Source organism: Dama dama, chromosome 13 (assembly GCF_033118175.1).
Source record: "Dama dama isolate Ldn47 chromosome 13, ASM3311817v1, whole genome shotgun sequence".
Lineage (NCBI taxonomy): Eukaryota > Metazoa > Chordata > Mammalia > Artiodactyla > Cervidae > Dama > Dama dama.
In genome coordinates this window covers 40,421,318-40,483,169 of record NC_083693.1, presented here as the reverse complement: position 1 = coordinate 40,483,169, position 61,852 = coordinate 40,421,318, and the positions used below count along the sequence as shown (strand labels likewise).

At 41.9% G+C, this 61,852-nt stretch overlaps 1 protein-coding gene across 1 annotated transcript; it reads left to right on the top strand.

The window, feature by feature from the left end:
- Positions 1-27,968: 27,968 nt before the first annotated feature.
- On the top strand, positions 27,969-55,234 carry TSPAN3 (tetraspanin 3). Its single transcript, XM_061158930.1, has 7 exons — positions 27,969-28,231; positions 42,352-42,543; positions 42,774-42,848; positions 45,900-46,001; positions 47,195-47,347; positions 47,615-47,698; positions 54,328-55,234. Exons 1-7 carry the CDS (start codon positions 28,169-28,171, stop codon positions 54,418-54,420), a joined length of 762 nt encoding a protein of 253 aa, XP_061014913.1. The 5' UTR covers positions 27,969-28,168; the 3' UTR covers positions 54,421-55,234.
- Positions 55,235-61,852: the final 6,618 nt, after the last annotated feature.

Sequence of the window (61,852 nt, the reverse complement as noted above, 5' to 3'; positions counted from 1 at the left end):
CAGGTGGTCTGTGAGGCACTAAAAACCAACCCCCCACCCCACAAATTTTTGTTCACCCCTAGTAGGCAGGCAGACCTGGGAAGTTCCAGAAACTCAGAATAGCCCAGAGATCCTGGCAGCTTCCTCATTATAAAGATGCTGAGACTGCAACCCAGAGAGGGAAGGAGCATGCCCAAGGCCACACAGCATGGCCCTGGTATAGTAACATCTGTAGACCAGAGAATCCTTAATAACAAATTCAGTTTGGGTCATCTAAAACTGACACAAGCCAAACCCTGGATTAGCAGTGAGGGTAGAGATAGGTCCAAGGAGTTTGCACAATAGTAAAATATAAACTGCATAGAGGTCACACAGCATGGAAGGCAGTATCAAACACTAGGTGTATTGTCTCAGACTTGGGGAGGAAGTACAGTCTGGAAGCCTTCAAGAGGAGGTGTGTTAGCATTAGGTTTTGAAGGATAAACAGAAGTACACCAGGTGGACAAAGTATGGTGAAGAGCATTCCAGACAAAGGAACTTCTGCACCCATGAGAGCCCCAGGAGGCTCTCAGAGGCTCAGATTTGTGCTGGGAAAAACCCCTCTTTCTGTCTGCTGCAGTAGAGAAGGGTTCAGAGCGGGAGTCTATGGGCGGGGAGAACCAGGTGAGGGAGGCTGGGGGGCCCTCAGCTCAACTCATTGCCATGAAAATGGAAGAGCAGGGCTAGATCATGAAATATTCAGGAAGTAGAGTCTACGTTTCCTGGCTTGGTCAGGTGTCCTGAGGAAACCCGGGCAGGGAGCAGATGAGGAGGATGGAGGGGTCACCTGCCCTCTTGGACAAACTCCCTGGCTACTGAATGGTTGTGCTTCCTCCGAATGGGTCTGCAAGGTGGCAACAGCAGCAACGGCTTGCAGCTAGCAGCTTCCTTTAGCCAGATACCGTTACACGTGCTTTGCCTGCATACATACACACTTCCTCTGCAGTGGAACCTGCCAGGTGGATCCTGTTCTTACCGCACCGCCCCCCCCCCCCCCCCCCCGCCATTTCACCGGTGAGAAAGCCACAGAGAGGAGCCATGACCTGCCCAAGGTCACTACGCTCCAGAAGTGGGATAGCGAGCGGCAGCTCCCCACACTGAGTCTGACCTATCCTGGAGAGGTGTGCTCCACGTTCAAATGGGGCCTTCCTGACTCTTTACCCCAAAGTATCCCTAATAGGTGACCAGAGTCTAGGTTTTCCTTTGAGGAAGAAAAAGACCTTCCCAGCACCAAACATCATTCCCCGGGGCACCAGGGCTGACCCGAGCATCTCGTTCCCTCCCCCATCTGTGCCTAGGCCCTTCTTGCTGGTGGGAGGAGGTGAGCTGGATTGGGCTTCCCTCTATCTTGAAGGCCCCCCAGTATAGCAAGAAGGGCCTGGGTTCAAACACACTTTGCTCCGTGTAACCCTGGACAAGTCGCTCTTCCTCTTCAAGCCTCAGTGACCCCACGTCTGCCCCCGCCCCCAGGGCTGTGTGGGGTCTTTGGGGTCCCAGCACACAGTGTGATTGCGGCCACCCCAGCCTTGCTCTTGGCTCCCTTCAGACTAATGGGGTCTGAGGACACAGAGCCGCTTCCAAACGGTGTCCTCACAGGTGCAGCCTCTAACCCAGAAACTGGACCCCAGGCCTGCCACCCAGGAATCAAGTCCACTGCCAGGGGGCCCTCTTTTCTCAGTAGGTCCCCACCCTTCAGCAGACCGTTCAGTAGTTGGTTGGCCAGGAGCCCCAGCAGCACACACCTTCCCTGTTCACTCACCACCGTCTCTGCCTGTCAGGATTCCGTTCACCCTTCCAGGCCTCAGTCTGCCTGCCTCCTCTCCAACCCCATGGGGTGTCTCCCCACCTGCTCTATGCCCCTTCTGGCCCGCCTGCCACTGGGTACTTGTCTGATGCTGGCAAGCTCCCAGGGTGGATCCAGGCCTCTAAATCACCTCCGGGGCCTGCCAGAGTCATTCCTGCAGGAGGGACAGCTCAAGGTTGTAGATGGATGGAGACAGGATAGAATTTGGCAAATTCTCCTACCCGCCCTCCCCATCACACGCACACATGTGTGCACACACGTAGGCCATCTGGCCCACCCTCCCATTTTGTGGTCACACTGGCTTTCCCTCTAGCTCTGTCCCCTCTGCCTGGGGCCTCTCCCCACTCCATGCTGCTCCTCAGTGGGCTGCCCCACATGCTTCTCTGGGCCCTGGTAAGTAATCCCACTCCATGTTTCTCACTGGGACACGCCTTGACTTTGGCGCAAGGCCAGGCCTTCGGCAAAGTGCCACTGCACACTACTGTGGCCCTGTCTCTAGGAAAATACGAGGACTGTGGCTTGGGAGCTAGTCATTGACAGGCTCCAGGAAACTCCCCCCAAATCCAAGGGGAAAGCCAACTGAGATCCTTCCCAGTGAGGCCAGGAAAGGGGGCCGTGAAAGTGAGATTAGGAAGGTTTCCCTTCTCGCTCCCTACTTCCTAGAAAACAAAGCAGCAGAGCCAACTGGGTCCCAATTGATGGGTTTCCTGTCACCCCCCTCCTTCTCTTGCAGGACAGACCAGCTGTTAGTATCAGATTAATGACCACAATTAAAAGCAAAATGTCCTTGCCACGGCCCACTGTCCTCCCACACCTGTGAGTCCGGAGGCTGAGCTCTAAGCCCCGGGAATGGAAGATTTGTAATGAAATCAGACAGGCCTCTTCACCGCTGATGGTATCGGGGCCCAGGGGAGATGCAGACTTATTTCCTAATCTCCTGTGGAGCATCTGTCAGCTCCGCCACACACCAATGTCACTCCCGTGCCCAGAAAGGGCCTTTCACGGGGCTGGCTGTCCGCCACCTGCCAGGCCCCCTCCCCAGCCTCTCCTCCAGCCCCTTCTCTTTGCCTGGGCTCAGGCTGAATGGACATTCACACACACGTGTGCGCACGCGCGCTCATGCACACACACACACACACACACACACACACACACATACACACAGCCTGGTTCATTCATAAAGTGTCTGCTCTGTCCCTTTTGTATTGACAGAAGAAAGAGAAAAATGAGAACATCTCTATAGCAGTGTTGTGTGCATGCGTGTTAAGTCGCTTCAGTCGTGTCTGACTCTCTCATAGCCCACCAGGCTCTTCTGTCTATGGGATTTCCCAGGCCAGAATACAGGAGTGGGTTGCCCTTCTCCAGGGGATCTTCCTGACCCAGGAGTTGAATTTGCATCTGTTACATCTCCTGCATTGGCAGGTGGGATCTTTACCACTTGGGCCACCTGGGAAGCCGCTATAGCAGTGTTAGAAAACAGTAAAGGTATTGTTGACAAACTAGTCATTCTGCAGGCTTTCTAGAAGCTGAGAAGTAGATGAGAACAAGCAAAATGAGAAGCCCACTGGTGCAGCACAGCCCGGGACCCAGTTTTCCCACCAGAGAGCCCTGCTCAGCAGGGGCAGAGGGGCAGAAGGAGGCCTTGGGAACTGGATGCTCAGGCTTCACCAGTTAGGACTGCGTGCTGAGGCAGTGAGGGGTGTGGGAGGCTCACACAGGACAGAGGGGCCCGGGCCCCACAGTTACCACAGAGGAAAGCATGGGGGGATCTTGGTAGCAGTGGCAGCTCCCGCCATGCCAGAAACTTCTCTACTGCCATTGGCTATTACAGTCTAGTCCCTTGTGGACACCAGAGGTCCGGCTGGCAGAAGCTATAGGACTGGGGGGTGGGGAGCAGGGAGAGTGGCCTGGACTCCTCTGGAACAGGCCACAGAGACCTATCCCGCCCCTGCCCCAACCTTGTGGTGTGGGCAGTACTCCATGAGACCCAGGATGCCAGGCACAAGCGATCTTGTGGCTTCTGCCCCCACATGGCCATTTGCTACCAGTTTCTGCACTTGGAAGGGAACACTTCCTGCCCATACCTCCCCAGCAAGGCTCAAATGAGGCCAGGAAACCTTGTGTACCACATCCTCCTTTTGATATTCACAGTAGATCTTAGGCATCAAAGGTTCTGAGAGGTCTTGCAGTCACTTTTATTCTATTTTGCATTCAGCGCAGTTACTACTTTCAGTCTCGTGAATTTTAACAAAAGATCACACCCACATAACCCACAGTCGTATCATTTGTACAACACTGAACATTTTCATCACCCCAGGAAGTCCTCTCACTCCCCTGGCCCATCACCTCTACCCCCACCCCAGGGGCAACTGATTTATAATAATAGATTAGTTTTGCCTGTTCTGAAGCTTCATGTTTATGGATTCTTACACAATATGTGCTCCTTTGTGTCTGGTTTCTTTCACTCCATGTATTATCTGTAATACCCACCCACGTTATTGCATGTGTCTGTGGTTCATTACTTTTAATGGTTGAGGAGTATTCCATGGTAAGATACATATTTATTACAATGTGTTTATCTATTTTCCTGTTGGTAAATATTTAGAGTTTTCCGATTTTGGCTTGAACAAAGCTGCTATGAATACTTCTCTGTACTAGAGTCTGTACTAGACTCTGTACTCTGCACTAGACTCTGTGTGAACATGTTTCACCTTTTTCCTGGATGGTTTTACCTAGAAGTGGAATTCTGAGATGCATGCAAACCTCTAAACTGCTTTACAGAGTACCAGCTTACACTCCCCCTGAAATGTATAGGAGTTTCTGGGGCTCCATGTCCTCTATATCCTCACCGCTATTTGGTGTTATTTCATCAGTAACTTTAAAAAAGTATTTCAACTCATCATTTATCACACTTACTGAACCACTGAACTTTTTTCTCATGATCCCTTTTAATATCCCATGGAGGTAGTGTGCAGTAGAATACTTGGAGAGTAAAGATCTACACTTTCAGTTATGAATAGGAGAAATCTAAACATTAGCTATAATAATAAAGAACAAGAGGAAAAAGAGATGCTCAGAAGAGGAGACAAAGGCACAAAATCAGAGCAGGCCTCCAGTGGAAAGGAGTGAGTTCAGTAAATAAGAGAAAACTTTGGGACTTCCCTGGTGGTACAGTGGATAAGAATCCGCCTGCCAATGGAAAGGACGGGGATTTGATCCCTGGCCTGGGAAGATCCCACGTGCTGCAGAGCAGCTAAGCCGTGTGCCACAACTACAGAAGCCTGCTTTCTTTAGGGCCGATGAGCCACAACTACTGAGCCCGCATGTTGCAACTACTAAAGCACATGTGCTTAGAGCCTGTGCTCTCAACAAAAGACGCCACCACAAGAAGGCCATGCACCCCAACAAAGAATAGTCCCCACTGTTCACAGCTAGAGAAAGCCTGTGTGCAGCAAGAAAGACCCGGTGTAACCAAATAAATAAAATTAAAAAAATAATAATTTTGGAAAACTTCTGTGCCACATTTTTTGAGAGATTCGAAGGATTTCACATAGATAAAACTGGAGCAGGCTATTAGGAAGGAGAAAGAGAATTCAGAAATTACTAACATGATTGCAAAATGATCACTTTGAAGTGAAGTGAAAGTCACTCAGTCATGTCCGACTCTTTGCGACCCCATGGATTATACAGTCCATGGAATTCTCCAGGCCAGAATACTGGAGTGGGTAGCCGTTCCCTTCTCCAGGGGATCTTCCCAACCCAGGGATCGAACCCAGGTCTCCTGCATTGCAGGCAGATTCTTGACCAGCTGAGCCACAAGGGAAGCCTTATACTCCAATACATAGATAAAATAAACAGTTCAAAAACACAAATCTTCAACTATAATTGTTTTTAATAGATAGTAGCTCTGAAGGTCACTTTAGAAGCATCCAAAAGGAGAATGCTGAAAATGCAAAAAGGGATGTGGCAAGAGAGAGCAAAGAGCTCAAGAAAGGGGAAAACATTCCTTAAGTAAGGAAAGACTTGAATTTATATTTGAAAAAGCACAGTACATCTCAGCAAAAACTTGATAAAGAACAATCAAGACCAACAGCAGTTGATCCTGGCTTTTTGGCAAACTAATTAAAGAAAAATTAAGACTTCAAAAAAAAAAGACAGAAGTGATACGAGAATTTAGTTTAAGGTAAAGATGGTATTTTAAATCAGAGAGGAAAATACCATTTAATAAAGAGTTTTGGTATAAACTCTTTATTAAACTCATGGTATAAACTCACCATGTATCTTTAAAAAAAAAAAAAAGAATAGCTTTCCATGTTACTGCCTCTCCTAAAATTCCAAATGGACCTTAATTGTTAACAATGAAATTATAAAAATAATAGAAGAAAATCTGTATAATAGCTAAGGTGCTGTAATGGGTAAATTCCAAGAATATCAGGTGCTTAGCACAATAGTTTAGTTTTTGCTCATGTGAAGTCCAACTGGAAGGGGTAGAGTGAGATGGGGATTTTGCTGCCCACAGTTTTCCCAAGGCCCAGGATGAAAGAAGCACTGTCATCTTCAACAAGTGAGCTCCCAGGTTGCTCTGAGCATTGATTCCATCTGTCAGTCAGACAATAAGAGACGATTATGCATGAGAAAGCACACACATCCAAGACAAGAAAGACAAGTGGGAATAACCTTTGAAACTGAGGGAATTTCAAAATTATAAGATGTTTCTCTGGATAACTCTATGCAAATAACTTTGAAATATCTAGTTGAAATATTGATTTTCTAGGAATACATTATTTATTAAAACTGACCCCAGAAGAGAGAAAAAGTCTAAATAGATAAATCTAATAAAAGAAATATAGAAAGTTGTTAAAGAGCTAATCCCTTAAAAAAGATTTCAGAGGGGAGTTCTACAAAGCTGAAGGAACGGACATTCTCAATGCTCATTAAACTATTCCAGGGAATAGAAAATAATAAGCACATGAGGGGGGGGTGGGGGTGGGGAATTATCCAGCAAATGACTATGGAAGCTCAGGTTGCCTGGTAACAAGCTGAATGTCCACTGAAAGCTACCCTTATCTCAACAGTCAAAGTTCAATTTTCCACCAGCCTGCCAGATGCCAGCAGTTAGTATTCTAGACAGCTCTCTGAGAAGCTGGCATCTAAACTTAGTCTGGACATCTGGGCTCCTCAGTTATGAAAATCTTTCTTAAGCCAATTTAAGCTGAGTATCCATCTCTTATAAAAGACTTGTCTTATTCAGTGGATAAACCATATTCTATTCAATTCTTAATGTAAATAGGAAATAATACATTGAAATACATTTGCTAGTAATTTAAAGATAAGTACTAATAATATGGCTGAGTGCCAAAGAACTGATGCTTTTGCACTGTGGTGCTGGAGAAGCCTTAGACAGCAAGATGAAAACAGTCAATCCTAAAAGAAATCAAGCCTGAATATTCATTGGAAGGACTGATACTGAAGCTCCAATACTTTGGCCACCTGATGCAAAGAGCTGACACACTGGGAAAGACCCTGATGCTGGGAAAGATTGAGGGCAGGAGAAGAGGGGGACAGAGGATGAGATGGTTGGATGGCATCACCAACTCAATGGACATGAGTTTGAGAAAACTCCAGGAGATAGTGAAGGACAGGGAAGCCTGGCGTGCTGCAGTTCATGGGGTTGCAGAGTCAGACACAACTTAGCAACTGAACAACATCTAATAATAATACTGATATGACATGGAAATTAAAAACACAAGAGGAAAAACAAGTAACAGTCAATGCTTTGTCAACCCAACAAAATTCAGAAAAGGGAAAAAAGAAAATATTGAGAAAGAATAATTAACAGAAAACATGAAATTGAATGGCAGGAAGACCAAACATTTTATTGTTACAGTATACCTGTGACTTACACTTAAATCTCTTTATTGGGCACACACACATATATTCTTATACACACTCATATACACAAATCCAGTTATAGACCAGTCAGTTACAAAATACTCACTTATAACAAAATAACAAAGATTAGCATGAAAGGTCTGGCAAAGATAATCCAGGCAAAAGCTGACAAAGCAATATAGGATATGTTCATATCAGACAAAGTAGAATTCAAGACAAGACATTAAGCAAGATAAAGAATACAAATTTTTTCAAATAAAAAGTAGATGCCAGGAAGATGTGAAATAAAAAGGGACTTCAACCAAACCATAGTCATAGTGGAAGAGTTTATCATAATCTAAAATCAAATTGAGTAAAGAGAAATTTTGAATATCAAATTTAACAAGCTTCATGTGTAGCCCCAAGGTAAACTATCTGTTTTATTTTCAGATCCTTATAGAACAATAACAAAAATTCACCACCTAACACACAGGCCACAAAAAAAAAATCTCAGAAACCAAAAAGGAGAAATCAGATGAGCCACATTCCCTGCTCATAACGTAATAAATCTAGAAGTTAACAACAAAAAGATAAGGTCTTCACCTCAAGTTTAACCACTTGGAAATTTTCAAATATTCCTCTAACTCAGTTCTCAGTTCAGTTCAGTCTCTCAGTCATGTCTGACTCTTTGCAACCCCATGGATCGCAGTACACCAGGCCTCCCTGTCCATCACCAACTCCCGGAGTTTACTCAAACTCATGTCCATTGAATCGGTGATTCCTCTAACTAGCTCAAGTTAAACTGAAATTTTTTTTTAATCTGATGACAAAATGCCTGAAAGGGCTAACAATATTTCACACCAAAACCTAAATACTCTGACTGAAGATTTCCTCAGAGCAGTGTCATAGTCGTAAACTTTTTTGTGTAAAGTCAATATCTCATTCACTCCACAAAGATATTCTGAGTGCCTGCTATAGGCCAGCACAGCTCTAGGTGCTGAGGGTAGGGCGGTGACCAAAAGAGAGAAGGTTTCTCTGTGGAGCTTACAGGCAAGCAGATAACTGTTAGGATGGTTTTTTAGAATATCTTGAATATTCAATTTGAGAAGCTGGAAAGGTATAATAAAATACTCTTAGGAAAGTAAGAGAGAGGAATAAAGAAAGTGTAAAAAATTAATGACAGAAAAATCAAACAGAACTGATGAAATTAAGATCTGATCAGACTGCTAGGTCAACTAAGAAGAAAAGAGACGAATTATGAAAAAGTATCCTTAGAAATGGCAAAGGGAATGATACAGAGGAGATTATACAGATTTTACGCAAACGATGTGTATAATACGATGTCAAAATTTTTTTGAAAACAGGTAAATTAGAAAGCTATTATGGATAAAATGGAAACATTACTAGAAATACATAAATTACCTAGGTTGACTCAATGAGTGGTGGAAAACTTGAGTGGTCCAATAACTAGCGAAGAAAGTGAAAAGATTGTTCAGGATGTAATCACCAAAACACATAAATACCTAAATGATTTCAAAGTAGAATCTGACAAAGGTACTGATGAACCTATTTGTAGGGCAGCAATAGAGGCGCAGACATGGAGAACAGACAGAGAGTGGGGGAAGGAGATGGTGGGAGGAATTGAGAGAAGAGCATGGAAACATACACTTTGCCACGTGTAAAACAGAGAAAAAGTGGAAATTTGCTCTGTGACACCGAGAGCTCAGCCCAGCGCTCTGTGACAACCTAGAGGGGTGTGATGATGAAGGAGACGGGAGAAGGAGTTCAGGAGGGAGGGGACATGTGTATACCTATGGCTGATTCATGTTGAGGGATGGCAGAAGCCAACACAATCTTATAAAGCCATTATCCTCCAATAAAAGTAAATCAATAAATAATTCACAAAGTAGCCCTCAGAGGCAGTAGGAAGGCCCTGCTGGGGCTGGATTCAAGGCCTGCCTGCCACAGATGCTGAATGTTACCGAATGATCTTTCTACTTCTCTTGAGATGATTGTATCATTTTTCTTGTTTGTTTCACAAATATAGTGAGTTATATTGATTGAATTTTTAACATTAAATCAAAATTGCATAATCAAAAAAAAAGTAGAGTCTGACAAAATTTCGAGGATTGATATTTTTACTTAATATGTAGAACATAAAGATGGAAAGAGACTCTTTGGCAAAGCTGGCATACCAAAATCTGACACACAAAATAAACACCAGAATTATAATTACGAGACTTTAGATGCACAAAGAATGAGAAGGTTTCGGCACAAAATGCCCAGAAGGAGTGTTACAATTGGGGGTACTTTGTGTGTTCACTTGAGCGCATGAGTGGCCTATCACCCAAACCCAGCTGTGGGGACATCTCATATACTATGGTCCTGCCCTCCCATCACTCCTTATATCTATAATTTCATGGAGTATTTCCTCCAGCCAATTGACAGGGGAGGAAAAGAACTGAGCAGAGTTTACACACGGCTTGTCCACTGAAAGTGGACTCCTGTGGTCCTGCTGTCCCATTCAGAGGTGGCCCCAGAAGAAGACAGGGAAGAGAAATCTTATCAAGGGCAAAATTTAAAACACTGTATCTTATTGACCACTTTCCTTGAAGGCAAGATGGCCTGAGATACAGATCTACATTGGTTCATGAGCAGTAGTTAATGGTCTGGCCAAATGATCAGGGGCTTGGAAAGAACAAGAGTGGAAATTGGTGACCATGTGGTCTGGGAAAGATAATGTGGATAGAGCTGTCAGAAGTGACCCAGAGGCAGAGCCTACTGTGTCTCACGTAGATGCTCTCCAAAATGCCCTCAGTGTGGAGGAAGTTCTCAATAACCAGGTGGACATGATCACCCACCCAGTGGGTGAGCTGACATCTATCAACTTCTTTCCCCAGCTAGTCCTGGACCTGCTCAGGAATAAGTGGTTTGGGGGGCAGGAGGAGGGACCACCTGGTCGAGTAAGGACTTAACAGCCATTCCAAAGCTGAAGCAGCCACTGCTGCTGACAAGGGTCTAACTTTCAGCAGTAGAGACCAATTCTGCAAATCTGATATCATACTACAGTGGAGAGGAACAGTCAACTCTATGATAGCGAGTTGGTTATATTGGACTCCTTCCATCATGGAGGAACAGTCCTCATTGCAATAAATATGGATATTGGAGTTCAATAGATATTTTCTTTCCTTCATGCTTCCATCAGGACTGACATCAGTGGACTTCATAAATACCGTCAGAACAGCCCATACAATACTGCTTCTGCCTAAAAACTCACTGTACAGCCAAAGAATGACGCAATGGGCCAACGGTCATGGGATTCATAGGTCTTATCATACTCAGGAGAGCTGGCCGGAGAGAAGACTAGAGGAGACAGTTAAAGGATCAGTCACAGCACCCTGGTATACAACACCCTGTGAGTCTGAGTTACTGTCCTCTAGGATGTGGTGTATGAGCTCAACCAGCAACCAGCTTATAGTGATCGGTTTACAGCAATCCTGGAACCAAAGCATGAATGTGGGAATGGCACATGTCACCACTCCACCAAATAACCCCCTTTCAAAAAATTTGCTTTTTGTTTTCACATCTCTACACCTGCTAGTTTAGAGGTTTTGATATGCAAGGGAGGACAGCTTCTATCTGGAGACACACAATGGTTCCACTGAATAGGAAGTTAATACTGCCAATCAGCCATTATGGGCTTTCATGCCAATGGATGAACAGGCCCAAGGGAGATCATGGTGTTAGCTGGAATGATTTACAAGTGTACTGTCCAATACTATAGCTACTAGCCACCTGTGGCTATTATATTTAAATTTAATTTCAACTAAATTAGAAATTCGGTTTCTTCAGTCACACTAGCCACATTTCAAATGGTCAGTATCCATACATGGCTATGTGTGTGTTGCTCAGTCGTGTCAGACTCTTTGCGGCCCCAGGGACTGTAGCCATCCAGGCTCCTCGGTCCATGGGATTCTCCAGGCAAGAATGCTGGAGTGGGCTACTGTGTCCTCTTCCAGGGGATCTTTCTGACCCAGGGACTGAACCCACATCTCCTGTGTCTCCTGAATTGGAAGGCAGATTCTTTATTACTGAGCCACCTGGCTATAACATATGGCTATTGGCTACCATTTTACCCAGAGAAGATGTGGAACATGTCCATCATTGCAGAAAGTTCTACTGGGCAGCAGTGATTGAGAGTACTAATGAGTACTAAAGGGTGATGGGGAGGTTATTACAATAGTACATGAAGAAATGAGGTTGACTCTCAGGGAACCCTCTGCTCTGCCTGCTAGTACTGCCATGTATAGCTTCCAGGATGGAAGCAAGATCACAACAAAGATGTTAGGCAAGACCACTAGGGCCCAGACCCCTCAGGAATGATGGCCTAGGCCACTCTGACACATGGCCTAGAATCCCTGTCAGATGAGGTATTGGCCAAAGGCAAAGTCATCTTGCAAAAAATGGGAGAGGAAGGAGGTTATACACCTGAGTCAAGACACAGAGCCCTGTATTCTCTACCCATATTTCCTTCCCTGCTCAGCCATCTATATATTTATATACTTTAATGAATTTCTCTTGTATTTCCCTTTAACCCACACTTGTATACATTGTTTGCAGAGTACTAAGATAGGATTGGGACAGATTTAGAGAAGGAATGGACCTTGCCCAGAACTTGGAGTTGTTTAGAGTAACTGATAAGAGAGTGAAGATATTTTCAATTTGCCAGGCTGAATTTTTTTTTTTTTTTGCACTTCAGCATGGAAAGAAGTCTGAATTCTAGTAGGATTTGGTTGGTTATGTTGGCTTCCCAGAGTGCAGCTCTTCCAATAGTTTTCCAGTGTTAAAGTAGAGTTGGTTTTTGTTGTTTGCAAACAAAGCCTCTGACTGGCACAGAAATATAAATATTGACAAGGAATAGACCACATGGCTATTTGCAGATGACATGCTTGTCTTCCTAGAAATTCCTAGAGAATAAGCCAAAGAATAAATAAAGAAAAAAAAAACTGCATGAAATAATTTACTGTGGTGACCAGATACAAAATTGCTTTTGTATTTATCAGCTTCATTCTGGAAGGAAGTGTGATCTTTAAAATTTTTTGATATCAAATAAAACCAGACCCAGAAGGCCTTGAATGTCAGACCATTTTGTCCTGAAGGTGCTGAGGAGCCTGAGAAGGTGTGAGAGAAGTGAGGCCTGTGTTAGGAAGCCAAACATAGGAGTGTGCGGGAGTGTGGGAGCTCCCTGGGCCAGGCCTGTTCCTCCTGAGAGGTGCCTGCTGCTGCTGCCGCCTGCTGTCCCCGGAGCGGGGGCTGGGGATGGCTCAGATGGAGAGCAGCACCAGCTGCAGTGCACTCCGGTGGGGTCTACGAGGTCCAAAGTGGCTGGGGAGAGCGGGAGGGGTGAATGTGAGTCAGTGCAGCCCCCCAGGCCACAGCATATCCAAGTTTTGTGAGGCCCTAAGCTTATACTGAAGCTTATACAGCCTCAGATATGCAGATGATACCACTCTCATGGCAGAAAGTGAAGAGGAACTAAAGAGTCTTTTGATGAAGGTGAAAGAGGAGAGTGAAAAAACTGGCTTAAAACTCAACATTCAAAAAATTAAGATCCTGGCATCCAGTCCCATCACTTCATGGCAAATGCGGAAACAGTGGCAGATTTTGCTTTCTTGGGTTCTAAAATCACTGGGGATGGTGACTGCAACCATGAAATTAAAAGACACTTGCTCATTGGAAGAAAAGCCATGACAGACCTAGACAGAATATTAAAAAGCAGAAATACCAGTTTGCCGACAAAGCTTTGTCTAGTCAAAGCTATCGTTTTACAAGTAGTTGGGGACGGATGTGAAAGTTGAACCATAAAGAAGGCTGAGCACAGAAGAATTGATGCTTTCCAACTATGATGCTGGAGAAGACTCTTGAGAATCCCTTGGACTGTAAGGAGATCAAACAAGTCAATCCTAAAGGAAATCAACCCTGAATATTCATTGGAAAGACTGATGCTGAAGCTGAAACTCCAATATTTTGGCCACCTGATGCGAAGAGCTGACTCAATGTAAAAGACCCTGATGCTGGGAAATATTGAGGGCACAAGGAAAAGAGCACAGAAGAGGTTGAGATGGTTGGATAGCATCACCAACTCAATGAACATGAACTCGAACAAATTCCAGGAGATAGTGGAAAACAGGGAAGCCTGGCACGCTGCAATCCATGTGGTCACAAAGAGTGGGACATGACTGAGCGACTGAACAACAACAAGGCTTATAAAATTGGAGGCCTTCTAAAAGGAAAACTAATACAAATTATAAGTACAGAATCAAGGACAAACATGAATAGTTACTTAGAATGAGAAAAGAAATCAAAACAACTTACAGACAAGAAAAGCTGACCTACTACAAATATCACAAACCCCCCCCCACGGCATAATATTTTTAATATGCTATATTTTTAATGTGCCTAGCACATGTTTTAATACCTTGTTATCCTTGACTTTTGGCTACATACCTTTTTATGCCCTCCTCATATGACAATACTATAGTGTATGGCATTTCCTATAAGGAGAACAGAAAGGTAATTCAGTGTCTCCCCTGGTGTGGTAGCCAATTTGTGATTTTATTAATAGTTTAGGGAGATTTCTTTCAGTTTCACATCTTGTTGGTAAAGTTGTAAATTTTTAGGATTGTTTTCAAATTGGGGGAAACTTCTATCCCACTTCTTTTATACACAAGCTGTAAGCTTTCAGGGTAAGGATCCATCTTAAGAACTCTAAACTGATGGCTCGTTACCCAAAGCAATTCAGATGCATTCTCAAATCGCTACTACATCGCTTTGAGCTACACAATTGTGTAATGAAATTTCTCTTGTGCTACATACACTGTACTTACTGATGAGTGCGTGTAGGAGTTTTGTCATTGCAATCCTCGTTTCTCTAGGCTGTCTTGTTGTATTTGTAGCAATTTTGTGTGCCATTTCATCTGGAACTTCCAGGCCTCATCAGGACACAATGCATTAGTTACACGGTGCATTAGTCAGCCCAAAATGTGATTCCATATACTGAGATGAGTGAAACATGCAACTTCACACACAGAAGTACTCCTTGTGTGTAGGACTGCTATAGTGCTCAAGTCCTACAGATGATTGACTTCCAATACGTTTTATTTTGCATGAATCCCATTAAAGAGAAACAAAATGTATAGTACATTTAGAATTGTATATGTGGCATTACTGAGTATATTCTTTAACAGGAGGGATTTCCATTTTGACTGGGCATCCATGAGAAATGAATCTATTCTCTGGTGGTGGAAGAATTTTCCCCAAACTAGTTTCTGGCTCTGTACCCTTCACACTTTGTTCCTCCTCCACAACCTTCCAGGGCTGGGTGTAGACACATCCATGTTTCAATATGGCCTCTGGGCTGCATCTTCATGTCCTGATAACGAGTGAGTCCATGTGGTGGGCGTTGGTGGTTAGAAGAATTATTGCCAGAATGACTAGCATATACAGAAGTGACTGTACACAGAAGTGACTATAAACTACATAAATATATCCACTAAGTCAAATAAATTGTATCTCAGACTCAGCTTCCCCTTAACCAGATCCCAAAGATGCCCATGGCCATACAACATCATCCAGCATGAGTAGAAGTGTGACAGAGACCTTACAGTGGAAGAGATAGTGGTCTTAACTGAACATGTTACTTTTATAAGTTTTACAGAAACATTTATGACTATGTAAATGCATCGCTGGGCTGCTTCCCAGGGCTTTGGAGGAAGCCTGTGTAAATGAGCTTAATTAACATCACAGAATAGCTTCCTTCAGGAGCTGGGGGACCAGGGAACAGTCCCATTAATCATTCCTCTCACCAAAAAGGCACACCACAGTCCACACTACACCCCTCAGGCTCACACTTTCATCTTTGCTCAGCACCACCTCTCAGGCAGACACTATCATTCCCGGTCCACAGATGAAAAATGGATGCCCTGAGAGGAAGGACCCTTGGCCACTGTCACACAGTTGGCAGGTAATAGACGCTAGCTGTTTTGTCCCAGCCCAGAGCTCAGTCGCTGCCCCAGTTCCTGAACTGTCTCATTTGCCCCCATAGTCATCCTGACAGAAGGCCAAGGACGGGGTCATACCTCTATTTTATAGAGGTGGTAGCCTTTATAATCACGTCTCATACCTACAGCGACAGGACAGTTGACAAGGCAGTTTCATGCTCAGTAGTTTATTTAACTCACAGCAGTCTGCAGAGTGTTATCCTCATTTTTTAGTAGAGGTTCATGGGCATCACATGGCCTGATGAAAGCCCAAATGCAAGGGTATGGGAGCAGAGGCTCTGGAAACCAGGTCTCCCCACTCCCGGTTCAAGGCTCTTTTCACCACCCTTTGCTTGTTTCCCCTTTTGAGACCAAAGGGACCTCAGAGCATCATGTAGCCCAATCCCCTTGTCCCATAAATGAGAAGCTGAAGCCCAGAGAGAAGGGATTTGCCCAGGTCACACAGGAAGTGGGCAGAAGCTCCTAACCCGTCAAGTTTCTCTCTCTGCCTCTTCTCTGCAGGCGCTGTAGAGTCATCGTCTGCCCCTCCATGTCTAGGACAGCCCGTTACAGATTGGCTCTTTAACCTCTGAGTCACCAGGCAATAGCCATACCAAGCGAGCCCATCACTGCCGTCCTGCCCAAATCCCTCTTCTTTGAAACTTGTCTCTAACCACAGCCCCTGTTGAACAGGGAGAAAGGCTCAGGCAGCCATGTTTGTGCTAAGTAACCCCTCAATCCAGTTTTGAGCAAAGCTAGACTGGGTCCAGCTCTGGTGCTGGCGCTTGGATAGGTGGGGATTCTAAGTGGTGGAGAAGAAGCCAGACAGAAGCAAGTGCAAAGCTCCCTGGCAGAAAGGCAGAAGGGCGAGTAAGAGATAACCCACTGTCCCATAAGTTTCCCTTTCACACGATTCCTAGTACTACTGGGTCCAGGTTACTTTTCTGTATGACACATTAGCACACTTTCACCTCTGAGTCTTGTAAGTGGGGTTTTGTACCATGCATTTCAGACATTATAGAATTAATTAGTTTTTAAGCAAGTTTAATGGGTAATACCTTCATATGGTTCACAAATCAAAACAAAAAAGTATGCATTCGGAAATCATGCTTCCACCCCTGTCCCCATACACCCAACTCCTTAGCCCCTGAGGTAACCACTTTTGTAATTTCTGGTATATCTTTTACAGCTTTCTTTATGCAGATATAAGCAAATGTGAATATATACTTCTTACTCTCCAACTCTCTTCCTTAGGCCAAGGTCGCATACTATATATATTGTTCTGTATTGCTTTTTTCGCTTAATCGTCCTGGCAATCATTGCATATCGTAAAGTGATACAATTGTTTTCTTTACAACCAAAGTCCATAGTTTACATCAGGGCTCACTTTGTGTGCTGTACACTTTGTGGATTTTGGCAAGCATATAATGGCATGTATCCACCGTTACAGTATCATACAGAGTCGTTTCACTGCCTCAAAAATCCACTGTTCTTAAGATGACATAGTAGATGCAGAGCCAGGATTTCACTGTAAGATATTTGACCCCAGGCTCCTTCCACTGATTGGAGCAGCGCTATCTCCACTCTGGTATTAGAAATGAACCACTTTCACGCTGGTTCTCTACTCTCTCTTCTACCCTCCGTGCAACAAACTGGGGTCGACAAAGCTGGGCCCAAATGATGGAAACGAGCAATTTTCCTGCAGTGTGAGGCATGGGAGGCAATACGTGTCTGTTTTTGTCTGCATGCACACAGCAGGGCACAGCTAGCAGGGTCAGTAGGTCTTCTGAGAGGAACTGGGGCTGTCCTTGACTTGTCAGTGCACCAGCATCTTCATATGTGTGGCGGCCTTAATACCACCAGAACCGCAGGTGATAGGAGCTCCCAGCCCAGGAAGAGCCACACTGTTCAGCCTAGACACTTACTAAGGTCCTCCCTGGGTCACAGGATAAAGAGACACATAAGAAACAGGCGCTTATAGCACAGTCTATCAGGAGCCAGTGTGGCAAGTGGTTTTTTTTTTTTTTTTTTTTTTTAATTTTTATTATTATTTTTTTTTTTTTTCCAGTGGGTTTTGTCATACATTGATATGAATCAGCCATGGATTTACATGTAACGGAACAGGCCACTACTGAGGCTTCTCTGGTGGCTCAGAGGTAAAGAATCTGCCTGCTAGGGCAGGAGACACAGGTTCAATCCCTGGGTTGGGAAGATTCTGGGGAGAAGGAAATGGCAACCCACGCCAGTATTCTTGCCTGGGAGATCTCATGGACAGAGGAGCCTGGCGGGCTATAGCCCATGGGGTCACAAAGAGTCGGCCAGGACTTAGTGAGTAAATAACAACAAAGGACCCTATTATCCTTGCCCCTATGTCCTCTATCTGCCTTTTGTCTGTGAAAAAACCTTAGCCAAAAAATAAGTTTAATCAGAGAAGCAAGAAAATGCAGAAACAAAGGAAAACAGTTAAAGGAGACAAAATAATAATAATGTAGTCATTAATAGCCAAGGACCTTTAATTCCTTCTCAAGGGCTATAGATAATATTCTGAGCCATGTCCTATAAACTGTCTTATGGATACTGAAACCCCCAGCAGGTGGAGAAGTTAATGTGATGACCGACGGTAGCCGTGACATAAACTGCCACAAGTCCAAGAATTGCTCTCAAGGAAATGGAAACAAACCAACCCTGGAACTGAAGATTAACTGTACTTAAAACAATCAAGATGACACTGGTCAGACCAGCAGTGACCAAATTTCAAAATAACTGTCAGAGCTGACTGTGCTGTTTCTTCATGGAGCCCCCTCCCTCTCTCCATAAAAGCTCTTGCTCCCGATTCTCGGGTGGTGGATGGGCAGAGGGAATCAGCCTCTGTACAGCTGTTGGCCTCCCTCCACCCTCAAGGTTGCCAACCTCCAAAATAAAGCAAGCTTTCCTTTCCAACAACCTGACCTCTTCGTTGGCTTATGAGCAGCAAGTAGCCAGACCTGTGTTCAGTAACAGTTTGATGGAAGAATGCATGGGGGGAGAGGGAGTTGTCAGCATTCAGGGAAGAGGATTTACCCCAGCTTGAGGGGGTAGATCAGAAAGACTTTTTGGAGGGGTTGCCTGAGCTGAATTTTGAAGGGTAAACAGTCCTTCAAGGTAAAGCTGGATGAGAGTGGGCATTCCAGTCCACATGTGTAACATATTCAAAGGTTGGGAGGGGAGTGAGGACAAGGCTGTTTTTGAAAACTGTTAAGTAGCTCAATGTGTCCTGAGCCTCAGCCAGGGGCTTTGTTACAAAGAGTCATTCAGCCAAGCTGAGACTTTGGTGTCTATTCAGTAGACAATGAGAATTATTAAAATCCTTTAAGTGAAGGTAAGGCATGGTCGGAGTTGCATTTTAGAAAGGTCATTCTGGGAGATGTCTTGTTCTAAATGGTGTCTAGAGAGCAGCCCCCATTACAGCCTTCTGCACTTCTCACCAGAAAAGCACAAAAATGCCAAACAATTTTGAAAATCAAAACTGACAGACAATCAATTACTAGCATCTGAAAAGCAAAACAATTGCTTGCCTGTGCTTCAACTAGGAAACAAAGCAATCCATTCACGTAAATAAAGACAGAAATACACTTAATTCTCCTGCAGTCCAGAGATTCAAGCTATCTAACAACTAAAAAATTGGGCAGCTGCCCCTGGGCTGTAAATGGGATGGGTTGGGTTTTTTTTTTGAGATATCCAGCACACTGTTCTTAAATTCCTGTCCTTCTTGCATCTACCTTTCTGCAACTAAATGAAGTTGCAACCCCAAAATAACAAAAGGAAATAAGGTATGGGATCCTGAGGCTGGCACTTAGCCTCCTCGAGGTGAAGAGTCTCAAGGTAAAGCACTGAGGTGGGAACAGGGGTGGACGGGGAGACCCGGTGATGATCCAGGACACTGTTTTTCACTAACTCCACTGATCCAGAATGGGAGACCAGACAATGGGAACAGAAGAGGATCCCTATCCCTCATAGAATAAGAAGCTAGAGAAAGAATAGAAAACTGAGCTCAAGCGAAGTAGAAGGAAGGAAATACCAAGACCAAAAATGAATGAAACAGGGAAACAAATGATAGAGAAAAACAGTCAATTAATTTATTCATTAAATTTAGCAATGTTGCTGTAAATATTGTCTTTATGCAACTACCAATACTTCTGCTAACCAGTACCAGTTACCAGTACTTATACTAACCAGCTACAATTTATGAAATTCAAAAATAAGACAATTCACAAGGACATCAAAAAGGTAACAAATATCTAGGAACAAATCTAATGAAAAGTGTGTAAGACTACATACATTACTGAGAGAAATGAACGAAGACCTAAATAAAGGAAGGGAGGGAAATACCATATTCATGGGTTGGAAGATTCAAGAATACTCACAGAAATATCAGTCTCAATAACCTAAAAGCTGGAGACAACCCAAACGTTCTTCAACAAAAGAATGCAATGTTTCATCTTGACATAATCACACAACTGAATGTATTCAGTGGTGAGAATGAATCTACTGCTCGTGTAGCAACACAGGTGAATCCCATAAACATAACGGAGTGAAGGAAGCTAAACTCAGAGGAGTACATATCATATGATTTCATTTATAAAAAGTTAAAAAACAGACAAAACTAATCTATGGTGTTAGAAGTCATGATAATAGGAGATACTGACCAAGAAGGGCTATGAGAGAAGACTTCTGATGCTGGTCATCCTCTATTTGTTGACCTGGGTGGTGACTTCACAAGTGCGTTTACTCTGTTAAAATCAAGCTGGGCTTTGTGCATTTTTCTGAATGCATGTTTTCATTCAGTAAAAACTGTAATATAAATGAGATAATTTAGGAAAAGGAAACTTGTGAAATAAAGAACTTACAAGGCTTCTCAAATGCCGTGATCCAGTCGAATTCTGTGTTATATGTGGACCCTGCTGCTCAGTAGTAGAGCTTAGCACTTTACTTACTCATGTATTTCAATTCTGTCCAGTTAAATAGTGCTCTATGAAATAGGCGTTATTCCTAACACTCACCTCACCCTCTTTTGAAGAGACTGCAAAAATCTGAATGAAAATATCAGCAAATATCACTCCTCATTTTACAGATGAGGAAACAGGCCCAGGGAGTTTAAAGTAACTTCTCCAAGGTCACATAATGATCAAGGGGTAAGAACCAAGAGTCAGTCTGAGCAGTCTGGTCCCAGGATACATGTTTCTTGTCATTTCACTGAATCAGCTTGTCAGCTGTTTCTCTTCTGTTCCACGCCTCTCTCAGTTCCTGGAAAAGTGTTTCTCAGGCTCCATAATTCATCCCACAATTCGTGTGGTATCTTTGCCATGTTTGATGACACCGAGAACAATAATGATTCCTATTGTGTTTCAGCACTTGCCCATAATGGACAAACTTTTTAAGAGCTTGGAACACTGTGCCAGGAAACCGGCTGAACAAAAAGGCTTCTGTATTCTTGTCAGTAGAAGCAGAGTTGTGAAGGGCAGCATGTTCACTGCCAAGAAACTCACATAATGATTTTCTGCATCTTTAAATCTCTGAATCCATTAAGGCTCTCTAATTGGTATTGAGTAATACATCACGTGAATGGCAAGTATTATTCACATCTATCCCCTCGCTTCTCTGCATATAATCTTTTATCTAGGAAATGTTAAGTTGTCTCAGTTATCTATGCATAAAACAGCTGGAATCCTCAGTGTATTCTCAGCTATGTAAAACGTAAAAATGTAGAGAAAAAATTTTAAGGAAATATGCCAAATTATTAACAGTAGTTATCTCAGAATTGTACCTTTTGGGGGTTTTGTGGGGTTTTTTTGATCCTCAAATTTTCTGCATTGAATATATATCACCTTTGAAATAACACAATTTTAAAATTAACTTAGAGTATATAAATTTTTATATAGTTAAATAATTGCAATTATGTCAGCATATGTATGTAGTAAAAGACTGGAAGAAATTACTCATAATTTATTTTGTTCTGGATGTAGAGCAATGAGTTTTTGTCTTCCTTCTAGTTATGAAATTTTCTATTTTTTTTTAAATGCTCATCCTATCAGTCAAGATTCTTGAATGGGGATCCTTCCAAATAGGTAAGGGGTTCAAATGTGGGAAAACTAAAAAATACAAATGTTTGCTACAAGCAGATATTATTGCTCTCTGTCTATATATCTATGCTCAGTCGCTCAGTTGTATCCGACTCTTTGTGACCCTATGGACTGTAGCCCTCCAGGCTCCTCTGTCCATGGGATTCTCTAGGCAAGAATACTGGAGTGGGTTGCCAAGTTCTCCTCCAGAGGATCTTCCCAACCCAGGGATCGAACCTGAGTCTCTTGTATCTCCTGCATTGGCAGGCAGGTTCTTTACCACTAGCGCCATCTGGGAGGCCCTATATATCTGTATCTACATTTTTTTTCTCCTGTGCCCCCCCCCAAATGGGTCTGTAGAGCTGGTCTAATAAAGACACTAATCACTATAAGCAGACACAGCTTTTACAGTGCAAAAAATAAATGTACCTTTTCCATTTTTGGTAAAACACAACCACTTTGTGTCACACAATGTGAATCAGAGTACATTTTACTTCACGTAATATAGATTAAGAAACAGGGTTTACTGGGGAAAGTTATCGGCTGAGAGTCAGTAAGAGAAGACATGCATGCCCCAGCCTCCCCTTGCCACCCGAAAAGATGGGCCACAGTCAGGTGCAGCGGGACACACAGTGGGTCTGCATTTCTGGGGATGAACCTCAGCCCCTCATTTGCTCTTTTTCTACTTTACCAGGGGATAAAATCAGCCTGCTTGAGCATAGGGCAGTCAGAATTTAGGATGCCAGGAGTTATCCAGAAGGCTGGTTTTCCAGAAGGAAGGATTCTCCCATTGGGTGGAAGTGGTCGGTGAGGGAGAGTGGGAGTCATGATATCCAGGACTTGGCCTGGGTAAGTTGATAGGTGTGCTGTTCACTGATCTGAGAAACAAAGGCAGAGGAGGGGCAGGTTCAGGGAAACAGTGAGTTCAGTTTGGGACACATGGAGTCCGGAGAATATATGTCACCACCAGACAAGGTCAGGTCCCGATTATACACTCTCATAGCACCCTGAACCTTTAAATTGCACACAGGAGATGCAGGTTCGATCCCTAGTTCAAGAAGTTCCCTTAGAGGAGGGCATGGCAACCCACTTCAGTATTCTTGCCTGGGAAATCCCATGGACAGAGGAGCCTGGCGGGCTACAGTCCATGGGTTTGCAAAGAGTTGAACACAACTGAAGCGACTGAGCATGCATGCATCCCAACTGCAATAAGTCAATCATGGCATGATTAACATTGAACCTCCCTTCTGGATTGTGAGCTCCCTAAGGTCTTCGCCAAGGTCTAACCACTTCACTACTGTATCTCCAGCACTTGACACAGGGTCAGGCGCAGAGCAGGAAACCAGTAGATATGTGCTGAATGGATGAAAGAATATACGTGGAGCCATGCAGCAGGCTGTCGGGTACATGGATAGGAAACTGAAAGATCTAGGAGGAAACTCTAGATTCAGGAGAGCTATGCATTTGGGTGGTAACTGAACCCAAGGTATTGGGTCAGATGGCTCAGGCCAGGTGAGAAAAATCCGAGAGCCTAAGTCAAAGTCCCGGGAAACACCATCATCCAAGGGGGCCCAGGAAGAAGAGCAGCTGGAGAGGAGGTGGAGAACTAAGTGGGAAGGGCTTGAAGAATTCTCTAGTGGTCCAGTGGTAAGTCCACTGATGAATTCAAGTTGTTTCCACTTCTTGTCGATTGTAAATAATGCTGCAATAAATGTCAGAGTGGGCTTCCCTGGTGGCACTAGTGGTAAAGAACCCACTTGCCAGCGCAGGAGACATAAGAGGTGTGGGTTCGATCCCTGGGTTGGGAAGATCTCGTGGAGGAGGACATGGCAACCCACTCTAGTATTCTTGTCTGGAGAATCCCATGGACAGAGGAGCCTGACAGGCTATAGCTCACAGGGTTGCAAAGAGTCAGACATGACTGAAGCAACTTAGCACGCATGCACAAGTGGTTAAGACTCCACACTTCCATTGCAGGGGGCATGGGTTGGATCCCCGGCCAGGAAACTAAGCCCCACAGGCCACGGGGTGCAGCCAAAAAGAGAGAGAGGAGGGTATTCTGGAAGCTAGAGGAGGAGAAATATTTAAACAAAGAGAAGTCAGTGGAATCAAATACTGGTGAGAGGCCTTGTGAGACAAACACTACCAATGCTTATGAAGCCCTTGGGTTCCAGGCAGTGTTCTGACGGCTCTATGTGTCTTAACTCGCTTAATTCTCACAAGGTAGGGACTATCATCATGATCTGCCCCCCTTCCCAAAGACGAGGGTACTGAGACACAGAGAGGTCACCGAGCTAATAAGTGGGAGGGCTACAGTTTGAACCCAGGCTCTCTGGTCTCCAAGCCTGTGCTCTTCCCTGTTATAGACACTGCACCAGAAGAGGGGGGAACAGATGGGTCATTAGTAACAGTGGCAATTTCAGTGACACTATAGGGTAAAACCACAAGGCAGCGAGTCAAAAAAAAAAGTGAGTTGGAAGAAAGAGAGTACAGACTGGCAGGCCAGCCCTTAACTACAAAGAGTGGTCTGACTGTGTCACCTGGGGGCTCATTATACATGAAGCATCTTGGGCCCAGCCCCATCTTCTGAAACAGACTCTGCAATTAACAAGTTCCTCAGGTGATTCACGTGCACGGTGAAGTCTCATCGAGCTGATCTTTCAGAACTAGATGAGCTTTCAGGAACTTTGATGGAGAGAAGCGAGAAAGAAAAATGCAATGTTAAGTGAGAGCTTTTCCTTTTTTGGTTGGAGAGACTGAAGCAGGTTGTAAATTTAGAACAGTGGTTTGCAAACCCTGACTGCACATTAAAAACATGTAGTGTGCTGAGGCCAATGCCCAGAAGAAAGTCTTGTGGTCCAGGTGATCCTAATGGGGGGGGGGGGGGCGTGGTAGGGAGACTCAGACAAGAAATCAAAGTAAGGAAGGGCAGGATGGAGGTGCAGGTGCCAGGGAATTAAGGCCTCCTCAAGTAACTGGGAAGGTTTGAGGCTGAAGACATGCAAAGAAGATGTTTTGGGGAAGGAAGAAAAGCATCACAGTAAAGCAGAGAGAAACATTTCAGGGTATGGGGACCAGCAAGGAGATAAATCTCAAAGGGAATAACGCCTAAGAGTTAGGACTAATTGATTGGTTGGCTTCTTACATTTTAACTGGGATATGATGTAGCAAGAATGGTGCCTTTAAAACTGAAGTCAGATGGTGTCCTAGCCTGCTCAAAGCCTTGCAGTTTCTTTCCGTCACATATGGCTTACTAGGCCCTTGGTGATCTGGCTGTGCTGACTTCATTCTCTGCTTTCCACTGACCTCCTGCACACTAGGCTCTTTAATGTTCTTTTTCCTACTGCTCCCATTTCTGCCTCAGGGCCCTTGTACTTACTACTCCCATCTTTGCTTCTTCCTCTAAATATGTTCTTCCTCTAAATATTCACACAGCCTGCTCCCTAACTTCAGCTGGGTCTCCTTCCATGTCCTCTCAGAGGACTTCTCTCATCACTCTCTGTGCCTTTCCTCTGAATTCTTTTCTTTTTAAAATATTTATTTTATTTTTTATTTTTAATTGGGCTATAGTAGCTTTACAGTGTTGTGTTGGTTTCTACCATACAACAACATGAATCAGCTATATATATCCTTCTCCCTCTTGGGCCTCCCTCACACCCACCCACATCACACCCCTCTAGGTCATCACAGAGCACCAGAGCTGAGCTCCCTGTGCTAACAGCTGCTTCCCACTAGCTAGCTATTTCACACACAGTGACCTGCCTCTTGAGAAACCTGTATGCAGGTCAGGAAGCAACAGTTCGAACTGGACATGGAACAACAGACTTGTTCCAAATAGGAAAAGGAGTACGTCAAGGCTGTATATTGTCACCCTGCTTATTTAACTTATATGCAGAGTACATCATGAGAAACACTGGGCTGGATGAAGCACAAGCTGGAATCAAGATTGCCAGGAGAAATATCAATAACCTCAGATATGCAGATGACACCACCCTTATGGCAGAAAGTGAAGAAGAACTAAAGAGCCTCTTGACGAAAGTGAAAGAGGAGAGTGAAAAAGTTGGCTTAAAGCTCGACCTTCAGAAAACTAAGATCATGGCATCTGGTCCCATCACTTCATGGCAAATAGATGGAGAAACAGTGGAAACAGTGGCTGACTTTATTTTTCTGGGCTCCAAAATCACTGCAGATTGTGATTGCAGCCATGAAATTAAAAGACACTTACTCCTTGGAAGGAAAGTTATGACCAACCTAGACAGCATATTAAAAAGCAGAGACATTACTTTGTCAACAAAGGTCTGTCTAGTCAAGGCTATGGTTTTTCCAATAGTCATGTATGGATGTGAGAGTTGGACTCTAAAGAAAGCTGAGTGCCGAAGAATTGATGCTTTTGAACTGTGGCGTTGGAGAAGACTCTTGGGAGTCCCTTGGACTGCAAGGAGATCCAACCAGTCCATCCTAAAGGAGATCAGTTCTGGGTGTTCATTGGTAGGACTGATTTTGAAGCTGAAACTCCAATACTTTGGCCACCTGATGCGAAGAGCTGACTCATTTGAAAAGACCCTGATGCTGGGAAAAATTGAGGGCAGGAGGAGAAGGGGACGACAGAGGATGAGATGGTTGGATGGTGTCACTGACTCAATGGACATGGGTTTGGGTGGACTCCAGGAGTTGGTGATGGAAGGGAGGCCTGGCATGCTGTGGTTCATGGGGTCACAAAGAGTCGGACATGACTGAGCGACTGAACTGAACTGAGAGTATATATGTCAACACTACTCTCTGAATTATTTCCTATGACTACTCAATATCATGTCATAAACCGACCTGCCTATTTGTTTAAGGTCTACCTCCTCTACCTGAATGCGAGCTCCATGGGGGCAAAGATTTGTCTTGCTCACTGTTAAATACTCACCATCTAGAATGGTGAGGCACAGAGGTGGTATACTTGCAAAAGGTTTAATGAATGAATAGCTGGCTGCTGCTGTTTGGTGCTAATCAATAGGAGGCTGAGATGAAAAGGTGTTGCTGAGAGTGCCTGGAGAAGGTGATTAGCTAGGGAGACTGTAGGAGAATGAGATGATTAAGGACAAGCAAATGGGCATCTTTAAGGAGGGCGTGCAGGGTTGTAATGGCAGGTAAGGCAGTAAACAGTTTTGTGTGTGACTGAGAATGTGGTTTCTGCCCTACACCACCTACTCTCTGTGCGGCTCTGGGTAAATTTGTTCATCTTTCTAAGCCTCAATTACCCACCAGTAAAATGAGGCTGATAACCATAATGCAAGCATGCATTTTAAGTCGCTTCAGTCATGTCCGACCCTGTGCAACCCCATAGATGGCAGCCGACCAGGCTCCTCTGTCCGTGGGATTCTCAGGCAAGAATACTGAAATGGGTTGCCATCTCCTTCTCCAGATAACCATAATACCTTCCACCTAAAGGTTGTGATGGAAATTAATTGAGCAAATGGTCATAAAAAGCCTGACGTGGGGTAAGCTCTCAATAATTGTTAATTACTATGATCAATCCCAGATTGGGAGAAGAGTGTGAAACGTTGCAATATAAAACAATGTTTATGTAATCCTGCTAAATCTTGTTCCAAAGGGGTCTACCCAGGAATAGATTCGATGTGTTACCTTGTCCCCAACCACACACATACACGAAAATGTCTGTGCCTTGCCAGCCCCATCACCAGCCTTTTCTCCTTTCCGATGACTCTTCTGAGAGCTAGCCTAGGGCTTGACACAGTAAGTTCTCCATAGTTATTTGTTGATGTTCATTGCACCGCTCCCAGACAATGCTTAGGTGTTACTTTGTCAGGAAAATCTCAGTGTGGAGTGGGAGATAATTAGTGTCTCTGACTTCCTTAGGAGAACGAACTAGCTAGAAAGATGGCGTTCTTTGGGCTCTGAATCACCTATAGGCCTGGCACAGCAAACGTAGCTCAATAGTAAAGGATTGGGTTTGGTCCTCTGGAACTTCCCTGGTGAACCATCTGCATCCCAAGGGCGGCCAGAGGCCAAGAAAGGGCGCTGAGCTTTTGTCTCCTTTAAGAGGTGTGGCCTCGCTGTAGCCACCCCAGGAGTGATTGGCTGGAGCTGCCTGTCCCGGGGCGGGACTCGGTTGCTAGGGAGCGGCGCGGGGGCCCTGCGGAGACTGCGGCGGCTGCGCGTAGGAGCGAGGTGCTTGCTGGGGCTGGGGTTCGCGACGGCGCCGGGGGCTGCGGTGAACGCCTCGCAGGCCGTGCAGTTCCCTGTGGGGAGGCGCCGTCGCCATTGCCACCTCGCTCGGTGAGCGCGTCCCGAGCGCTCGCCGAGCAGAGCCGCAGCCGACCGGCGGCACCATGGGCCAGTGTGGCATCACCTCCTCCAAGACCGTGCTGGTGTTTCTCAACCTCATCTTCTGGGTGAGCGTGGCCAGCGGGCGGGAAAGGGCGAGGGGCCGGCGGTGCGGCCCGAAGAGGCCTCGGCTGAAGCGCCGGTGGGGAACCAGCGGGGACACAGGCTGGGTCGCGGCTGGCGCTGAGGAGGTGGGAGAGAGACGGGACCCTGCGGCGGAGACCCGGGAGGGCCTGGCCCCGGAGGCCGATTCGCTTTGGTCCCTCCGCGGCCGGGACGTAGACTCGGGGTGTAGAGGGCGGTGAGGAGAAACCCTAGGGGGCTTCTGGCGGCCTCCGTCTCGGGCCCAACGCCCCGGCCGGCGGGCCCTGTGCCAGGAGCCCGGCGCAGAGAGCCCACCCTCTCCCCTCCCCCAACCTCCCCCCGGAACAGCCTGCTGGACGGAGAGCTCTTATTGCAGATTCTTTCAGGACATCAGGCTCGAAATAGGATATCCCCCAAAGGGTCGGGCGCCGCTTTCTTTGTCAGGGCCCGGAGCCCCCGCGGCTCCACTGGCAGCCCCGAGGCGAGCGAGCAAACGGTGCAGAAGTGCGGAGACGCTTCCGACTCAGGCGTGAGGAATTTTGCCTTAGAGCTCTTTGTGTATGGAGAACTGGTCGACTGGTTACCAGCCCAGAAAACGGAAAGGTTTCAACTTGAGAAGCTAAATAATCCTTTGACGAGGAAAATCAATCTTATTTGTTTGGTCATGGGGGTGGGTAGCCTGAGATTATAAACCTTGGTTAAATATGACTCGAATGTCACAAGATCTAGAAAGCGATGAGTTCACTTTCAATAAAAGGTGGCTTATGAATTTTTTTGGACACGCCCCCAAAGAAAGGGCCCTTTATTAAAGCACTTCGTCTTACTTCAGGTCCTTATCTCGTCAGGGACTTTTGTAATAACCTGTATTATTCCTATCAGCCTCTCCACCCTCTAGTTCATCTGGACCTTGCACCCGGATAAATCTTATTAAGCTTTTCTTCCTTCACATGACTTTACTTCATTTAACAAATAAACACACACCCCTCCCTCAAAGCTTCAGCAGTAGAATAAAGTTCAGTGCCCTTCTGGTATTGCAACCAATGTCCTCAAATCATCTTTTCCTTCCTCACGATTGACCATGTTCTTAAACACTTGGACACACTTCTGTGTCCCCAGTCTCCAGGACACTTCTTGAACATTTCCACTTCCCGTCCTTTTGTATGTCTCCATTCACCTCTTTCCCACAAACATATCTAAATTGGAAAGAATCCTTTCCTTCTTACAACCTGGTTCCCTCCTCCCCCTGCAAAGAATGAAACTTTTCATATCCTGACTGCTGTAGCATAAAAGAATAATTACACATCACAGAGCACTTACCACACACATCTTTTGCCGTAGAGTTTTTCAGGGTATGATGTGATGAAAAGAATCCTGACTGAGAGTACTGTTCAGGATCACCCACGTGACATCAGGATTCCATTATTTCTTCTTTTCCCTTTAGAGCAGTGTTTCTTATACTTTAGTTTGACTTAGAAGCCTTTTTAAAAGGTAAAAGAATCTCCTAGTATCTCCAGATGAGAAACATTGTTAGATAAGAAGATTCGTAAGTGTAGACTTAGCTTTGTATCCTTTACAGTCCCTTATTATTTTTATGGGCATACAGTTCGATTTTGAAGAATCTGTGTAATATCAGGTGACTTCTAGGCTTTTCAAGCTCAGGGACTGGAATTGTTAAAGAAACAAAATACTGGAAATACAGGAACCATTTTCTTTAAATAATTAAATTTTCATTTAAAATTGCAGTTTATTCAAAGATTCATTCATCTTTAGAAATTATGTAAGTATATGTACTATTATTGGCACTTAGTGAAGAAGATTATGTTGAACTTCAGTTGTGCTTTTCATGGTGGGTTCTTGCCAAGGCTGAGGTTAAACACCCTTTATCTAGGTTAGTAGAATAGTAAAATGTTTGTGAGGTGAGCTGTGATGAGGAAGTTAAGCAGACATGTAGGGGGAAAAATGTGGCACAGAGCAGGATTCGTGTAACATAACTAAGAAGGAAGCAATATGAGATGTGTCTCCCACAGAATTCGTAGTTTAGGGACCAACCGTTGGAATCTGATGATGTTGGTAATCATAACTAAGTTTGAGTGCTTTTTATACCCAGGCACTGTGTTAAGTACTTTAATGGAATAAAGCCTCATTTGGCAGGGAATATTATGCTTCTTTTACAGATGAGGACATTAAAATTTACTCACAGTGGCACACCCAAGGTGGGGTAGAGCCAGCCTTCATACCCAGGGTGTCCTATACTCTAGAGCCTGTGGTGTTAGAGCAAAGTGTGATTTCAAAAGACTTGCAAAGGGGAAGGAGCTCTTTAGGCAGTGTTAGACTCACTTGCTCCAAAACATAATTTTAACCTTGTTTATAGAACTTCCACCAGCATTTAAAACTATACTATTTAACTTGTCAGTTTAAAAAATTAGGTCATTATCGGGAAGTACATAAAACATGTTAACCTGTTCTTCCTGGTTTTTTATATTGCATTCTTCAGTTCTAATAAGTGTATTCTTTTATAAGTGGTCCGTTCCACCTTTTAATACCTTAATGTCTAAGTGTAAGAATAAGCATTCCCTACATAGAGCATCTCTAACATTTATCTGGGTTCCCCTGGGCAACATTTCCCTCATAGCTCAGTTGGTAAAGAATCTGCCTGCAGTGCAGGAGACCCAGGTTCAATTCCTGGGTCGGGAAGATCCCCTGGCGAAGGAAACGGCAACCCACTCCAGTATTCTTGCCTGGAGCATCCCATGGTCAGAGAAGCCTGGCAGACTACAATCCATGGGGTTGCAAGAGTTGGACACAACTTAGCAACACCACCACCACCACTGGTCAACATTAGTAAAGATTTTTTTAACTGTTGTATTGGCTTTTTACTATCAGCTGATTGTTGATAAGTGTTGAAGTTTAATTGCTTTGGTAACATATTTAAACTCTGCCTCTTAATATCTTGATATCCTGGTTCAGTCGGCAGTTTGTTCAGTGCGTTGTAATGTGGAAATAGATATGTACTTGAAATGCTTAGAATCGGCATTAAATGATATAATAGCCAAAGTTGTTAATGTTGACTTGGTGTAGATTATTATGGACAGTACAGTCTAAGAAAATTACTGTGGAAAGGCACAGGCAAAGGGGAAACAGTGGTTTCTAAAGTCCTTAAGCTTGTCTTAATGGAAATTGAGAGCTCATCACCAAATTCCAAAATATTAGGGCTTGTAGCATGAAAGGTAATTTTGGACAAGTTTGTACAACTTGGATCTCTTTGTTTTTTACAGAGTGGCATAGCTTTAAATGTAAGTGTATTAGTGCTAGATCCCTGATGATTTTTAGAAGACAAAAGTGTTTAGTGACTACATTTTGAAGGGTATTAGAATAAACAGTCAGTAACCTCTTCTCTAAACTGCACTTTTGCTCCAAGGTCAGTCAAGAGCCTTAATTCAGTGAGTCATTTGATCTGACCTGGGAGGCCTCATCTAAAACAAGTTTAAATCAGTACTTGATAATTTCAGGTTTCATTCTGTTAATTGAGTACTTAATTAAGTCCCATGTTATACAAATTACCTTTACTTTTTCTACCCTAGAAGGAGAGCCAATTGGCTAGTGTTTATTTTGCTCACACATATCTTAGGCATTATAGAGACTGTAAGAGAAAGCTTTGTCCATGCTTGCAGAATTTCTAGTCTGGCACATCTGCTTAGGGTGTTGTTTTTCATCAGTATGAAAGGCTATAGTAACGCTAAAACGGCTGTGGAATAGGAGATACCACAAGGTTAAACACCTTTTAAAGGCTTTTGGAAACAACTTTAGAATGTGGCAGCTTCAGTAATCATTCATTCATAGGAAATACAAATCCTATTTAAAAGCCTTATTTAAGCTTTAAAATTTGTCTTATCTTAAAAAAGTTTCAAGTTGCATTTGCCTCTGTGAATACATAAAATTAAGGAAATGTGCTTTGTTAAGCAAATACTACACAAATGTTTAAGCACCCACTTTTTGCTTATATTACTGATAAACTGGTGGAAAAGTGAAGATCTCTGTTCTTACAGAGCTTTACAGGACAGACAGTTAAAAATAAGCAAGAAAAATAACAGATAGTGATATGTTATGCAGAGAATTAAGACAGAATGATGTGATAGAGTGATTAGGTGGCTGCTTTAGGTTGGCAAAGAAGTCTTCTCCAAAGAGGTGAAATTTAATCTGGAATATGTGAAGGAACAGATGTTGGGGTGATTTGGAGGAAATGGGGGACATTTAAGATAAGGAACAGTCTACAGGCCCTAAGGCAAATTTGATGTGTTCAAATTACCTTCATGCTTTTGTTTAAAAGATAAAAATTTATTATGAAATATTTCGTTTTAAATGAAAAACTGCTTGTCACACTTCTCCATATATGTATTTTGTGTTTTCTAGCACATCTTGCACATTCGAGTTGAGAACATGATACTTTAAAACTGGATCCTTCATCTCACATCCTGGAATTTATTTCTTTACCTCTTGTATTCCCATCTTCATGAGGGACTGCTCCGACAAAGAATATGTCATTGGAGCACACCTTCAGCTAACAGATTTCTTTTTTCATAGTTGTTTCTCAGTTTACTAGAAGAAAAGCAAGTAATGGAGACCTATTTCTTGTCTTTGACAGTTAAGAAAATGAATTACTTCCAGTCTTACTGCATTCTCAGTCATCTGTCCACTGGACCAAGTACCTTGTGGCTGTGAGCTATTAACTGAAAGAACTCAAAGCAATGGGAATGTAGAAGGACTCTATTTAATTGGCAATTTAAGAAATAGGTTGTTTATTACCTTTTTAGGGTATTTATCATGCTTTGAAATATTTTAATGAATTTTATTCCATAAGATCCAACATTAGGAATTTTTCAAAAAAACTATTCCGTAAAATTTATACTTGCATCAAACAAGTATACCCTAAGACTCATTCATTCAGTAAATACTTTTTGAATATCTGTGCTTTACCTGTTTGAGAAATGCAAAAGGTATAGTGTCTGCTTTCTAACAGCTTATAGGAAGAGGGATCAGACAGACAGGCAAAATCATTTAATGTTCCATTGAATTTAATTTCTAGTTGCTCCTCTCTGTCCCCCTTCCACGTGGACAGTCTTAAGTCTTCTTTTAAAAATGTCATCTCTTTCCTCCCTCCCCCTCTTTAATAGTTTGGTAGAGCCAGTAGCTGAGAAAAGTTATTTGCATTGGTGTGTTTGTGTTTGACTTATCAAAAGGAAATCTATAGTAAATGCTGACATACTGTATTTTACACTGTTGTTGGTATTGATTAAACACATAACCCAAGCAAAGGCAAACTCTCCTGTTATGAAGCTGAAACACCTCAGGCTCCGGTAGTAATAACTGACTCTTTACAGTTAGAGTAGGGTATGGGGATAGAGAGTCTCAAAGAAAAATGTGTATATAAATACTCTGAAAATACTTTCAGATGACCCCTGGAGTCTTGCAATCTGAAAATATCTAATTTCCATGCTGTTACAATAGTTTGACTGTGGCAGTTGCAGATCTCCAGTTTCACTGCAGCTTGAATGTTTTGGGTTTTTCAACAGGGAGATAAAAATCGGATTAAATAGAAAAATTTTGTTAAGCTAGATAAACAATGATTATAAAAAGTCAAATACAGAAAAAGTGAAAATAGGACAAAATTGAGGAACATGACCTTTGGAATATCTTCAGAATAATATTGGTTTAAAGGATTAAAATATTCTTTCTTTAAGAATAATGGCAATAATGGTAGTGATATTGATAATGAAGAAAGAAGTGGCTTATTGTCAAGATTTTACACCTCAAAGTAGGGTTTTGTTTTGTCTCCTTGATAGGTGATATTTATGGGGGGAAAAAGATGTGTACTGAAATGATCAGAATTGTATTAAGTAGTCAGAAAACATCTAAAGATGAGTCAAAGCCAGGCAGACCCAGGAAAAGTCATAAACAGGGAAGATTGGCAGAGGTGCCTAAAACATTTGGGATTGAAGAGATTCCTATTTTATGTTTTGGTTAAGGACAGATTTAAGAATTCATTTGTTAAAGAACAACAAAGTCTCAATTTCAGATACAATTTTAAATATTGACTTTCATGATTCTGTAAATATATATTTCCTTTTTAAAGAAGACACTAAAAAATATTTTAATATTACCATAATTTCACCACTAAGAGACAACCAGTATTAACACTTTGGTATTTATAAATATCCATGCATAAGTGTGTTTTTCCCCCTAACATACCACAAGTGTGTTACTAAATTATGCTTCAACATATTTAAGGGCTGTAATGCAAATATATCTCTGGATGCTTGGGTTTTTTCTTTGTGTGTGTGTATGTATATAGTATTCTCTTTTATTTTTATTTATTTTTTTAATTAATTTTTTCTTGAAGGATAATTTCTTTACAGACTTTTGCTGTTTTCTGTCAAACTTCAACATGATCTTTTGTTTTTGCTATTATAATTTTGTTATTGTAACATTTTGATGAATGCACCTTGTACAAATCTGTTTCCATCTGACCTCCTTTCTTAAGAGTAGACTCCTAGAAGTACAGTTAATAGGTGCAAAAGCATAAATGCTGAGGCTAATAATGTGTTGCCAGATAGCGTTCCAGAAAATTTCTTATACTCCCGAGGGCTCTTCTCTCTGTATCCTTATGTATCTTTGAATACTGCTTGTCTTTATTGACCAATTTGTTATGGAGAAAATGATATTTTTAATAGCTTCCTAAATTCTTGGTTAAAATAACTTTAATTTCTGGTAAGAAGATTTGAAATCTTTGGTATAGTATAGTCTTTTTTTTCTCCTTGAGTGATAAGAGAAATATGCAGCATTGGACTTGGTAAAAGAGTAATTCTGTTTAATGATACGAAGTATTTTATCAGATTAAGTCAGAACAAAAATATGTTTGACTAGAGAATGTTATGTAAGTAGTAGAATGCTGAAAGATTTAAGGTGATTTTAAGAAACTTATGGCTTGAGGGTGGAGTTTGGGGAAACTTTCAGAAATGCCCTGTATAGGGACCTACCTGGTGGTCCAGTGGTTCAGACTCTGCACTCCCAGTGCTGGGGGCCCTGTTCAATCCCTGGTCAGAGAACTAGATTCCACATGCCACAGCTAAAGATTTCTTATGCCGCCGCTAAAGATTTCTTATTCCGCCACTAAAGATTCAGCATGCTGAAACGAAGAAGGTCAAAGATTCCACATATACACCATGGAATATTACTCAGCCATTAAAAAGAATTCATTTGAACCAGTCCTAATGAGATGGATGAAGCTGGAGCCCCTTATACAGAGTGAAGTAAGCCAGAAAGATAAAGAACATTACAGCATACTAACACATATATATGGAATTTAGAAAGATGGTAACGATAACCCTATATGCAAAACAGAAAAAGAGACACAGAAATACAGAACAGACTTTTGAACTCTGTGGGAGAATGTGAGGGTGGGATATTTGAAAAGAACAGCATGTATACTATCTATGGTGAAACAGATCACCAGCCCAGGTGGGATGCATGAGACAAGTGCTCGGGCCTGGTGCTCTGGGAAGACCCAGAGGAATCGGGTGGAGTGGGAGGTGGGAGGGGGGATAGGGATGGGGAATACGTGTAAATCCATGGCTGATTCATATCAATGTATGACAAAACCCACTGAAATGTTGTGAAGTAATTAGCCTCCAACTAATTAAAAAAAAAAAAATGAAAAAAAAAATAAAATAAAATTTGAGAGTAAAAAAAAAAAGATTCCACGTGCTGCAACTAAGACTTGGCACAGCCAAATAGATCACTTTTGTAACTTGGAAGATAATTGCTTTACAATATTGTGTTGAGCAGCGTGATTCAGCTCTAAGTGTAGGTATGTCCCCTCCCCCTGAAGCCTCTCTCCCAGCCCCAATCCCACCCCTCCAGGCTGTCATGGAGCGCTGGGCTGAGCTTCCTGTGTTACACGGCAGCTTCCCCCTAGCGATCTGTTTTACACATGACAGTGTATCTGTGTCGTGCTCATCTCTCGATTCACCCCACCCTCTTCCCCTAAAGTGTCCACAAGTCTGTTCTCTACGCCTGCGTCTCTATTCCTGACCTGCAGATAGGTTCATCAGTACCGTCTTTTCTGTATTCCATATATATGCGTTAAATGCGCTGTATAGAATTACCAATAAATTCCTTGTAGGAGAGAAGGGGGATAGGTACATGAGAGACTGTTGTGACCATACAGAAAGCTCTGAGTTAAATGTTTAAAAATAGATACAGAAGATGAATTTCTGCTGCTGTTTTTTCCCTCTCTGCTTTTTGAAATCTGCATTCTTACAAAAGTCTGGAGTACACAGTGGTTTTTTGCCAAGTCTTTGTTTTTTCTCCCAACATTCCAATCCTTCTGCTTTACCAATTGATTGATTGTTGGAGGCAAAAATCACACAGAAGTAGTTCTCGCAGGTGAGAAGAATTTGTCAGACTATGCTTTTAGCTGAATGACTTCAGATGGCCCCCTCATCTTTACCCTGTCCTGCAGGAAAATCACTTCTGTTCTTCTTTGCTTTATCTTCACCCAAATGCTCTGTGGGATGCTTCTACCCTCACATTTCTAAATTTCCATATAGATACACTTTCACAGCAGAGCTGTTTCATCTCTTATTGTGGAATAGTCTGTTTAATTTTAATGTTGCCACATTCTGGTGGCAAGCTCACTGTGCTTGATGTGCTCCCTTTCATTTCCTATTTCTTCTTTCTTAGAAAAGTAAAGAATTTAGGAGTTTTGTGGATTTTAGTATTTCATCATCTCTCTCAGAATATTTGAAAAGTACAGAAACAAAACAACTAGTTTCTAAAACCAAAACATTGGTTTCTAAACTATAGAAAAATCAATCTTACATAACAAAATGAAATTTACTTTAAAAGGGCTTTACATTTGTATGTAGGGAGTGAAGGGGTGAAAGGATAAAGTGAAGTGTCATACTTCTGAAACTCATATTTCTAAAATTTCCTAACAGGTAGCTTTATTTTTGGAGGAATAGCTTGGTGTTGTGCAAAAGCACTCTTTCCTAAGGTTTTAAAATTCTGTGACAGTTTAGAACATGAGTTTATTAAAGGGTGAGGAAGAGGGACTTCCCTGGTGGTCCAGTGGCTAAGACACCACGCTCCCAGTGCAGCCGGGGGAACCGGGTTCAGTCCTGCTCAGAGAACTAGATCCCACATGCCTCAACTAAAGAGTTTGCATGCCACAACTGAAGACCTGGTGCAGATTTTTAAAAAGGCTAAGGAAGAACACTTTTCAGAAAATTCTTTTTTTTCCCTATTGTTTCAGCTTTCAGCCTTTCCCTTAAGTTTCCCTTCATTTCTTTGTAAAAAAGATGAATATTTTTAGTATACTGTCCTCCACAAATCCTCCTTATAGGCTCAGATTTTCTCAGTGGTGACTAAAGCAGTTCAGCTGCTTCCAAGTTCTACATTTCATCCCCTCTGCAGCTGCTTTGTTGGCAAAGCCCAGAGCCTTTGATAGATCTCAATCCCAGCATGACCCTTCAGAAGAAGAGTTTAACCCTACTCACCTTTTAGCCTTTCTAATAGCCACAGCTCCTATGTTAAAAATCTTCATGACTGCAAGTCCCTATTTAGGAATTACTTACAACCTTCCTTACATTTACCATATAACGCCCCACCTATGTTTGTCATTTGGATGGTTGGATATCATTAAAGCAGTTGTTTATTGCTGTTTTTAGGTCTTCAACTCTTGTTAGGACACCTTCTCTGTATTTTCAGAGTAACTGATGTCATTTCATAAGTTGTTTATTATACAACTTCTATTAAGCACTATATATTCATGTCATTGGGCTCTGAATCTGCCTACCAATGCAGGAGACGTAAGAGATATGGGTTCGATCCCTGGGTTGGGAAGATCCCCCAGAGGAGGGCATGGCAACCCACTCCAGTATTCTTGCCTGGAGAATCCCATGGACAGAGGAGCCTGGCGGGCTACAGTCCCCAGGGTTGTAAAGAGTCAGACATGACTGAAGCGACTACACACACACACACATACACACACACACACACACACACATACATACATGTCATTGACTACACACACACACACATGTCATTAAGAGGAGAAAATTTAGGGGACAGCCTCTGTTTATGAGTTATTTGATTTATATAGTTTCATATCAGCAGTCACTGCAGTTTTTGCTTGGTACGTGCAGCGACTATGCTGCTTCCCCCTGTATGTTGTCAAAATAGAAGCATTATGTTCTCAACTGCACTGTGAGATTTAGATGTTGACTGATTTGCAGCCTGGGGAAAGAAACTTCTCTCAAAGCTATTAGTAAAGGAACAGGCAGCTTTACAAATGGCATCTCCTCCTTCCATTGCATTCATTATCTGTCTGGGTGGACTGGGTGGAAGATGGCGCACTGGAAGTGTTTCGCTTGGCCCACTCCCAGGCAGCACCAAGGGTGAGCCTTGTAGGGATCTCAAACTCATTTCATGTCTAAAATGGAAATAGTTCTTCGATGTCCTGTATTTCAAATTGTTGAGTAAGTATATCTTCTGGTTTTATTTTCAGTCAAATTTATGTAGCCTTTAATTACGTTTACTAGCAGCTCAAAGATGGAATTTATTTTAATTCAAGCCTTGTAAGAAATGAAGGTTGCCTGTTAGAGTAAGAAAAGCTAAGAATCCAAAGAATAGAGAGATGATTAATGAAGACAAATTGGATAAAATTTGATTGCTTCATATATAGGATTTCTTTTAATTCAGTTTGGGGACTAAAAGTATTTACTATAACAAAATGTTTGTGTGTACATATCTGTATGTTTGCATATCACACATATGTAGTCAAGAAACAGTAATTTTTGGTATGAGTGTTAAGTATTCCATATACTTCTGTGGTTAATGCACCCAAATAAACTGTTTATCCTCTTTTCTCTCTCTTATGTCTTCCATCATCCCATAATAATATGTCCCCAAAGTAAGTATGTCAGTGAACTGAGGGTCTTTGAACAGGTTCAGTTGCTGTAAGTAAAGCATTTATAAGCTAATGTATTCCAGCTGTGATGGCCGTTAAGAATTAAGTAAGCTGGATTCAGTTGTTCGAATAGTGAACTAAAATCTGTAAGATTGAACTGAAGAGAAACAAAGCAAATTCAAACCAAAGATTATGATTGAGCTTGAAGGGCAGTTTCAAGGGAAGGGATGAGATGAAGTGTTCTCAATGAATTTTGACAAATATCTACCAAGAACTGCTCTAGGTGATGGATGGTGGTTCAGCGCTGAAAGACTGACGGACAAAGTTTGTGCCCTAAAGGTATGCAGAGATTTTATATATAGTTATAATTTCAGCACTTGTGATAAATGCCGTTAGAGTTGTGTAGGGGATGGTTTGTGACCAAGGGCACCTAATCCTGTCTGAAATGGTCAAGAATGGCTTCCTAAAGGAGAGGTGATATTTAAACTGCATCTTAATGGGTGACAAGGAGTCCCTAAGCAGATGAAGAGAGCATTCCGAAGACAGCAGCAAAAGTAAAGAAGTGAGAGAATTTGTAGTACACTTGGAATAACAGCTTTCAGTTGTTCAGGGTGCATGAGAGGTCGTGGAGTCTGAGCCCAAAAAGCAGGAAGGAGCAGCTTAGTTTATCAGAGGCCTTACTTGCCTCATCCTGATTTTAAGCACGCTAATGCCTTGTTCTGATTTATATTTTTAACAGAAATAACTGATCATATAAAGAACATATTATTAAGGGACAGAGGGAGGGTCAGCAAGTAAGGTTGAGGGTTAACAGTGGTAAGGCCCAAATTAAGACAAGCACTGCAGAGGGTTAAAGAGAAGTTAACAATATTCAGGTGGTGTTTTGAAAGTAAATCTGGGGCTTCCCTGGTGGCTCAGTGGTAAAGAATCAGCCTGCCAACGTGGGAGATACACATTCAGCTCCTGATTCGGGACAGTCCCACACGCTGCATAGTAACTAACCCCATGTACCACGACTGCTGAGCCTGGGAGCCCGTGCTCCACAACTGAGCAGCCTCCACTCGTGACAATTAGAGGAAAACCTGCCCACAATGAAGAGCCAGCACAGCCATAAATAAAATTACTAAAAAATAAAAAAGTAAACCTGAAGGAGTTTGCAGATTGATGGGATATAGAAGTAGGTCACAGAAAGAGTATAGAATAACTCAGGCATTTGACTAGGAAAAGTAACTGGTGCCGTTTGCTCTGAAATACAAAATATGAGGGCAGATTTAATGGAGTGAGCAGGAAGGCAGCGAGGGTTTGAGGTAGGTTGAGGTCAGGGCGTCTGTGGGACTTCCAGATGGGGATGTGTAGTTCTGAGTTGATGGCTTAGGTGGAGAGCTACAGTGACTGGTGAAGCCATAGCTAGGCTAGCCCAAAGGAGAGCCTACAAAATGAGAACTAAACAGGGCCGAAGGTAGAACCCTGGAGATCACTGACATTTGTCTGGTAAAGGAGAGTCCCCGAAGAGAATGAGAGATCAAGAAATAGGAAGAGCTCCAGCAGTGGGGGCCTCCTGAAAGCCAGAGGAGAATTTGCAAAGAATATGGTGTTTTAAATTGGCTCCATTATTCTAGCTGATGTCTCTTAAAAAGTCCAGCTTATTATTTTTTTTTAAATCAAGTTACTTTCTCAACTTTCTATAAATGGAGTCTTTTCCTTCCAGATCTGAGTGATTCTACCAGCCTAGTGTATGAAAATATACTGATGATGCCCAAACTTAGAGAATCCCACAGACTTAAACTGCTTCCAGGTTGAGAGGAATTAATGATATAATTGTGGAAGCTCTTTTGTAGTTTGAAAATTAATGATGTATCTGTTAAATTTTAAAGAATGGTGAAATAATTCTTTTTATATGAAAGCCTCAAAGTGCTCTATAAATGATAATTCGTTAAATCGATGTGTTAACACTTAGCCTCACACTGTATTTGCTCATTTACATGAAAGCAGGGAACACTGGGCTGTAAGCATTGTGCTGGCGAAATTGACACGATAGCAAAACTGACAGCGATGGGAGGAGGACGTGTGTATTAATAAAACCCTGTGACTGGAGTGTAGTGTCTGCGGCGGCAGCTGCTCCATGACTCTCTGCACCCACTCTCCCTGTAGGTGCTCTAAAACTTTGTACCTCAAAGTATAGTTCAAAAATCAGCAGTGTTAGCTGGGAGCTTGCTGGAAATGCAGAATCTCGGGTCCCACCCCTAGACCCACTGATCAGTCTGCAGTTTAATAAGATCTTCGGGTGATTCCTATTCACGTAGTTCGAGAAACACAATTCTAAAGCATAAATAGACTTAAAGCGTTTGCAAGGGGCTTCCCTGGTGGCTCAGATAGTGAAGAATCTGCCTGCAATACAGGAGACCCCCGGGTTCAGTCGCTGGGTCAGGAAGATCCCCTGGAGAAGGGAATGGCAGCCCACTCCAATATTCTTGCCTGGAGAACCCCATGGACAGTGGAACCTGGCTGGCTACAGTCCATGGGGTCGCAGAGTCAGAAATGACTGAGTGACTAACACACACAAAGGATTTGCAAAGTTCTTTAGTCATTCAGCCCTCTAGCTTTACCATTTCACAGTCTCTACTAGGACAGCAAATTTTTTAGAAGTGGGTATCCTGTATCGTGATTATTAGTTACTATTGTAATTTTCTTTCCGCAAGGCAAGAGATGAGAGTATAAATGCAGATTCTGAAGTCAGATTACCTGAATTCTGGTCCCGACTCTGCCACTAGTCCTGATTTCCCCATTTGAGGGGGGCAACCCTCACCTCTGCACTGATCTGTAATTGACTTCAGAAGACCTTTGGGGTGTGTGTGTGTTTTCATTCTTGTCATCCGTATTATGTACGGAATTAATGGTTTCTCGGTCCTAGATGAGCCAGCAATTACCAAAGAGTAGATGGAATTTGGAAGACTTTTCAACTTTAGTAAAGAAATGTTCTTACTAATGAATAATTTTCAGCTTCACTGATAAAAGTCTACAAATAGATTTAAAAGTGGTGGAAAATCTCATTGAGTTCTAACATGCCAAGAAATAGTGGGAATGTTTATCAGCAGGGGTTGGAGAATTTTACCAGAACTCTGACCTTGTTTTCTACAGGGAGCCGCTGGCATTTTATGCTATGTCGGAGCCTATGTCTTCATCACTTACGATGACTATGACCACTTCTTTGAAGATGTGTACACTCTGATCCCTGCGGTGGTGATCATAGCTGTCGGGGCTCTGCTTTTCATTATTGGGCTAATTGGTTGCTGTGCCACAATCCGGGAAAGCCGCTGTGGACTGGCCACGGTAAGCTAGCTCTTCATGATATGTGGGAATATTCATTTGTGTTACTTGCTTAACTTGAGCATGAAACTCCATATTCTCTTCGGCTCTCTTTATAATTGGAATAGAATTAGCACTTGTCTTAAAGTTGTAGCACTTATCTCAGATAATTACTTTTTATCAAGAGAGTATTTAGAGCTATTTTTTCATTTGTATTTAATTTTTGACAATGTTTCTTTACATTTTCCTTACAGTTTGTCATCATCCTACTCTTGGTTTTTGTCACAGAAGTTGTTGTTGTGGTTTTGGGATATGTTTACAGAGCAAAGGTATGTTGTCTACTGTAATTTATATGTTTTAAAAGGTGGTTTAAGTGTTTTGAGTGAAATAGAACAAACTCATTTTCAGAGTAAACATTTTCTTTTGCCTTCAGTTTAGCCACCACTTGAAAAATATAAAGGTAATTAGAAATTATGTGTCAGGATTTCTTGTCTCATTGAATATAACAGTGTTACTCTACTGCTGTCCTAGTTTTAGGTGGTGCTGGTTTAGTTGCTAAGTCGTGTCCAACTTGCCACTCCATGGACTGTAGCCCACCAGGCTGCTCTGCCCATGGAATTCTCCAGGCAAGAATACTGGAGTGGGTTGCCATTTCCTTCTCCAAGGGATCTTCCCGACCCAGGAATTGAACCCCAGTCTCCTGCATTGCAGGCAGATTCTTTCTGCCTGAGCTACGAGGGAAACCCCTAGTTTGTAGATAGTTTTCTTTAAATGACTCTAGTTGTTGTTCAGTTGCTAGTCATTCCAGCTCTTTGCAGCCCCCTGGATTGTAGCACGCCCGGCTCCCCCGTCCTTCACTATCTCCCAGAGTTTGCTCAAATTCATGTCCATTGAGTCAGTGGTGCTGTCTAACCATCTCATCCTCTGCTGCCCGCTTCTCCTTTTAACTTCAGTCTTTCCCAATATCAGGCTCTTTTCCATTGAGTTGACTCTTCATATCAGGTGGCCAAAGTATTAGAGCTTCAGCCTCAGTCCTTCCAACTAATATTCGGGATTGATTTTCTTTAATATTGAATGGGTTGATCTCTTTGGAATTCAAGGGACTTTCAAGAGTTCTCCAGCACCACAGTTCGAAAGCATCAATTCTTTGGCACTCAGCCTTCTTTATGGTTCTACTTTCACATCCGTACATGACTGCTGAAAAAACCATAACTTTTGACTGTATAGACCTTTGTCAGCAAAGTGATGTTTTTTAGTATACTGTCTAGGTTTGTCATGTGAAAGTATTAGTCACTCAGTCGTGTCTGACTCTTTGTGACCCCATGGACTATAGCTCATCAGGCTCCTCTATCCATGGGATTCTCCAGGCAAGAGTACTGGAGTGGGTTGCTGTGCCCTCCTCCAAGGGATCTTCCCAACCCAGGTTTCAAACCCACGTCTTTTAGGTCTCCTGCATTGGCAGGTGGGTTCTTTATCACTAGAGCCACCTCAATCTTTGTCATAGGTTTGTCATAGCTGTCCTTCCAAGAAACAAGCATCTCCTTGACTGTAGAATGATCTATAAATGAATAATTGGTCAGCTGAGGAATTTGTTCAAATTTCCTTAGTCCATAGATTCCCAGATTTCTATTTTAAAAGAATTAAATTGAGGATTTCATTTTCCATTGCCTCTTTAGGGAAAAAATGCCTTGGTCCTAGACATAAAAAAAGGTTACTGGGAGTTGGTTTTCAGTCGCTCAGTTGTGTTCAACTCTTTTCGAGCCCATGGACTGCAGCATGCCAGGTTCCCTGTCCTTCATTATCTCCCAGAGTTTGCTCAAACTCATATACATTGAATTGGTGATGCCATCTAACCATCTCATCCTCTGTCGTCCCCTTCTCCTCTTGCCTCCAGTGTTTCCCAGCATCAGGGTCTTCTCCGATGAGTCAGCTCTTAGAGTCAGGTGGCCAAAGTATTGGCGCTTCAGCATCAGTCCTTCCAATGAGTATTCAGGGTTGACTGCCTTTATGATTGACTGGTTTGATCTCCTTGCTGTCCAAGGGACTCTCAAGAGTCTTTTCTCAACACCACAGTTCAAATGCATCATACTGGGAGTTGCAACCCTACAACTTGTTCCTGAGGAACGAGGGGCCCTACCAGCTCAAACACCAAGATAACTATTGCCAGCCACTCCCTTCTTGTCCTTCTTTCCTCTTTTCTGGTCATTTCTTGTTTTCTTGCCCCTTTCCTTTCTATTTTGCCCACTTTTGCTTTCCACCTACAGCAGCATTTAAGGCTAAATAGACTGCTTTAAATTAATTAATTTGGGTATAACTATAGAGCTTCCCTGGTGGCTCAGGGGTAAAGAACCTGCCTGCCAATGCAGGAGGCATAGGTTCGATCTCTGCGTGGGGAAGATCCCCTGGATAAGGAAATGGCAACCCCGTCCAGTATTCTTGTTTGGAAGATCCCATGGACAGAGGAGCCTGGTGGGCTGCAGTCCATGCATTAGCAAAAGAGTTGGACACAACTTAGCAACTAAACAACAACAACATAGAACCGATACACAGGCATCCTAAGGTTATTCTCTGAGCACACCCAGGGTTATTCTCATTGTAACTTATGGTTTGGAGTCAAAGACATGATAGGCTGATTTACTATTTAACCATTGCTGTATAACATACCAGACAGCTATGCTAAAAAAAAAGAATGCAGTGGATTATGCCCCTGCTTACAGTCTGGTCATCAATTTTATGATCTTAACCACATGACTGATAAAATTACCATATAGGTCTCATCATCTTAGAAGGGTAAGGAAAATCTGGTACAAGCAAACTTAATTAAATGACACTTTAGTTGCCACTCTGTTGGCAGTGATATATTTTGAAGAGTTGATTTCCTGATTGTTTTTTTTTAAATCTGTTGATTACTTTTGCATATTTGTCCAAGTCTAAATAAACATTAAATAAGTAAAATGTAATATTGGTATTTGTCCCAAAAGTATCCTATAGGTGCTTTTTAAGTTGTTTAATTTTTACCTCCTTTAGGAAAGGAAAATGAGTAGGTCTTCTAAGAACCCCATTTGAAAAAGGAGGTGATATATTTATAATTCAGGACACCTATCTCAAGGCTCAACTACTTTCTCCCTCTTTCATAAATAGGTAGCCTGCCATCTTGCACACAATCGTCTCTTTGATTGCTTTTAATCTAATGTAATATGTCTGACATTTTGCCTGAGTCTACCTGAAGGCACGAAGGGAGAGAACTTTTTTTCTTACAAGAAATTCATAGCGCTATCTCAAAACTTTACATACATGCCATTTAGGCACTTAGCTGGAGCCTTGACTAATGTTACTTTCACCAATATTTTTGAGGGACTGGATTCTTTGTTTTGATTCAGGTGGAAAATGAAGTTGATCGCAGCATTCAGAAGGTGTATAAGACCTACAATGGAACCAACCCTGATGCTGCTAGCCGGGCCATTGACTATGTTCAGAGACAGGTGAGTTCTCCTGAAGCTGATTTGTTTTTGAGAACCAGTCGCTATTGAGTCAATATTAAACTTATCTCTGTTACTATGTAAATTAGCAGTGTACCTTTATAGCCATGGTTAGCTGCATAATGAGTCCAGTATTTTTACCTTCACCCTGGAAAAGTTTTTTCCACCATTACCTAGCATAGCCAGAAAGGAAGCATCTGCCCTTCCCCTCAAAAAATAATTAGCTAACGGGGTGATAATGGGCAAGAGGTTTATGTCACAGGAAAGTTGAGAGCCCAAATGAACTTTAGAGGAGGTGAGAAGTCTTTCACATACCTTTAGAAGACAAGACTGGCAAAGATAAGATAAAACTGTAAAAAAAGAAAATTATTGTAGACAATTTGAAACATACCTAAAGGTATCTAGTAGATCTTTGTATCCATAAACTCACCTCAAAATTTATCCACTTTTTGCCAATCTTATTTCATCTATTACTCCCACATGTCTTTTGCTAGTTATAACTTAAATACCAGACATTTCAGACAAAAGATTCTAAATACTTTGTCTTTGGATATAATATTTAATCCAGAATCAGATGTTTAACAGGCAAAATTAAAGGTTTTTTTCTTAGCTATAAACTACCCCTTGTTGGCAGTATGATTTTTCAAACAGAGGGTCTAGAACCACTAATTATATGTAGTTTAAATTAAAGTTAAAAATTCACTTCCTCAGTTAATGCTAGCCACACTGTGAGTGCTCAGTAGTTCTGTGTGGCTGCTGCTAAGTCACTTCAGTCGTGTCCAACTCTGTGTGACCCTGTAGATGGCAGCCCAGCAGGCTCCCCCGTCCCTGAGATTCTCCAGGCAAGAATACTGGAGTGGGTTGCCATTTCCTTTTCCAGTGCATGAAAGTGAAGGGTGAAAGTGAAGTCGCTCAGTCATGTCTGACTCTTAGCGACCCCATGGATTGCAGCCTACCAGGCTCCTCCATCCATGGGATTTCCCAGGCAAAGGTACTGGAGTGGGGTGCCATTGCCTTCTCCTCTGTGTGCTACCATACTGAGCTTACAGACCTATAGCATTTCTGTCATTGCAGAAAGTTCTATTGGACATGACTGGTCTAAAGTAGCTTAAAGCTCTGCCGTGCACAGAACTCTGAAGTTCAGCACAGGCCATGTGTTCTATGAGGACTGATGTCTCTGTTCTCTTCTCTGTTAGCTGCACTGTTGTGGAATTCACAACTATTCAGACTGGGAAAATACAGACTGGTTCAAAGAAACCAAAAACCAGAGCGTCCCACTTAGTTGTTGCAGAGAGACAGCCAGCAGCTGTAACGGCAGTCTGGCCCACCCCTCTGATCTCTATGCTGAGGTAAGTTCAGTTCCTTGAATAGCACTTGAATCTAGCCTGGTAACCTGTTTTCTTGGTGAATTATCTCTACCTAGAACTTTTCTACCTTCTTTTACTTGTCTTTAATGTCATTTTTTTTTTTAATTTTAATATAAATTATTTTCAAATGCATTATCTTTTTCCCTCTTGTAGTTCGTCATTTCCATTTCTGCCAATTAGTAGTAATGTGTGACCTTGCAGCTTTTCCCTTTTTAAAAAGACTAATGAAGATGACTTTGGGTGTTTCAGGGGTGTGAGGCTCTAGTTGTGAAGAAGCTACAAGAAATCATGATGCATGTTATCTGGGCAGCGTTGGCATTTGCAGCTATTCAGGTAAGCACAGCTAGCCAAGGACTTATCAGAGTGTACTGATTCTCCAATGTCAATACCAAATGGTTTTTAACCACCACTTGCAGTTAAGCTTTGTGTATATGGATAACTTGGAAGTGATTGAGGTACAGACGCCAGTTTCCAACATCTTCTGTTTCCTGTCTCCAGACATAGACCCAGAATGGTCCCAGAAACCAGAGATCTGGATGGGGAAACCATGGACGAGGGACTTCTTGTTTTATTTTCTTGACTTGATTAGTGAGTGACCTGTTCAAAATACAGACTGTTGTCATAATGTATTCTTGGGAGGTGCTTTAGTAGAACTTCACACAGTTGTTAAGAAAATCAAACTGCTTTATTTTAGCTTGGAGATGGAAAGCTTTATTTTAATTTTTTTGTTTCTGTTTCCATTTCTTGCTTTCCTGTCTCCAAGAGATTTATATGTTAATATACATACATCAAGAACTGGCACTACACTAGTCTCTTACACTAATAGGAGCAACTTTATCACTTTACAGAAAAGACTATTAAGTAAATACTGAGGTTTATCCACCCTAGTATTTGTGGATTTAGTTTTTTTAAACAGATTGGCATCAAGAAGTCTGTCATACTGCTTGGCATATCTGGAAATGTCCTATGTCTTTTTGGTAGCTGAGGGTACTTGTCCCAGCACCTACCAGTGAAAACAGTCTTTTTCCCTCCTTACTAATAGCTTGTACAAAGTAGCTAGTAATTGTTTTAATTACCTCTCACTTTATCAAAAACAAACAAACAAGCCCACACATATCCTTTATACCTCATCAATTAAGTTCAGTTCAGTCGCTCAGTCGTGTCCGACTCTGTGACCCCATGGACTGCAGCACGCCAGGCTTCCCTTTCATCTCCAACTCTCGGAGCTTGCTCAAACTCATGTCCATCGAGTCAGTGATGCCATCCAACCATCTCATCCTCTGTCATCCCCTTCTCCTCCTGCCTTCAATCTTCAATCTCATACCCACCTAAAAAACAAATAAGGAAGATGACTATTTTTCTGCCCAGTTAAACTACCTACATTCCTAGTTTATCAGGTATATATATTTTATCTTAGGGATTCTGTTAGAGGAATGTTACAACTATTTGAAAATGATTGAAAATCCTTTGCATCCGATCTAGTTCTCAGAGTGTTCTGTAGTATTCTTTTAGTATATTCTTGAAACATGCTTCAGGTCCAGAGAATCTATTCTAGCACATTATTGACCAAAGACATATTAACACCGCAGGCATTTGTTTCTGCAAAAATCCCCCAGGCAATAATGTGTTAAAGTTTTTCTATCATTTAATTGCTAGATAAACCAATGTAATTGCTAATTTATATGTAAGTTGCTTGGTTTGTCTGCTCTCTGTATATTTGAACAGAAAGTAGTGTATTTAGTAGGAAGTGCCTTTTAATAATGGCAAAAAGGTGATTGTTTACTTTGCTGGTATTCAAACAGCTCTGAAATGATTGATTAAAAAGCCTAGCTCTATTTGCTATGGTCTCTGCCCTTCTAAGCATTTACTCTGTGGCTCAGCATAGCAGTAATCTGTAGGTCAGCAGGGATGTATTTCATATTTTCTTTGTGTAAACACTGTCATTTAGCTAAAAATAATGAAACATGAAGGTAGTGTCTTTACCCAAGTGAAATCCTGATCTGTGCATTTTTAATGATTTTATGTGTGGTAATAAAGCTGCATATATTAGCATGCAGCAGAAAAGCTTAAGAAGTGTATGATGCTTATGATCATGAATGCAACATGTATATAGAAGGCTAATGAAAACACTCAGATATGTCCCTCATCTACTTGAGCTTATTAACCAGCTTATTAATATTTCTTCATTAAATATTTTTCAGTGGGGACTAATAAACGTTCTAACCAGTCTTTTAAATATGCCTTCTCATACCATTTTATAGTTAAATCACCATGGCTTAAATAATATCTGATAAAAGCTTTGATGTTTCAAGTTCAGCAAAACTGAGTCAGAGATTGAGAACTTTTGCAGACTTGAAACGTAGTGGTTTTTAAAATTTTAAAAATTTTATTTAGTTTTAAGAGAAAAAAACAAGGGTTTTCTAATATGTGTGAGTACCTATAAATGTTTAAACTTTTGATATTCAGAATCTGATGTAGATTGGTGCCCAGGATATGGAAAACCTAGGTGAAGGCAGAAACAGCTCAAAGAGCAATGAGCTTTTATACTTACCCTGATAAAGAAAGAGCTAGAAGGATGCTTGGACATTCTCCAGTCCCTGTTCCCTTAGTTTTGAAGACATTGAAATTGAGGAAGAGCAAGTATAGCATGACTTACGACCATCACTAAATCTTGAACCTTATCTCCATGTGTGCTCTGCCTCTGATTACAAATTGAAGAATTAAGATTCTCTAAAGATTTATTTCCTAAATTCTGTTAAGAAATCTGACAGCAAATTGACACTTTAAGCTGGATGGAATACACAGTGTAATACCATTGAAAAATTGCTAGCGTTTTTCTTCAGGTTCTAAAGTAGGGAAGCTCTAAGAGCTCTTGCAGGAAATTCAGTTTTATTTAATGGTAAAGAAAGATGATTTTTGGTAGTGTTGTGAGTATGAAAACTATTTAAGTGCTGTCTCCTTCGATCTTGAGTATGATTTGTGGTACCATTAAGCTACATTTCATCAATGTTCTAAGACGTAAAGGTGAATTTAAGATGAAATTTTCTCATCAGCTTAATTTACCAATAAAAGCCTCTTGTTTGAGTATCGTGGGCCAGTCTGCCCACCACCTCTTTTGGTGTGAGCCCCATTCATCTTATGTATTGTCCATGGCTGCTTTTGTGTTACGGTGACAGAGTTGAGTAGTTGCCACAGAGACCAGTGTTGTCTCTTGGTTCACAGAGCTTAAAATATTTACTATAATTGCCCTTTATGAAACATTGGCCCCCCCTTGTTCTAGTCTTGTTAAGTGGCCTAGGTTTGGGTAGGACCAAAATGATCAAGAAAGAAAAATCTGAAAAGTGCTAGTTAATTGTTACAACAGCATTTTTTAATATAAGAGAATGAGATTTTAAAGATTTTTCTACACTCCTTATACTATTAGTTTATTAATCAGCAAGATATTTCACTTCTTTGATAGTAACCAGCCTCTTAAATGTACAAATGATCAGCTATAAATTTTATATTTCAGTGATCTGGTCATAATAATAAAATCTAGAGTTTTGATTTGGCAAGCTCTTTTAAGTATCAGCAGCAGGTAAAGCTCTCTACAAAGGCAATATGGGAAAAAAGGGAAGTTATCAGTCCTTGGAGTCTCACAATGCTGTCATGTCCTTAAGATGGAATGATCAAGAGCAAAATTTTATAGAGAACCACTTCCCAAGGCCATGCTGCTTTTTTCTGGTCTGTGTGAATGAGGCTGAGACTGCTATTTCCTTCCTGCTTCTTCTAACTTCTATTTTAATTCATTAAAATGAGTTAAAATACATATGTAAATAGCACTTTGGATTGGGCCCTTTAGATAGTTAAAATTGAGTGGCTTAATTCTGACCATCTTTTGAAAAAAATACTTCAAGTAATTCTTCCTTAAAAACTTAAAACCAAAGCTTGGGAAGCTAATTCCTGAGTAGCTAAGTTGTGGTTTTTTATTTTTTAATTTGGGGAAAATCTTAATTGTTAACTTTTTGAAAATTTCCTTAATTGAAAAGCCCACTTGATAAATTTTTCTTCAAATTATACATATTTAATAAGAGGTGAAACTCCTGCTAAAGTCTTGACCCCAGTTCTCGAGTCCCTCCTTGTAGAGGCAACCAGTGTTCCCAGTTTCCTATATATCCTTCCTAAAGTAGTTTGTGGTTCTACAAGCACATAAATATTTTTTATACAAATAGAAGCTTATAGGATGCAATTTTCTACTTTTTTTCTTAAGATAATTGTATGAAACCTCTAGTTTTGAGAAATAATGCAGACAGAATCTTTGTGTGCCTTGCACAGTTTCCCTCAGTGGTTAACATTTTGCAAAACTGTTATGTGTCACAACCAGGACATTGGCATTGATACAATCCACTGGTTTTATTTAGATTTCTCATTTCTATGTGTGTATTCAGTTCTGTACAATTTTATGACCTGTTTTTTTCTTGTATCCACCACCACCACAGTCAAGATACTGAACAGCTACAACACTATAAGAGTCCCACCTGGTACTCTTTTATAATTGCACCCACCTCCCTCCCATGCCTCCTCCCCCATACCCTGGCAACCACTAATCCGTCCTCCATTCCTAAAACTTCATCATTCTAAAAATATATAGAAGTGGAATAATATATGTAACCTTTTGTACCTTCTTAAAGACAAATTAATATGCTACTATGGCTACCTATAAGTATTCTATTTTTTTACCTACTTCATAATTTATTTGCATTAATGGGCACTTATGGAAGTGTTGTTATTACCGAAGTGCAAGTAGTGAATACCCTCTGTATGTATGTGCAAAATCTATAGCAAAAAATTTGTAGCCTTTAGTTGAGGGGTCAGAGAATAGGGATGACTTTTTGATAGGTGTTTCTAAATTTTTCTCAGAAAAGAGTGTTTCCAATGTCCAGTTCTAATTACCTTGTATAAAATACCTACCTCCCCATAATGCCATCTATAATTTTGTATCATAGAGCATTTTAATCCTTGGCAGTCAGTTTTTTTAATCATTTGCTTATGTATTTAGTAATCATTTTTGCTGTCAGCTGCGTGTTATATTTGGACTAGGTGCAGATTACTTCTCATGACCTGAATATTGTAGGGATAAGTTTCATTCTAAGAAATCACACTGGAGCTAAAACATTTGTGATATTTTTAAATCTGTTGTTGGAGAGTTTCAATAATCAATGAGATTTTAATGTAGCAAAGCTTTGGAAATGAACCTGTAATACTTTGTGATGAGGTTTGCACTATGGGAAGTTATTGTGTAGCACTTAATTTTTTTTTTTTTAATTGGAGTATTTAATGTTAATAACAGACTCATTTCCAGGCATGAGTAGGATTTTATCAAGCTTATTAAATTGTTTTTAAATCAGTACAAGTTGATTTAATTTAAAGTCAAGAAAAAAAGGATACTTATTTCAGACCCCATTTTGAGAGTGCTGACTCCAGTAGAAGTTAACCAGCTGAAAGGAATGTGAGGAAGTGAGGATGGGAAGAGATCTTTTCCCCAACCAAATCAATAATTTCAGAGCTTAGCATTTTTATTGCTCAATTTAACATTGCCTGGGAACATAATTGTGTTTGATCTTATAGCTATTCTAAAAATGTTTTGATGTACAGTGAATGGAAATGTGTTTCTGCATGTCTAGAATTGACTTAAGATATATAGTGAACTTCAACCATATCTACTTTTAAAATGTCTTTAAGGTACTTTGCACTAGTAAACACTCAGCAAATGCTGATACAATGAAACTGATGAATTCAAGCAGGAAGTATATATCCCAAATGAGTAGAATAGAGACTAAATAAGGGGAGAAGTTGGAGTGTGTGACTTCATCCTGGAGAATTCAGACTGAGGACATCTTTTGTCTCTGTACATGTGTCTCATTAGTAATCTTCCACTTCAGACTTTGAATGTCTAGTTATAGATCGGGTACATTCTGTTGAAATTAGATTGACCCCTATATGTACAAAGGGCCCTGCCTTTTGAAATCAAATAACTGAGACCTTTCACTTCTAGTGAATAGTTAGAACAGCACATTAATTTATTTAGCTCTTTAACTGTATATGACTGTTTATATTTTGTAAGAAGGCAGGTCAGAAATTCTAGACTCGTTTCTCTTTAATCCAGCCTAATTCTCTCACTTACCCAAAATAACACGGCATGACTTTATTACTATTCCAGTTTGCTACCACAGAAGGATTAGGCCTATTAAAATGATGAAGAAAGTAACCTTTAAAAGGTAATATGTACATAATATCACAGAGCTATCCTGGATTTCAAAAATAATAAATAATTGCAAAGCAGAAACCTTCAAACCACACTTTTTGGCATCTGGATTGGTTCCCCCTGCATAGGGCTTTTGGGCTACTCATATATTGGGCTTTTTATTCGGTGGATTGTCATAAAGCCTGTGTCCCCAAAATCCAGATGTGTGAAATACCAACATAGATTTCTTCATATGTAGTCTTGCTCATTATACTCCCTAGACCTTTGCTGTCTAGTATGGTAACCACTAGCCACATACATCTGAATTTAAATTAATAACATAAAAAATGCAACTCCTTAGTTGCACTAGCTCCATTTCAAGTGATCAGGAACCTCATGTGCTACCATATGTGACAGCTCAGTTACGGACTGTTTCCATCACTGCAGAAAGTACACTTTTGTACAGCCCTGGTCTGGATCAAGATGGGGCTGGCACTAGGAGAGCCTGGGTACTCTGCTCGCTTCACAGATTATTCTTAGATATGCAGCAGGGATGCTAAAACTGGGTTCTTAGTTCCTAAAAGGATAATGTGTTCACTAGAAACTGCTTACTGTTCGTGATTTTTTTTTGATGATTTGAGATCTTTGAACGGTGAAACAGTTCCATTGCCAACAAAGAAATACACACTTGCTGTAAGAGGATTTTCAGCCTTTTTTCCCCATTGTTTTCTTCCTGCAGCTGCTGGGCATGCTGTGTGCCTGCATCGTGTTATGCAGAAGGAGTAGAGATCCTGCTTATGAGCTCCTCATCACCGGCGGAACCTATGCATAGTAGAAAACTCAAGCCTGAGCTTTTTAGTCTTGTTCTGATTTGGAAGGTGAATTGAGCAGGTCCACTGCTATTGGCCTCCTGAGTTCATTTAGTTAAAGCACACGTACACAGGTGTTGGACAGAGCAGCTTGACTCTTCATTTGTCTACCTTCTTACCTACCCACCGATGACTTTTTTTTCCCTTTGTTCTAGCTGACTCTCCATGTCCGTAAGTGTTTTGAGTACAGCGGTAAATGTTCTAATCTCAGAACCGTTTGTGAGTTGCGTAGTGTGGTAGCATTAAAGGTTGACGTGGCCCTGCTTCTGTCACCTCCAAGCATAATGGGACTGCTGCTGTGGTATCACCAGGTCTTTCAGTCTTCACAGTGGAGAACTCTTGGCCAAAGGTTTTTGGGGGGAGGAGGAGGCAGTCAGCTGTCTGGTTAAAGTTAATACCAGATGGTGCCCCTCATCAGTGTCCTTTTTAAAAATATATACTATAGTTCAGTAAGATAGCAACTGTACAAAATGGCTAAGATAGATTTTAGAATCATACCTTGTGTATCTTGGTTCATCTTCAAAATCAGACTGATCTTTGAAACTAGCGGTTTTTAATCAAAGCTGGCTTTATAGGAGGAGTATAATGTATGCACTACTGTTTTAAAACAATTAGTGTGAGTGTGTGCGTGTATTTTTGTATGATTGAGCCCATTCATCGTAAGTCTAAACTCGTTAGAAATAATGTACCCATGTAGACTAGCAAAATAGTATGTAGATGCGATCTCAGTTGTAAATAGAAAAATCTAATTCAATAAACTCTGTATCACCCCCTCAACATGTAGTTTTTAATTATTTGGAGACACTTCAATTCCAGAGCAGCAGTATAATGTTTTATGTTGGTGCTATCTGTAGTTCATTATGATTTGCATGTGTTTCAGTTATTGTAAACAAAATTCGTGTTGCAAAATTCAAAAGACCTTGGTATTCACAAAGCTACAGATGCTTTTCAGTCCAGTACATCCTGCAGATATGGAGCATCTGCTGTGTGCATGGCACTGGGGATACAGTGATGGCGCTGTCGTCGTCTTCAAGGGATGAGGAGTGCTAGTATCAGAGAATTTACAGACGCAGATAATTCCCGTACAGTGCAGTGATTGTAGTGATAAAAAAAATGGGAGCCAGAAGGATGCCTGGAGAGGTCAGAGGCAACTTCTGGAGGAGAGGCCCAAGCCCAGAGGCTAGATAGACTTTATAGAAGAGGGTACACGGGAATGGAAAATGGGGTGGAGTATGTAGACAGCCACAAGGAACTATTTGTGCCTGGGGCTGGAAATAAAATGCTGGGAAACGTGTGGTAGAGCCTAGATCTTCTAGGGTCTTTCTTGACATCCTTTGGAGGTCAGATTTTACTTGAAGGTAGAAGCAGCCATGTGTGAACATGGTAGTGATGCAGGTAGACCTGTCATAGCCTCCCTGTGGCCATGGGAATGGAATAGAGGGGCCATGCAGGCTTCAGTGAGGTGTGGATATGGTAGTTTAGGAGAGAACTCAAGAACTCTCTGGAGTGGGGCTCTGTTGGTAGACGTGGTCTCAGGAGGAGTTTGGAGTAGGGGAGAATGATGAATTTGATCACTGGGCAGAGAGAAAGGAGAAGGATGGAAGGATTCGAGGATGAGTCCCAGGTTTCTGGCTCAGTCAACTGGGAAAACAGAATTAGTTGCAGGGATCGGGAGCCAGTAAGGATCATATCTAGGGACATGAGTTCCTGTTCAGTTTTGGATCCATCAATTTTGAGAAGACTAAGTACTATGCAAGTCTCTCCTGCCTGAAAATGGAGATGATGTGAGAAAGGAGAGGAGTAGAGACTAATTTCTGTTCAAGTGCAAGTTAACCAAAACATGGCTGATTTTAGAGAACTGTAGGAGATTGTGACACCACCCTTCTGGCAGAAAGTCAAGAGGAACTAAAGAGCCTCTTGATGAAAGTGATAGAGGAGAGTGAAAAGGTGGCTTAAAGCTCGACATTCAGAAAACTGAGATCACGGCATCCGGTCCCATCACTCCATGGCAAATAGATGGGGGAACAGTGGAAGCAGTGACAGACTTTATTTTCTTGGGCTCCAAAATCACTGCAGATGGTGACTGCAGCCATGAAATTAAAAGACACTTGCTCCTTGGAAGAAAAGCTATGTCAAACCTAGACAGCGTATTAAAAAGCAGAGACATTATTTTGTCAACAAAGGTCCATCTAGTAAAGCTACAGTTTTTTCCAGTAGTCATATATGGATGTGAGTGTTGGACTATAAAGAAAGCTGAGTGCCAAAAAATTGATGCTTTTGAACTGTGGTGTTGGAGAAGACTCTTGAGAGTCCCTTGGACTGCAAGGAGATCCAACCAGTCCATCCTAAAGGAAATCAGTCCTAAATGTTCATTGGAAGGACTGATGCTGAAGCTGAAACTCCAATACTTTGGCCACTTGATGCAAAGAATTGACTCATTTGAAAAGACCCTGATGCTGGGAAAGATTGAAGGCAGAAGAAGAAGGGGACAACAGAGGATGAGATGGTTGGATGGCATCACTGGCTCAATGGACATGAGTTTGAGCAAGCCCTAGGAGTTGGTGAAGGACAGCGAGGCCTGGCGTGCTGTAGTACATGGGGTCGCAAAGAGACATGACTGAGCGACTGAACTGAGTAGGAAATTGTCTATGTTCTGTTGACCGAACCTGTCTCCTGTTCTGTCTGTTGCACATTGGACAGGAATGGTTTGCTTGTCTTTGGGCCTTTGACTAGCACCTTCCCCATCCCCCAGCCGTGTCTCCCCATCCTTGCTTCCAGTTTTCCATATGTTCCATTCTGTGGCTGCTCTGTCACAGGTTGGAGCTGAAGTGAGAAGTAGCTGGACTGGAATGTTGGTTGCCCTCAGCTCTTTCTGTGAGACCTACCTAGATGAGCCTCCAGAGTAGGAAACTGCTTTGGGAAAATAGGCCAATTAGTAACCCACTCCTTGAACTTGCCCAAGAAACTAATTCCACACCACCCCCTTCACTCATTCCCTGGCTTGCCTGGTGAGAGAGCAACATCCTCTCCTGTGCTCTGTCAGCCAGACCCAAACCCATCATGCTAGCAGTGGAGCCAAAAAGACAAGGGGAGATGGTAGTTCTCGGTCCAGTTAAACCATTCTAGTTCCTGTCAGCTGTAAGTTGTGCTTAATTCCTGGCATAGTCGTGGAAATGCCTTATTCCTTTGGGAAGCTCTGGATCGGAAATCTCTCCATGTTGACCAGATCCATACGAATTCCACTTACTACCTGCCCACTTGGGTTTCCCTGGTAGGTCAGTTGGTAAAGAATCTGCCTGCAATGCAGGAGACCTGGGTTCGATTCCTGGATTGGGAAGATACCCTGGAGAAGGGAATGGCAACCCACTCCAGTATTCTTGCCTTGGAGAATCCCATGGACAGAGGAGCCTGGCGTGGGGTCGCAAGAGTCAGACAGGACTTAGCAACTACACCACCACCATCACCTACGTACTTAATATCGCCAGGGTCTCTGCCATGCCACATGGAGCTGAGACTAGGAGTTTGCATTACCCTGAGACCTGTTCCCCAGGGCTTATTCTCTGGAGTGCAAAAGAGCCACTTTTTATGCCTGAATTTAATAAGTGAGCTCTCCCACTGGACCAGCATTTCCCATCTGTGTCTGCACATTGGAATCACTGGGGGAACTTTAAGAGTACAGATGCCTGGAATCCCAGAGCTTCTGAGGTGACTTGTGGTGTCCAGAGTGAAGTGAAGGCTGAGAATTACTGCTGTAGGCATTTTCTTTTTTAAAATAAATGAATTTTATTTGGAAATATTGTGTTGGCCACAAAGTTTGTTCAAGTTTTTCCTAAGATGTTACAGAAAACCTTTTGGCCAACCCCATGATTTCAGACTTACTAAGAGTTGCAGGAATTAAAAATTGTACATATGAAGCCCAAATATCCTTTGCTTATGCCACTTGATTTGTCGTTTGTATTCTTGCATGTGCTCTCCCTCTGTATCATGGTCCTTTTGGTCTAATACTTAACAGTGGGTATTTCCTAGGAATAAAGATACTCTGCAACAATCCCAGTGCAGTGATCAAATTCAGTACAGTTAACACTGATAGAGTAGTTTAAAATACTGTTTGCATTCTGATCTCATAATGTCCTTTGTAGAGCCCTACCCCCATCCAGTTCTGGATCTAGTCTCGAATCATGTATTACAGGGAGTTTTCATGTCTCTTTGGTCTCCTTTAACCTGGAGCATTTCCATGGTTTTGTCACTTAAGACATTGACATTTTGGAAGAATACAGTTTCTCCTTTAAAATAATGCTGCTTATTTTGGGTTTATCTGATGTTCCCTGTTGATTCGATGAGATTGTTTTGCATTCTAGATGCCTAGAACACTGTGTCATATATCCTCTCAGGAAACACAGTGTCATCTGCCCCTCATTGGTGATCTTAATTTTGATCACCTGGTGTATCATTTAGGGTCTAGTGAAAGGTAAAAAGTTAATAGGAAAATTTTAGCAATTGTTAACTGAGTAAGAAGTCATTAACTACTGTAAGGGAGAAAAGAGCTCCAAAGGGTCTGCCTAGAAAACAGCTACAACCCCGAGGATCAGGGAAAGAGAAGAGAAAGAAGGAACTTAGAACATCAGAGGAGAGCCCTGTAAGCCTGAGAGCAGACTTCTGACAGGAACGTGCTGCCAGCCCTGTGCTTCAGAATCGACTCCCTGGAGGTGCCCGCTACACATGAGAGCAGAGAACAATCACCGTGGAGGATGCTGCTGGGATCCAGGCCAGACTGAGACACAAATGGTCTCTTCCAGCCTTGTCATCCTCTTCAGAGGCCCCTGTTGGCCAGCTGGCAAAGAGAAACGTAGTTTGGAGTCCCAACTTTAGTGTGGTGGGGAAGGAAGGCAAGTTTAGAGCTAAGAGGCAACAAATTAATACCTAGTGCACCTGGTCAGGATGTTTTCCACTTTCTCCATGGTATAATTACTGTTTTATCCCCTTTGGATTCAAGCAGTCTCTGGAGATACAGTCTTAAGACATGTAACAATCCTACTCTTCACCAAACTTCTCCCTCAATTTAGCAAATAGGGCTGACTCTGACCTGATTCAATCTTTCCTATAATGGTTGTGGAACACTGATTTTCCAATTCAGCAATCCTTCCTCATTTACCAGTCTGCACTCCCTTCTCTCCCAATTGTTTATTTTTACATATTTATATTCCTTATGAACTGATGGATTCTCCTTTTTTCCTGTGGTCTATAATTCATTATTTTCCTTTGGTTTTTGTTTTTGGTTCTCAAATAGTTCCAGATGTGACCAGTGGGAGCCCCTTCAAATTGTCTCATACATCCTGACATTTTCTTTTTTTAACACTTCTGTAATTTCTGACATAAAATGTTCCGGATTCATCTTGTACCCACCTAGCCCCGGCCCTGGAATCATTTTTTCTCCAAGGAACGTTGGTCCCTGGTGCTAACTGTGCTCATCGCTGTTGGGGTGACTTTGCTTCTTATTCTATCAGAGCTATCTTCCTACCTTTTAAAACTTGTTTCTAATTTTTTTAAACAAAAGTAATAATGCTTTAAAAAATGTAAACCATACGGACATCTGTAAGGAAAAAGTGCCTTTAGGTAAGCCAAGTTTAGCAGTGGTGTGTGTCCTTCTAGACTTTACATATACAAAAACATACTTGATCATTGTTTGTAGGTTTACTTTTTGCTGTTACGTGAATTCTATTCAGTAGGTCCTCTTGAATTCTATTCTGTAGGTCCTCTTGAATTCTATTCTGTAGGTCCTCTTGAATTCTATTCTATAGGTCCTCTCTTTTCCTTCACAACAAAATGTGTACTCTTACCTGTATTGGACTGTAGAATTTGTCTTTGCATTTTGTTAGCTGCATGGATATAGCAATACTATGATTAACCAATGTACAGTGGACAGACACTTGATTCCAGCCTCACTGCAGTGAACACCTTCCTACACGTACTGTCAGGCATTTAGAATTTTTTTAATTTAAAAACTTCATTGAGGTAAAATTCACACAGCATAAAATTAACATTTTAAAGCAAACAGTTCAGTGACATTTAGTATGTTCACGATATTGTGCAGCCACCCCCTCTGTCTAGTTCCAAAGCACTCTCGTTACCCCATGTTCTACATTTGTACGTGGACTCAAGGATAGATTCTTAGTAGTGGTTCACTTTGAACTTTTAATAGATTGATGAAAAAGTAATTGTGGATTCAGACCATGAATTTTAAATCATTATAACTAGGCTCAAACCCATTTTTATTAGTCAAAATAGAAACCATTACAATCAGTACATTTTTGCCAATGAGAAATAAATTTGTTTATTCCTATAGTGTAAAAATCCATGCCTCAGGATTTGACAAACTCTTAGTATTTTCTGCCTCCTGCTAGTTGCAGAAGCATTTTCCCTGCAAAAAGTTGTTGAGATGCTTGAAGAAGTGGTAGTCAGTTGGCGAGAGGCCAAGTGAATATAGCAGATGAGGCAAAGCTTCATAGCCCAATTCGTTCAACTTTTGAAGCATTGGTTGTAAGATGTGCAGTCTGGCATTTTCATGGAGAATTGGGCCCATTTTGTTGACCAATGTTGGCTGCAGGCATTGCAGTTTTTGGTGCATCTCATCAATGTGCTGAGCTTACTTCTCAGAGGTAATGGTTTCACTGGGATCCAGAAAGCTGGAGTGGATCAGGCAGGCAGCAGACCATCAGACAGTGACCATGACCTTTTTTGGTACAAGTTTGGCCTTGGGAGAAGCGCTTGGGAGGCGCTTCTCAGTCCATCCACTGAGCTGGTGTCGCCAGTTGTATAAAACCCACTTCATCACATGTCACAGTCCAATGGAGAAGTGGTTCGTTGTTATGTAGAATAAGAGGAGACGACACTTCAAAACAATCATCTTTTTGATTTGCAGTCAGCTCATGAGGCACCCACTTATCAAGCATTTTCACCTTTCCAATTTGTTGCAAATGCCAAATGACCTTATAATGGTCAATGTTGAATTCTTCAGTAACTTCTTGTGTAGTTGTAAGAGGATCCGCTTCAGTGATTGCTCTCAGTTGGTCATCAACTTCCAAGGGCCAGCCGCTGCACTCTTCATTTTCAAGCCTCTCATCTCTTTTGCAAAACTTCTTGAATCACTACTGCACTGTACATTTGTTAGCAGTTTCCTGAGCCAAATGCGTTGTTGATGTGAGTTGTCTCTGCTGCTTTACGACTCATTTTGAACTCAAAAAGATTGCTCGAATTTGCTTTTTTTCTAACATCATTTCTCTAGGCTAAAATAAATATAAAATAAACAGCAAATAATAAGTCATTAGCAAAAAATAAAGTGAGAAATGTGCATGCAAATGATGCATAATCACATTTATTTAAGAAAGTATTCCAATA

Excerpts from the sequence above, each read along its gene's own strand:
- TSPAN3 (XM_061158930.1), top strand. The coding sequence starts at position 28,169 with ATGGGCCAGTGTGGCATCACCTCCTCCAAGACCGTGCTGGTGTTTCTC. Across the intron at positions 28,232-42,351 it reads TTCTCAACCTCATCTTCTGG|GGAGCCGCTGGCATTTTATG; the intron begins GTGAGCGTGGCC and ends TGTTTTCTACAG. Across the intron at positions 47,699-54,327 it reads TGGCATTTGCAGCTATTCAG|CTGCTGGGCATGCTGTGTGC; the intron begins GTAAGCACAGCT and ends TTCTTCCTGCAG.